This window comes from Amblyraja radiata, chromosome 2 (genome assembly GCF_010909765.2).
Source record: "Amblyraja radiata isolate CabotCenter1 chromosome 2, sAmbRad1.1.pri, whole genome shotgun sequence".
Lineage (NCBI taxonomy): Eukaryota > Metazoa > Chordata > Chondrichthyes > Rajiformes > Rajidae > Amblyraja > Amblyraja radiata.
The window spans coordinates 109,582,733-109,654,821 of NC_045957.1; the positions used below are offsets into that span (position 1 = coordinate 109,582,733).

The 72,089-nt window shown below is 45.9% G+C and overlaps 1 protein-coding gene and 1 pseudogene across 1 annotated transcript in view; both read left to right on the top strand.

Annotated features, from left to right (window-relative positions):
- The first annotated feature begins 22,212 nt into the window (after positions 1-22,212).
- Positions 22,213-22,393, top strand: LOC116970593 (annotated as a pseudogene).
- A 27,311-nt stretch (positions 22,394-49,704) lies between these two features.
- The window catches only part of LOC116966926 (alpha-2,8-sialyltransferase 8F-like), a 124,596-nt gene continuing 102,211 nt past the window's right edge, over positions 49,705-72,089 (top strand). Inside the window, exons 1-2 of the mRNA XM_033013309.1 lie at positions 49,705-49,965; positions 52,641-52,730. Of these exons, the coding sequence (XP_032869200.1) occupies positions 49,868-49,965; positions 52,641-52,730 (188 nt within the window). The 5' untranslated portion in view covers positions 49,705-49,867. The remainder of the gene's footprint in view (positions 49,966-52,640; positions 52,731-72,089) is intronic.

Genomic DNA, 72,089 nt, shown 5'->3' on the forward strand with positions numbered 1-72,089 from the left:
GCTTGTACTGGAGCCTAGCAGGGAGAAGGCAATTCTGGATTTAGTGTTGTGTAGTGAACCGGATTTGATCAGGGAACTCGAGGTAAAAGAACCATTAAGAGGTAGTGACCATAATATGATAAGTTTTAATTTACAATTTGAGAAGGAGAAGGGAAAATCGGATGTGTCAGTATTACAGTTGAGCAAAGGGGACAATGGAGCCATGAGGGAGGAACTGGCCAAAGTTGACTGGAGTGAGGCCCTAGCAGGGATGACAGTAGAACAACAAAGGCAGGTGTTTCTGGGAATAATACAGAAGGTGAAGGATCAGTTCATTCCAAAGAGGAAGAAAGATTCTAAGGGTAGTAAGAGGCGATCGTGGCTGTCAAGGGAAGTCAAGGACAGTATAAAAATAAAAGAGAAGAAGTATAACATAGCAAAGATGAGCGGGAAGCCAGAGGATTGGGAAACATTTAAAGAGCAACAGAGGATAACTAAAAAAGCAATACGGGGAGAAAAGTTGAGGTGCGAAGGTAAGCTAGACAAGAATATAAAGGAGGATAGTAAAAGCTTCTTTAGGTACATAAAGAGGAAAAAAATAGTAAAGACCAAAGTTGGACACTTGAAGACAGAAACAGGTGAATTTATTATGGGGAACAAGGAAATGGCAGATGAACAGGTGCTTTGGATCTGTCTTCACTAAGGAAGACACAAACAATCTCCCAGATGTACTAGTGGCCAGAGGACCTAGGGTGACGGAGGAACTGAAGGAAATTCACATTAGGAAGGAAATGGTGTTGGGTAAACAGATGGGACTGAAAGCTGATAAATCCCCAGGGTACTTAAGGAAGTGGCTCTAAAAATCGTGGACGCATTGGTGATCTTTTACCAATGTTCTATAGATTCAGGATCAGTTTCTGTGGATTGGAGGGTAGCTAATGTTATCCCACTTTTTAAGAAAGGAGGGAGAGAGAAAACAGGGAATTATAGACCAGTTAGCCTGACATTGGTGGTGGGGAAGCTGCTGGAGTCAATTATAAAAGATGAAATAGCAGCACATTTGGATAGCAGTAACAAGATCGGTTCGGGTCAGCATGGATTTACGAAGGGGAAATCATGCTTGACTAATCTTCTGAGGATGTAACTAGAAAATGGACAAGTGGATGTAGTGTACCTGGACTTTCACATAGGAGATTAGTGGTAAAATTAGAGCACATGGCCTTGGGGGTACGGTACTGACATGGATAGAAAATTGATTGGCAGACAGGAAACAAAGAGTAAGGATTAACGGGCCCTTTCCAGAATGGCAGGCAGTGACTAGTGGGGTACCGCAAGGTTCAGTGCTGGGGCCGCAGCTATTTACAATATAAATTAATGATTTAGATGAAGGGATTAAAAGTAACATTAGCAAATTTGCAGCTGACACAAAGCTGGGTGGCAGTGTGAACTGTGAGGAGAATGCTATGAGGATGCAGGGTGACTTGGACAGGTTGGGTGAATGGCAAATGCAGTTTAATGTGGATAAATGTCAGGTTATCCACTTTGGTGGCAAGAACAGGAAGGCAGATTATTATCTGAATGGTGTCAAGTTTGGAAAAGGGGAAGTACAACGAGATCTGGGTGTCCTTGTCCATCAGACACTGAAAGTAAGCATGCAGGTAAAGCAGGCAGTGAAAAAAGCTGATGGCATGTTGGCCTTCATAACAAGAGGAGTTGAGAATAGGAACAAAGATGTCCTTCTGCTGTTGTCCAGGACCCTAGTGAGCCCACACCTGGAGTATTGTGTGCAGTTTTGGTCTCCAAATTTGAGGAAGGACATTCTTGCTATTGAGGGAGTGCAGCAAAGGTTCACAAGGTTAATTCCCGGGATGGTGGGACTGTCATATGTGGATAGAATGGAGCGGCTGTGGCTTGTATACTCTAGAATTTAGAATGATGAGAGGATATCTTATTGAAACATATAAGATTATTAAAGGTTTGGACATGCTAGAGGCAGGAAACATGTTCCCGATGTTGTGGGAGTACAGAACCAGGGGCCACAGTTGAAGAATGCGGGGTAGGCCATTTAGAACAGAGATGAGGAAAAACATTTTCACCCAGAGAATTGTGAATCTGGGGAATTTGCTGCCTCAGAAGGCAGTGGAGACCAATTCTCTGGATGCTTTCAAGAGAGAGTTAGATAGAGCTCTTAAAGATTGTGGAGTCAGGGGATATGGGGAGAAGGCAGGAACGGGGTACTTAATGTCGATGATCAGCCATGATCAAAGTGAATGGCAGTGCTGGCTCGATGGGCCGAATGGCCTACTATTGTCTATTGGAGTATGGGAGGAACCTGGTCTCGGAGAAACCTACGTAGTTCAAAGGGGGGGGAACGTACATACTTTGTACAGACAAGCACACATAGACGCACATTGAACCCGGGTCTCTGGCGCTCTACCGCTACGCCACCGAGACCTGAGAAAGTTCTGAGAAAAAAAAACCCACCCAGAGCATGGTTAGAATCTGGATTGTGCAAGTTGAAATGGTGGTGGAGGCAAGAGATGTTCCAACATTTAAGAAGTATCTCAATGAGCAGTTAAATTGCAATGACATCGCAGACCTGGTGCTGGTAAATTGGATTCACATAGAAGGGTGCTTGATGGTCATGGTGGATATGGTGGGTCTGCTGTATCATTCTGTCACTATATCATCAACTCTTTCATTAAAGCAAATGGGGAAATGTAAACCATACATACAACCATGATCAATTGTCATCAAGGTGCAATTGATAGACAATGGAACTAGTTTATACTTTCAGGTTAGGGCAGTGTTCAGAGACAAAGTGGGGCAGCATGGTGTCACAGCGGTAGAGTTGCTTCCTTATAGCGCCAAGACCCGGTTTCAATCTTTACTACGGGTGCTTGTCTGTATGGAGTTTGCACGTTCTCCCCGTGACCTGCTTGGGTTTTCTCTGGGATCTCCGGTTTCCTCCCACACTCCAAAGACGTACAGGTTTGTAGGTTAATTGGCTTGGTATAATTGTAAATTGTCCCTGGTGTGTGTAGGATAATGTGTGGGGATCACTGGTCAACGCAGACTCGGTGGGCCAAAGGGCCTGTTTCCATCTCTAAACTAAACTTAATTGAACTAAAGTAGGAATGACCAGATAAGTTCACTGCCAATCAACCGTGTTGACTCCACTGAAATGGTTTCTGCACACAACTCTTTCCCAATGAATGTTTTTGGTGAAATTAACTTGCTTCTACTAGGATAAGTTGCAAGGATCATTGTCATCATTTACATTTCCTTCACTCTTTGAACAGACTCTGCTTTCTGACTTTCTTATTTGCAGTACAATTAACTGCTTGCTGTAGGTCGAGACATGCCCCTCCCTGTCTCCAACTATATGGCTGATAATTCTGTCAATACTCTTGTTTCTTTCAGCCACATGAACAAGTGGTACTATTCCACATCAGTAGGTGTCCTCCCCCAAGATCATAGAGCGGAGCTGAATTAACAAGCCTGAATTACTCATTCTCACATTGTATCATTTGTATCATTTGCCTTTGTACGCTTAAGCCAAACATAGAATTGGCAGTTTATTTTATGAATGTGTGACTCAATTGAATCAAGGCATATTACAATTAAACTGTTTCTGCTACATTGTGAGTGCAAGGTTCCTCATTTTACCAATGCACTCTGCTATCCAAATAATAATGCTGTCATGCAGAACTGCAGATGGCCGATTATATACTTCACGGTGTTGAGTTTAAATTTTAAAAGCTATTGCTCAAGGATATAGCAGACAATACATCTATTTTTTATCTGGGCTTGTATACATCTTATTGAAACATATAAAATTATTAAGGGATTAGACACGCTAGAGGCAGGAAACATGATCCTGATGTTGGGGGAGTCCAGAACCAGGGACCACAATTTAAGAATAAGGGATTAGAACGGAGATGAGGAAAAACTTTTTCACCCAGAGAGTTGTGAATCTGTGGAATTCTCTGCCTCAGAAGGCAGTGGAGGCCAATTCTCTGGATGCTTTCATGAGAGAGTTAGATAGAGGTCTTAAAGATACCGGAGTCAAGGGATATGGGGAGAAGGCAGGAACGGGGTACTGATTGTGGATGATCAGCCATGATCACAGTGAATGGCGATGCTGCCTCGAAGGGCCAAATGGTCTACTCCTGGACCTATTGTCTATCATCTGTTGTCTATTGGCTGAGCGGAGCCATTTGTGTGCTGTACAATAATATGATTCTAAAGTGCTAGTGTAATGTTGGAAATGTATGGCAGCACGTTTTGGTCAGTGAAGTAGATATCCATGTATGTTATAAACTATACCCACATGATGAAGAACTATTGACCAGCATTAGAAGATAATTAATTACGGATAGGTTATGTAAGAGCATCACGGGGCAGCATGGTGGCACGGAGGTAGAGTTGCTTCCTTACAGCGCTTTCAGCACCAGAGACCCGGGTACGATCCTGACTGCGGGGACTGTCCGTACGGAGATTTTACGTTCTCCCCATGACCGCGTGGGTTTACTCCACGACCTTCGGTTTCCACCCACACTCCAAAGACATACAGGTTTGTAGATTAATTGGCTTGGTATAAATGTAAATTGTCCGTAGTGTGTGTCAGATAATGTTAATGTGCAGGGATCGCTGGTCTGTGTGGACCCGGTGGGCCGAAGGGCCTGTTTCTCTAATCTAAACTAAACAGGAAAGTCATTCTAATGATAAGCAACCTCATGATTTGCAAAAACATAAGGTTTTGTTGACTATGGATAAATACTTGGACGATCAAACAGTATCTGCTGAGAGAAGAATTTAGTTGGCTATTTTGGGTTGATGACCTTGCTCCAGGAAGATGAAAGTGAAGGGCAACGTTAAAGCGCGTGCAGAGCCAGCAAATAGTTCCGGTAAAGAACAAAGCCTTTGTGGACTGGAATATCAAAACCTCTGGTCAGGCAAATCGACCTGATAATGAGGCATAAAGAAAAAGTAAATGGTTACAATCTGTTGTATCATTGCTAAGCTTGATGCTACGGTCAGAAGACAGTCACACTGTGAATAAAAAGATGAGTTTTATGCCTTTAAATTGAGTGTCCTGGAACCACAGATACTTGATACTTAGATTTTCTGTTCCACGACCACTGTCACCTCCATCCATGGACTCCCACATTGGTCTAATGAAGCACAATACAAGTGTGACAAAACACACTTATTTGAAATATTAAGTGTTTCACCCTCCACACATGCTGATGAGTCACTTTCATGGTCTGTTTTAGAATCTTGTTTGCATCAGGGTACCAAAGGAAGAGGTAAGGATATGTTTGACCTGATTGGTACTTGACAGAAAAAATGGTGATGAAAGATGCTGTAAAGCAACACCGTTAAGGGCCTGTCCCACTTTCACGACCTAATTCACGATCTTTTTTACTCATGGACATTTTTCATCAGGTTAGAAAAACGCCCGGACCTACTTGATGCCACGAGTACCTACGATTAGCATCACGACCTACCCACGACCTCATATGACCTTGTGACAACCATGCTGCGAGTATGAGTCAAGGGCAAACTTGGCAGAGGTCGTGAATTAGGTTGTGAAAGTGGGTCAGGCCCTTTAAAATTTTGGAAGTTCATGGTATAACTAAAATAGGAGAGAAAGTGGATACAGACGACTGTGAAGTTGGAAAGGGAAAGGGGTTGGGGAGGACAAGTGATAAAAGTATAATTTCAGTTGGCCTAAGAATAAATCTTTGGGAATATCAAAACCTTAGAAGTAAACCTTGTTTAATTTTTGCAGACTGAGGAAGGGTCACCCATTCCTTCTCTCTAGAGATGCTGCCTAGCCTATCTCACATTTTGTGTCTATCTCAGGTTTGTCGGTTAATTGGCTTGGTAAAATTATAAATTGTCCCTAGTGTGTAAGATAGTGCTGGTATGCAGGGATCGCTAGTCGGTGCGGGCTTGGTAGGCCTAAGGGCCTGTTTCCAGGCTGTATCTCTAAACTAAAACGAAACAAAACTAATTTGTTTTCATAAGCTACGGATATCTATGTGATGTCCTGAGGTGAATGTTCATATAGCATGCAAGTATTCTTTCCTTTGATTGGTAATGTTTCCAAATGTAACTTTAAAAATAACGCAGATGCTGGAAACACTCAGCAGGTCAAGCTGCATCTGTGGGAAGAGAAACAATTAATGTTTCAGATTAAAGTTCCTTCATCAGGGCAACTTAGTGTCACAGAGTCATACAGCATGGAAACAAGTCTTTCGGCCAAACCTGCCAATGTCAACTAAGATGCCCCATCTACTCTAGTCCAACCTGCATGCATTTAGCCCTCTAAACCTTTCCTATCCATGTACCTGTCCAAGTGTCTCACAATTGTGATCCTCTGGTAACTCTTTCCATGTCCTCTGTTTTTTTTTATTATTTTCTGTGGTTCTTGATTCTCCTACCCTTGGTAAATGACTCTGTGCATTCACCCCTATTTATTTCCCTCGTGATCTTATACACCTCTATAAGATCACCCCCACCATCCTTCTGCACCCCAAAGAATATAGTCATAGTCCTAGCTTGTCCAACCTCTTCCCATAGCTCAGCCCCTCCTGTTATTAACAAAATAATTTAAGTTGATAGGCAACAGTTAGTATCATTTGTTTGTAAAAATGTGGCAACTTTAATTTTCTGCTGTATTAATTCATTTCTGCTGAAGGGTCTTCAACCTGAAACACTAACTGTTTCTTTGCTACAAATGCTGCCGGACCTGCTGAGTGTTTCCAGCATTTTTTGTTTTAATTTCAGACACCAAATGTAAATAGATTCAAGTGAAAATGGATTGGAATTCCACTTTGAAGATTCATTTGCTTGAGAATCTTTAGTGCCCGGGCCAATGTATAGCGATGTTACAAAATTTTGAGATTTTAAAAATCAAGTCTGCAATTTATCCCATCAGATAAAGCATAAAAATAAGTTTAATTTGACACCTAATTCACTTTCATATCTCAAGTATTTAAAAAGTTATGGCCATTTTCATACTGGGAAATGAGCATCTTGTTCCCTATTGATTTTCTATGGACATAACAAAAAAGCTGTGATCGTGAACAGTCAAAAGCCCATACCTTTCTTAAAAATTAAGAGAACTAAATGAAATTTTCAGTTATCATAGATTGAAGCATTCTGAAACAAATATAAAATAATCTTACTTGGATGACCTGAAATTAAAGCATATAATTAGTTAGTTACCTAATTGTAGCTAATTTCAGACTTCAATTACTAGATCTAAACATCTATCCATTTCTTAATAAATGATTAACATTTTTAAATAGCCTAAATGTCCAAATAATATTCACAAATAATTCACAATAAAACATGATTTTTAAATCTCATTTACATTAATTTATAGACCAAATGGAAGGATTTTAGTGTTCAATTGCTGTAAATAAATGCCCATTTAAATCAGCTTTCCAGTGGGTTCCTGTGAACGCGTTGGTTTAGAACGTTCACATTGCAGTAGATTTGTACCCCCAAATGCCGAGAAAAATACTGCGGGATATAATGGGCCCAAAATGAGCTACTCGCAATATTAAACTTTGTATAAAGGGATCTTTAGAAGCCCTTTTTAATGTAAAAATATACAGCATACCTTCAGTTATTTGCTTTATGAGACCCTGCGGTTGCTGGTGGTCGCGGGTTTAGAGATTGATTTTTAAACTACTATAACTATTTTACGAGGCCTTTAAAACTAATAATAGCTTTTGCGACGGGGCCTTCCAGCGATTTTTCGTTAATAATTAACTAGGCTGAACATCTTCGATTTGAACAGCCTAGAGAAAATCGCGTTTTAAACCCGCCCCCTCTAAACGGCGCCAAAATCGCGCACACCCGCAGCGACAGATTTTCAGCGACGCTTCAGGTAGGCTTTGCAACATACCTACAATGTATAATGATCAACTTACCTACAGAGTGCAGACTCTGGGAATGGAACATCAATATGCATTAGCCCCTCACAATGCCATTTGGGGAAAATATCACAGTAATGTTGTGGGCCATAGGTGCCGTCCAGTGCTGCACTATTCCATGTTTGAAATGAAGTGCTGCCTTCTCAGATTTTACAAATGGAAACAGAATGAGGATCTAGTTCTTTTTGTTGATGTTACAAAACTCATTGGTTGTTGATGAATTAATGTTTATCAAAAGGTCTATGATCGCCAGAATATAGGGAGATATGGGCAAATTGGGCTGAAAGGGGTTTTTCCATGCTGTATGACTATATGACTCGCACCAGGTTAAGTCACCTTGCATAACGTTCTCAAGACAGCTCAATAAGGGGATTTAGATCTTCAGATTTGAGCAAGGTAAATATCCAAGTTACTATTGGGAATCTACACGATTAGATGATATGCGGTAAACTATCCTGAAGAGATTTAGTGTTTTTTCTTTCACGCTTTCCAGCTTCAGTATCCAATCTGAAAATGATTCTTCCATCTGAATAGGGAACTGAATAGATGCTGCCTCACCCGCTGAGTTTCTCCAGCATTTTTGTCTACCTTCGATTTTTCCAGCATCTGCAGCTCTTTCTTAAACATTTTGTCTACTCCACTGCAAAATCTCCTCAAGGTATGCCTACCTTGAAACATTTCTCCTCTCACACCCGAAACGTCACATATTCCTTCACTCCATAGATGCTGCCTCACCCGCTGAGTTTCTCCAGCATTTTTGTCTACCTATAACTCAAATGTGAGAGTGGCAAAGTTTAATGGAGATGTGCGGGCATGTGTTTTTACACAGGAAGGCGGGTGCCTGGAATGCCCTGTCAGGGATAGTGGTGGAGTCAGATATGGTAGTGTATGTGCAGCATATGTATGGTTCACATGCAGGCAGAGTAGATTAGTTTAAACTTGGCATCAAGTCAGCACTGACAGAGTGAGGCAAAGGTCCTGTTCCTGTGGTGTACTGTTCTACATTCTATGTTCCCATTATTTAAACTAAGAATTGTTAGAAGATTTGCAAGAAAAAAACCATATAAATAGATTACGCACACCGCCAATAAAGCTGACAGAGAAACTGAGTTTTATAGAGCATATGATCTACAAGATAAAAACTAGATGTATTGTCTGCTATATCCTTGAGCAATAGCTTTCAAGATTTAAGCTCAACAACCGTGGTAAATAACTGGCCATCTGCAGTTCTGCAAAACAGCATTATTATTGGTAGCAGAGTGCATTGGTAAAATGAGGAATCTTGCACTCACAATGTAGCAGAAATAGTTTAATTACAATTTGTCCTTATTCAATTGTCACACATTCATAAAATAAACTGCCAATTCATAATGTGTGACTTAATTCATAAGGCGGAGAGGAGAGCTCTTCAGCGCATCGTCCACAGAGCGCAGAAGATTATTGGGACACAGCTACCAGCCTTGGAGGGCATCTACTACACACGGTGCCTCAGGAAGGCCGTTAGCATCCACAAAGATTCCTCACACCCTTGTAATGGACTGGTCGAACTCCTACCTTCCGGCAAACGTTACAAGGCCTTCTACGCCCGCACCTCCAGACTCAGGAACAGCTTCATCCCCAGAGCTATAGTTGCTCTGAACCTGCCCTGCTGAGTGCCCCCCACCCCCATGAACTGTCTCCCTCGGATGGTCACGTAGCACATCGAACCAGCACAGACACTTTTGCACTGTAGACTGTTTTTACTGTTTTACTGTTCTTTTTATAAATCTTGTTTCTCGGGGTATCCAAATCTAAATTTTATTAGTTTAAGTTATGACATCGGATGGAAGCTGTATACCAAATCTCGTTGCACATATGTGCAATGACAATAAAATATATTATTATTATTATTATTATTATAAAATAATCTGCCAATTCTATCTGTTTGTCTTAAGCGTACAAAGGCAAATGACACAACGTGAGAATGAATAATTCAGGCTTGTTAATTCAGGTTTACCACAAGGACTGCATCTTGAGATTCGGCTAGATGCAGCAATATGATGGGAAGGTGCAGGTAGGACACCTACTGATGTGGAATAGTACTGCTTGTTCATGTGGCTGAAAGAAACAAGAGTATTGTCAGAATTATCATCCAATTAGTTGGAGGCCGGGAGGGGCACAAGTCCAGATTTACAACATGCAGTTAATTGCACTGCAAATAAGAAAGTCAGAAAGCAGAGTCTGTTCAAAGAGTGAGGGAAATGTAAATCATGACAATGATCCTTGCAACCACTCCCAGTAAAAACAAGTTAATTTCACCAGAAACATTCATTGTGAAAGGGTTGTGTGCAGAAAGCATCTCAGTGGTTTACAGCAATGCAGTCAACACGGTTGATTGGCAGTGAAATTATCCGGTCATTCCTACTTTAGTTCAGTTAAGTATAGTTTAGAGATGGAAACAGGCCCATCGAGTCTGCGTCGACCAGCGATCCCCACACACCAGGGACAATTTACAATTATACCAAGCCAATTATCCTACAAACCTGTACATTTTTAGAGTGTGGGAAGTAACTGGAGATCCCAGAGAAAACCCACGCAGGTCACGGGGAGAACATGCAAACTACGTATTGACAAGCACCCGTAGTAAAGATTGAACCTGGGTCTCTGGCGCTGTGAGGAAGCAACTCTACCGCTGTGCCACCATGCTGCCCCACGTCTGTGAACCTACTGCTCTAACCTGAAAGTATAACCTAGTTCCAAACAGACTAAGAATAGTCTTGGTCTCTAAAGTCTTTGTGCAGCGCATGTGGATCAAACTGCCACCTAACAAGAGAAAAAATAATCATTATCATATCACTGAATGGACAAAGTTAATCATGAATCCTTCAAGAAATATGCAGGTTTGCAAAGAATTGCAAAACACTGGCAGAGGGGTGGAATGTTTTTGCTTGAGTGCTGACCACTAAGAAGAATTTTCCGATTTGTCCAAGAACTCAACACATCCAGCACAACTGCAGAAATAATTTAATGTTACAATCGCAATTGTTTAAGTAAACTTGAAAGCTAATTTCATACAATGTCCATGGCTGTTCGAAGGGGAGGGGGTGCGTTGGGTGCGACTGCACCCCCCTTTTCCCCCCCAGAGTAAGAAAAATCCAGAGGGGAAAAAAAACGGAAAAAAAATTCGGAAAAGGAAAAAAAGAAATCGGAAAAAAAAATCGGGCCCGCAGGATAAGGGAGTGCCCATTTCTCGGGGCCCGGGGGGGGTTGGGGGGGGCGGTGTCTGCCCGCCCGGTCCAGCATCTCCATCCGCAGCATCGGAGCCTCACCAACAGGAGACCGTCCTCCCGTCGCCGGGTGGTTGAATCTGAACCCAACGGCTGTAATCCCAACACCAGACACCGCTGCGGCAGGGCCCCCTCCCCTCGCCTCCCCATGCTGCCGGGGCTCAAGCCATCTTCCCCCCACGCAACCCCCGCTGGGCCCATGCCACCCCCGCTGGGCCCATGCCACCTCCCCCTGGGCCCAAGCCACCCCCACTGGGCCCACACCACCCCCGCTGGGCCCACACCACCCCTGCTGGGCCCAAGCCATCCCCACTGGGCCCAAGCCACCCACAATGGGCCCAAGCCACCCCCGCTGGGCCCACACCACCCCCGCTGGGCCCACACCACCCCCGCTGGGCCCACCCCCCCCCCGCTGGGCCCCCGCCACCCCGCTGGGCCCACCCCCCCCCCCCTGGGCCCACGCCACCCCCGCTGACCCCTGCTGGACCCACGCCACCCCCACTGACCCCCACTGGGCCCAAGCCACCCCCGTTGGGCCCAAGCCACCCCCACTGGGCCCAAGCCACCCCCACTGGGCCCAAGCCACCCCCACTGGGCCCACACCACCCCCGCTGACCCCACTGGGCCCACGCCACCCCCACTAAACCCCACTGGGCCCACGCCTCCCCTGCTGGGCCCATGCCACCTTCATCTTCGTCCCCCCACCAGAAAGAGGGTGGGGGATGTGGGAGGGGGAGAGTGACAGGGGAAGGGAGGGGAGAGAGAGATGGGGGAGGGAAGAGGGAAAGGGGGATTATCTTAAGTGAGATTGCAAAATTAAGGTAGGTTTTAGAGCTATTATATTTTCTCCTCCATATGAATAAATGTAAACAATATCAAATAATATCAAACAATTGAAACTGCTTTCTTTTCCTTGATAATAATACTGAAAATATGAATTCCATAGTTTGTGACATAAATATACATTTTAATGGGATCATTATATACAGATGGAACATTTCCATTTCGAGATCGGGGGGGGAGCAAATATGCGTCAAGCCAATAGCCTAATCGTTAAAGAGTTAACAGATAGCCTAATCGATAAAGAGCTGAGAAGAGGAATCGGAGCTGCCAAGGAAAGGTACTCTGAGAAGTTGACGAGCAAGTTCTCAGCTAGTGACTATACTTCAGTTTGGAAGGGCATGCAAGAAATCACCAGCTATAAGAGGAAAGCCCCCCCCCGCTCTTTGGACAATCGTCAGCTGGCGAACTACCTGAATTAGTTTTACTGCAGGTTTGAAAATCAGAAACGTAGCCGTCCCCAACAAACACAGCCAGACCCCAGTCTGCAAAGAATGGACCCTGCACCCTCTCCTTCCCATTCACCACCTCACAACTACTTAAGGCAAGACTCAAGTAATGAAAAGAGTGGACCCTTTCCCATCCCCACCAACACTTCACACCCAATTACTCAGAGATGCATTGTCCCTGCCAGCTTCAAAGTCTCCACTATTGGCCCTGTACACAAAAATGTAAGGATTACTGGTCTTAATGACTACAGGCTTGTCACATGGACCTCTGTAGTCATGGAGACCGTTGAAAGGCTTGTGCTGGCCAAGCTGAAAAATATCACAATCCCTCTGCTGGACCCGCTGCATTTTTCATATTGGGCCAATAGATCTGTGGATGATGCAGTCAATCTGGGCCTACACTTCATCCTCCAGCACCTAGACCGCCAGGGGACCTATGCGAGGATTTTGTTTGTTGATTTTAGCTCTGCATTCAACACCATTGTGCCAGAGCTACTACGCTCCAAACCTTCTGAGTTGACTGTGCCTGAACCCCTCTGTCAGTGGATCACCAGCTTTCTGACTGACAGGAAGCAGCATGTGAGACGGGAAAGCATATTCCGGACCCGCAAACGCTCAGCTTAGGAGCACCGCAAGATGCGTACTCTCCCCTCTCCTCTACTCTCACCACACCAGTGACTGCACCTCCACTGACACCCCTGTCAAGCTTCTCAAGTTTGCGGATGACACAACCCTGATTGGACTGATCCAGGATGGGGATCTCTGTACTCTTTTCAATTTGACATCTTTCCTATAACATGGTGCCCAGAACTGAACACAATATTCTAAATGCGGTCTCACCAACGTCTTATACAACTGCAACATGACCTCACAACTTCTATACTCAATACTCTGACTGATGAAGGCCAAAGTGCCAAAATACATTTTGACCACCTGATATACCTGTGACAAGACCTTCAAGGAACCATGGAACCATCAACCATTCCTCTGCCCACCTGGCTAATTGATCCAGATCCTGCTGCAATCTTTCACAACCATCTTCACTATATACAAAACCACTCACATCTGTATCATCAGCAAACTTGCTAATCTTGCCCTGTTCTGTGGGTCAGGCTGAGTATAGAGGTTGGGAGGTCATGCTGCAGTTGCATAAGAAGGTGGTGAGGCCGCATTCAGAGTATTGTATTCAGTTCTGGGCACCATGTACTAGGAAAGATGTCATCAGATTGGAAAGGGTACAGTGAAGATTTACGAGGATGTTGCCAGCACTAGAGGGCCAGAGCTATAGGGAGAGGTTAAGTAGGCTGGGACTCTATTTCATGGAGCACAGGAGGATGAGGGATGATCTAATAGAGGTGTATAAAATCATGATTTGAATAATTATGGTTGAGTCTTTTGCCCAGAGTAGATGAATCAAGGAGCAGAGGACATAAGTCTAAGATGAACGGCAAAAGATTTAATAGGAATCTGAGGGGTATGTTTTTCACACAAAGGGTGATAGGTGTATGGAACAAGCTGCCAGAGGAGGTAATTGAGGCTGGGACTATCGCAACATTTAAGAAACAGTTAGACACAAGAACAGAACTCGCTATGAAAACATGGAGGGGACGGGGGACACAATTTCTTTGGCGGCCGCGTGCGCTTGTGCACACACACACACACACGCACAAGGCTTCAGAGGCTCAATCTCAACTCTGCCTGTCTCACCGGGACACCAGCGCTGCTTCTCCGCGCTGGCCATATTTCCCGCAAGTCCAGGGAGGTTAACCTGGCGGGACAGGCAGAGTCTGACTCCCGACCTCTCTGGCCACCCGTGGGGGGTGGGGGGGGAGCACTCGGGACAGCGCCGGAGACTCGGCCGGGATCGATCCTGCCTGCGGATGAGGCACAGGTCTGTGCCACGTCTCCCTCCTCCAATCACCGCACTCTATCCTCAGTCCCACCCCCCCCCTCCCCCCACTCCTCCCTCCTCCAATCATCAGTCCCACCCCCAGTGCCTCGCGGAAAGTGGAGATTTTAAAATCGGGATCACAAAAACTTGGGGGGGGATGTCCCCCACCTCTCAAAACATGGGGGGGGATGTGTCCCCTCTGCCCCCCCCCCCCCCCCCCCAGGGTTTTCCGCCCCTGGTTAGGCAGGTACATGGATAGGACAGGTTCGGAGGGATATGGATCAAACGTGGGCAGGTGGGACTAGTGCAGATGGGACATGCTGGGCCGAAGGGCCTGTTTCCACACTGTATCACTGTATGGCTCTATCTATCTTTCCCTCTCAAACACATTCTCCTGCCTCTCCCCATTATCTCTGACACCCGTATCAATCAAGAATCTATCAATCTCCTCCTGAAAAATGTCCATTGACTTGACCTCCACAGCTGTCTGTGGCAATGAATTCCACAGTTCACCACCCTCTGACTTAAGAATTTCCTGATCATCTCCTTCCTAAAGGAATGTATTTTAATTCCGAGGCTGTGGCCACTGGTCCTAGACTCTCCCACTAGTGGAAACATCCTATCCACATCCACTCCATCCAGGTTTTTACCAGGCTGGGACAGACTGCAACAGCTTCACCATGTCCCAAAGCTCGTGTCCTGTCTTATTTGGTTCCATCACCATGCAAGTCTGAAACTGTTAACAAAATACAGGAGAGATTTAGAACAATCCCACATCAATCTCCACTTCCACAGTATTTCTGAATTGAGGATAAATGTCTTCATTCAAAGCGTGGCTAATCTGAGGCATTCTCTCTCCCTGAGGGCTGAAGAGGTTCTGCCACTCTATTCATTCAAAGTAAATATCAACAGATTTATGGACATAAAAGTTCATGGGAATAGAGCTAGAACATGGTAATTGGGTAGAAGATCATGCGTGATCATAATGAGTGGATTTGAAAGGGTTGGATGGTCTACTTCTTACACCGATTTTTACATTTTTGTTGTTCATAACTACTCCTTCCCAAAAAGCCAGCATGAAGCCAATCCAATTCATGTTAGCTTGTGGATGTGCAGTAGCATGCACCAAAAATATTGTCAAATGCGAGAGCCAGGAATTTGCCCAGAATATGAAGTTGTGATGTGGAGATTGCATTAGTTTTCTTTGTTCTGAACTGTCAGACACAAAGTTGGACTCCTGCCATGCTCCTGGAGAGAACCCACCTAACATTTACCTGCTGATGACTGCAGCTTCTAAGGAAGATATTTCAACATATAATCACACTGCTCTGGAGTCGCACGGCGTCGGGCGGTGACGTGCACGGCGTCGGGCGGTGACGTCATCACGCAGTGCCACGCCGGGCGGTGATGTCATCATGCAACGCCACACGCTAGGCATACGCTGTCAAGACGCTGCGTACGCCGTTAAGACGCTGCGTACGACGTCAAGACGCTGCGTACGACCACAAAGCGCCTGCGTGCCGACAGGCTATTGGCGCTCGAAGATTTCGGCCACTGTAAGAATTTCGGAGCCCCGCGCGATGTCGGGACCAGCCCCGCAAAACTCCACGCTTCTAAGTGTGACCGGCCCCATGCGGCCATACGGTGCCCGTACGCCTCAAGTGACCACGAGGTCGCGTATGTGGGACAGGCCCTTAAAGTAGATCTTCAGCTTTCTACACAATTCCAATTAAGTCCAATGTTAGCTTGAGAAGAACCGAGCTTCTATCCACATTTCAAACCATGAGCTTGACTTCTTTTCTTGCACTTCAAGCGGCAAGTGAAGGTAAAGCTGAGAGTGGACAAGAACGGTGCAATCATCCACCCTCCCTCGGTTTTCGCTATTGGAGGGAACTGAGGATACATGAGCTTCGCAGGGCAACCCAGACTGTGCAGGAAATGCAACAAGGCTGAGCATGTGATGGCCCAATGCACTGCAGTTGTCTGCAAGAACTGCAAGCTAGTGGGCCATGAGACAAAGGACTGTCAAGTTAGCAAGAACTGCAACCTGTGCGGGGAGGCAAGCCACCTTTACAGGGCCTGCCCTAAAAGAGCCTGCACCTACGCACAGGCGACAAGAGGGGCTGTTGCCAGCACACCAAGGGTGGGCGAGAGCCCCCCCCCCACCACTACCAAGACCCCAGCAGAAAGGGGGAACAGGGATGAGGACAGCCCGATCACCTCGAGCCCCCAAGGGCCGGACGGAGACCCCCAGCGCCCTGTCCAGGAGGGAGAGTCGATGGAAGAGGGGAAACAGCAGGAGAAATGGGTGATGGTGACGAATAAGAAACACCAGAGGGTTCAGCCCAAAGAGCCGAGGCTGGAAAAGTCCAAAAAAAGACTTATTTCACTGACAGAGGGCAGCAACCTCTCCTCGTCGGAGGATGGCTACCTCGAAGACCCGACGACGGAGGCACAGGAGGTGCAGCAGCCAATGGGCCCCAGCTCCAGGAGACCGGGTGCAGTGCAGCGGCCAATTGTACCCCAGCTCCAGGAGACCGGGTGCAGTGCAGCGGCCGATTGTCCCCCAGCTACAGGAGACCGGGTGCAGTGCAGCGGCCAATGGGCCCCAGCTCCAGGACATCGGGGCAATGCAGCGGCCGATGGGCCCCAGCTCCAGGACATCGGGGCAATGCAGCAGCCAATGGGTCCCAGCTCCAGGACATCGGGGCAATGCAGCGGCCGATGGGCCCCAGCTCCAGGACATCGGGGCAATGCAGCGGCCAATGGGTCCCAGCTCCAGGAGACCAGAAGCAATGCAGCGGCCAATGGGCCCCAGCTACAGGAGACGGAGGGGGCGGTGCGCCCAGAAGTGGGTGGAACAAGTAGGTCTCCTCCCCCAACGACACCCCTGGTTACACCACAGGAAACCCACCTCCTTGAGGACGCCGGCACCCAGTACCTGAGCCCAGGAAGGGGGGGGCAATTCACCAAAGCGGTGAGCATGAGGGGACAAGAGAACGGTCAGTGACTCTACAGGACAATGGAGCTCAAACTGGCATCATTAAACGTGCGCAGTGTAAAGAGCACTGCGCGATGTGTGAACGCCTTGCAGTACCTGGCCAAGGTCAAGGCAGATGTGACTTTTCTCCAGGAGTGCGGGCTGCCACACCTCAGCTGCTATAAGAGGTGGTCGCGATGGTGGCCCCACGGAATGTCGGTGTGGTCGGGGGGCAACGATTGTCGTGCTTCCGGCCTGGGGACCTTGCTGCGGGGAGGGAACTTCACCATCACTGAGGTCAGGGAGGTGGTTTGGTGGCGTCTCCTCGTGGTGGATGTTATGTACCATGGCTCTCCGCTCCGGCTGTTTAATGTGTATGCCTCGCCCGTGCAGAGCGAGCGTCTGACCATTCTCCAGCAGCTCCCATCGCTGCTGGCCACGTCCCGGCAGCTCGTTCTGGCCGGTGACTTCAACTGCATCATAGATGCGGCTGGACGATCCGGCAGTGCCGACAACAGACTGGACAGCACCTCCAAGCTCCTGATGGTGACGGTAAAAGACGCAAAGCTGCACGACACCCTCAGCAACCCTGTAGGCTGGTCCCAGTCGCGGTTCTCCTGGTCGAGATCGGACGGTTCAGTCCGGTCCCGGATAGACTTCCTCTTCACGACGAAGGCCGTCACGGTCAGACACACCAACCTCATTCTTCTCTGACCACTGCCTCCTTCAGCCTTCCTGTCACCTACAGGAGGACCGGAAGGCTGGCAGAGGGAAGTGGAAGTTAAATGTGAAGCTGTTGACCCCAGAGAACGTTGAGGAGCTAAAGAGGGACTATGCACGTTGAAGAACGGTGAAGCCCCTCTTTGACTCCCCGACACTCTGGTGGGAAGCAACCAAGGAGAACATTTAGATGTTCTTCATATTTAAAGGGGTTCAGAGGGCAAGACAGAGTCAGAGGGAATTGTGCCAACTCCAGACAGATTTGCAGCAACTGCTCCTTCTGCAGTCGAGAGGGGTGGATGTGAGGGAGGAACTTAGAGAGGTGAAGGATCTGCAAGCTCAGCTCTTTACCTCTGAATCCTCCAAGATCATCTTCCAATCCAGGGTCCGCCACATGGAGCAGGATGAGACGTGCACACGATTCTTATTCCATAAGGTTCACAGGGGGAGCTCTGTGATGAACAGCCTTAGGGAGGAGGACAGCTCGGTAACATCCTTGCAGATGGACATGCTGAGGATCTGCAAATCTTTTCACACAGATTTGTATGACAAAAAAGCCACAGACAGCACCGCCTCCCAGAACTTCCTGTCCTCTATCACGGAGGTCTTGGAGGACAGCAAACGGGAGATTCTGGACCAACCACTGACCCTAGAGGAGCTGACTGGCACCATCCGTTCCTTTGACTCGAGTAAAACTCTCGGTAGTGATGGCTTCCCGGCCGAGTTGTATTCGGCTCTGTGGGATTGGGTGGGCCCGGACCTGCTGGAAGTGTACAACGACATGCTTCTAGCTGACAGCATGTCAGACTCCATGAGGAAGGGCAGCATCACCCTAATCTACAAGCAGAAGGGGGAGATAAAGGATATAAGGCATTGGAGACCTATCACATTGTTGAATGTAGATTACAAGATCCTGTCTAAGGCCATCGCCAACCGGGTCAAGTCTGCTCTGGGACAGGTGATCCAAACCTGTGCTGTACCTGGCAGGAAAATCTCAGACAGCCTGGCGCTGCTGAGAGATACCATCGCCTACGTGCAGGACAGATGGGTGGATGCCTGCCTAGTCAGCTTGGACCAGGAGAAGGCCTTCGACAGGATATTGCACACGTACATAGAAACATAGAAACATAGAAAATAGGTGCAGGAGTAGGCCATTCGTCTCTTCGAGCCTGCACCGCCATTCAATATAATCATGGCTGATCATCCAACTCAATATCCTGTACCTGCCTTCTCTCCATACCCCCTGATCCCTTTAGCCACAAGGGCCACATCTAACCCCTTCTTAAATATAGCCAATGAACTGGCCTCAACTACCTTCTGTGGCAGAGAGTTCCACAGATTCACCACTCTCTGTGTGTGAAAAATGTTTTTCTCATCTCGGTCCTAAAGGATTTCCATCTTTTTCCTTAAACTGTGACCCCTTGTCCTGGACTTCCCCAACATCAGGAACAATCTTCCTGCAACTAGCCTGTCCAACCCCTTAAGAATTTTGTAAATTTCTATAAGATCCCCCCTCAATCTTCTAAATTCTAGCGAGTACAAGCCGAGTCTATCCAGTCTTTCTTCATATGAAAGTCCTGACATCCCAGGAATCAGTCTGGTGAACCTTCTCTGTACTCCCTCTATGGCAAGAATGTCTTTACTCAGATTTGGAGACCAAAACTGTGCACAATACTCCAGGTGTGGTCTCACCAATACCCTGTACAACTGCAGTAGAACCTCCCTGCTCCTATACTCAAATCCTTTTGCTATGAATGCTAACATACCATTCGCTTTCTTCACTGCCTGCTGCACCTGCATGCCTACTTTCAATGACTAGTGTACCATGACACCCAGGTCTCGTTGCATCTCCCCTTTTCCTAATCGGCCACCATTCAGATAAAGTCTACTTTCCTGTTTTTGCCACCAAAGTGGATAACCTCACATTTATCCACGTTATACTGCATCTGCCATGCATTTGCCCACTCACCCAGCCTATCCAAGTCACCTTGCAGCCTCCTAGCATTCTCCTCACAGCTAACACTGCCCCCCAGCTTCTTGTCACCCGCAAACTTGGAGATGTTGCATTCAATTCCCTCGTCCAAATCATTAATATATATTGTAAATAGCTGGGGTCCCAGCACTGAGCCTTGCGGTACCCCACTAATCAATCACTTCCATTCTGAAAGGACCCGTTTACTCCTACTCTTTGCTTCCTGTTTGCTAGCCAGTTCTCTATCCACATTAATACTGAACCCCCAATACCGTGTGCTTTAAGTTTGTATACTAATCTCTTATGTGGGACCTTGTCGAAAGCATTCTGAAAGTCCAGATATAACACATCCACTGGTTCTCCCTTATCCACTCTACTAGTTACATCCCCATAAGGAACGTGCTCTCCAAAATGGGATTTGGGGAGGGAATCCAAAATTGGATCAAACTGCTCTATACCGATATCTGCAGTGCAGTCCAAATCAATGGGTGGGAATCAGACAGTTTCCCATTCAGGTCTGGAGTCAGGCAGGGTTACCCTCTCTCCCCTGTCTTTTTCATCTGCTGTATTGAGCCTTTTGCCGAGTCCATCAGGAAGGATGCGAGCATAAGAGGAGTGACATTGCCAGGCAGTGGGGGCACTCAAGTCAAAACCTCCCTGTACATGGACAATGTCGCCGACTTCTGCTCGGATCCAGGGACGGTCCGCAGACTGATTAGTATCTGTGACCAGTTTGAGTCGGCCATGGGAGCCAGGGTGAACCGCAGGAAGAGCAAGGCCACGCTCTTTGGCAACTGGCCCGACCAATCTTCCGTCCCCTTCACCATCAAGCCTGACTTCTTGAAGGTGCTGGGGATCTGGTTCAGGGGGGCTGAGGCGTGTGACAAGACTTGGCTGGAGCGGATAGCCAAGGTGGGGAAGAAACTGGAGCTGTGGAGGCAACGCTCCCTCTCCATAATGGGGGAAAATGTGGTCATCTGGTGTGAGGTGCTCTCGGGGCTGCTATACTTGGTGCAAGTGTGGCCTGTCCCTCCCTCCTACTCCACAGGGATCACCCGGGCCATCTTCCAGTTCATCTGGGGGTCAAGGATAGGCCGGGTGCGACGGGCCACAATGCATAAAGACAATGGGGGTAAAAGCGTGCCCAACGTCGCCCTCGTCCTGATGGCCACCTTTGTGTGTGACTGCATCACGTGGAGTATAGAGCCAAGGCACGTGGGCACCAAGTGTCACTACCTGATGAGCTTCTACATGTCCCCAGTGTTGCGAAGGATGGGCCTGGCGCAGATGCCACACAATGTGTCAGTCAGCTGGACATTGCCGCCCCATCTGTCGTTCGTGGAAGGGTTCTTCTGGACAAACACCTTTGGCCACATGTCCATCGGGCAGTGGTCAGCACGGAATGTCTTGCAGGCACTGCAGGGAAATGACTCGATGGATCCGGTGGCGTGGTTCCCAGAGCAGACTGCCCAGCTTGTCTGGCAAAATGCCTCAACGCCAGAACTCACCAACAAGCACCAAGAACTGGCTTGGCTGGCGGTGAGGGGAGCCCTCCCAGTCAGATCCTTTCTGCACTGTCGGAAACTCACTACCAGCGCACGCTGCCCTCGGGACGGCTGCTATGGAGAGGAGATGGTTGCCCACTTCTTTGCAGAGTGTGGATTCGCAAAGTGTGTCTGCAGAGGTCTGCAAGGGTCCCATTCACGGTTTATTCCGAACAGCTCCGTCACAGAGGACTCTGTGATTTACGGACTGTTCCCAGGGACACATTCAGAGATTGACATCGAATGCTGCTGGAGGGTCATCAACTCGGTGAAAGACGCTCTTTGGTCTGCCCGAGCGTTGTTCACCACCCAGCAGAGCGAGATGTCCGTCGGGGAATGTTACCGACTGGCCCGCTGCAGACCGCAGGAGTACGTGCTGAGGGACGCACTTAAGCTCGGTGCAGCCAACGCCAAGGCTCGGTGGGGGAGGACCACAGTCTAGGGTCCTTCTGCTGCTGGACATGGGGGCAGGATGTGGTGGAGACTCCCCTCAAGGGAAGGGATCCCACGTCAGTGGGCCATATTAGTGGCAAGGGTGGGCAAGGGTATAGCCTCCGAAAATGTTGGATGATTTTTTTGCACGCTTCATGTATTGTATATATTTATTACCTGAATAAAGTCTATTTTGAAATTTAAAAAAAAAATCTGTTCTTATCAGTTTAATATCTGATACGTCCCTTATCTAGGGACCATATATTAAATTGATTTTTGGAACAGGGAGATGGACTAGGGGCTTGCTCGGTCCACTCCATGCATCGACCCAGTATTGCAGTGTCTCTGGGAACGGTGCACTTCCCTTTTGGGAGATTTTCAAAGTTCAAAAGAAAACACAAAAATTCTTTCTTGCGTAGAGGCTGCGTGTCTGCCTGCTGCCCTCTATCACTCTGATTCTTGACGGGACCGCTCAAGTCAAATGCCTTCGTTTATTTAAAAGGAAAAGAGGAGGTGCTGCTCGCATTTCAATCCATATGCAACTGAAACTTCCAGGAAAGAGAAAAAAAATCTTCAGCAAATTGTTGAAGGCCCAGGGGCGGTTGGAGCGGGAGGAGCAGCATCCGGGCGGTGAGTTTAAAAATAGAGCGCGGGGCTTTGTTCCACAGAGGCCCAGGAGCGGTTGGAGCGGGAGGAGCAGCGTCTGAGCGGTGAGTTTAAAAATTGAGCGCGGGGCTGTAACGTTCCATCACACTTCAAAGGAAGTGGTCTGGAGGAAGCCGCTGATTGGTGGAAGCGGACTATTGGAAGCAGCTGATTGGGAGCAACCCCAGGTTTGTATTTCTGCTTTCTGGTTAAGGGTTCAGTGAGTTGAGGGTTCAGTGAGTTAAGGGTACAGTGCTTTTTAGTAAAGGTACAGTTTAAAGGATTAAGATTTTTATAGTGTGAGGGAGTTTATTTAATTTGGGGGTAAGCCATGTCAGTTGAGATCGGCCCCATGGTTTGCTCAGCCTGCAACATGTGGGAGATCAGGGATATGGTCGGTGACTACGTTTGCAGGAAGTGTGTCCAGCTGCAGCTCCTGGCAGACCATATTGAGCGATTGGAGCTGCGGTTGGATTCATACTGGAGTATCCACGATGCTGAGAAAGTTGTGGATAGCACGTACAGCGAGTTGGTCACACCGCAGGTAAAAGTTAAGAGGACAGAAAGGGAACGGGTGGCCAATAGCCAGCATGGCAGTAGGCAGGTAGTGCAGGAGTCCCCTGTGGTCATCTCCCTCCTAAACAGATATACCATTTTGGATACTGTTGGGGGAGATGGCTCATCAGGGGAAGGCAGCAGCAACCAAGTTCATGGCACCGTGGATGGCTCTGCATCACAGGAGGGGAGGAAAAAGAGTGGAAGGGCTATAGTAATAGGGGATTCAATTGTAAGGGGAATAGATAGGCGTTTCTGTGGCCGCAAACAAGACTCCAGGATGGTATGTTGCCTCCCTGGTGCAAGGGTCAGGGATGTCACTGAATGGCTGCAGAACATTCTGGAGGGGGAGGGTGAACAGCCAGTTGTCGTGGTGCACATTGGCACCAACGATATAGGTAAAAAATGGAATGAGGTCCAACAAGGTGAATTTATGGAGCTAGGAGATAAACTTTAAAGTAGGACCTCAAAGGTAATCATCTCTGGATTACTACCAGTGCCACGTGCTAGCCAGAGTAGAAATAGGAGGATATTGCAGATGAATACGTGGCTTGAAAAATGGTGCAAGGGGGAGGGGTTCAAATTTCTAGGGCATTGGAACCAGTTCTGGGGGAGGTGGGACCAGTACAAACAGGACGGTCTGCACCTGGGCTGGAATGGAACCAATGTCCTTGGGGGAGTGTTTGCTAGTACTGTCGGGGAGGATTTAAACTAATGTGGCAGGGGGATGGAAGCATGAGCAGAGAGACAGAGGGGTGTAAAATGAGGGTAGAAGCAATAGGTAGCAAGGTGAAAAGTAAAAATGGCAGGCAGACAAATCTAGGGCAAAAATAAAAAAGGGCCACTTTTCAACATAATTGTATAAGGGGTAAGAGTGTTGTAAAAACAAGCCTGAAGGCTTTGTGTCTCAATGCAAGGAGCATTCGTAATAAGGTGGATGAGTTGAATGTGCAGATAGTTATTGATGAATATGATATAGTTGGGATCACGGAGACATGGCTCCAGGGTGACCAAGGCTGGGAGCTGAACATCCAGGGATATTCAATATTCAGGAGGGATAGACAGAAAGGAAAAGGAGGTGGGGTAACGTTGTTGGTTAGAGAGGAGATTAGGGCAATAAAAAGGAAGGACATTAGCTTGGAGGATGTGGAACCGATATGGGTAGAGCTACGAAACACTAAGGGGCAGAAAACGCTAGTGAGAGTTGTGTACAGGCCACCTAACAGTGGTAGTGGAGTTGGGGATGGCATCAAACAGGAAATTAGAAATGCATGCAACAAAGGTAAAACAGTTATAATGGGTGACTTCAATCTACATATAGATTGGGTGAATCAAATTGGCAGGGGTGCTGAGGAAGAGGATTTCTTGGAATGTATGCGGGATCGTTTTCTAAACCAACATGTAGAGGAACCAACGAGAGAGCAGGCTATTCTAGACTGGGTATTGAGTAATGAGGAAGGGTTAGTTAGCAGTCTTGTTGTGCGTGGCCCCTTGGGCAAGAGTGAGCATAATATGGTTGAGTTCTTCATTAGGATGGAGAGTGACATTGTTAATTCAGAAACAAGGGTTCTGAACTTAAAGAAAGGTAACTTTGAGGATATGAGATGTGAATTGGCCAAGATAGACTGGCAATTGACTCTTAAAGGGTTGACGGTGGATATGCAATGGAAGGCATTTAAAGACTGCATGGATGAACTACAACAATTGTTCATCCCACTTTGGCAAAAGAATAAATAAGGGAAGTTAGTGCATCCATGGATAACAAGGGAATTCAGGGAAATTATCAAAACAAAAGATGAAGCATACAAATTAGCCAGAAAAAGCAGCCTACCAGAGGACTGGGAGAAATTCAGAGTCCAGCAAAGGAGGACAAAGGGCTTAATTAGGAAAGGGAAAATAGATTATGAAAGAAAACTGGCAGGGAACATAAAAACTGACTGCAAAAGCTTTTATAGATATGTGAAGAGAAAAAAATTAGTTAAAACAAATGTAGGTCCCTTGCAGTCAGAAACAGGTGAATTGATCATGGGGAACAAGGACATGGCAGACCAATTGAATAATTACTTTGGTTCTGTCTTCACTATGGAAGACATAAATAATCTGCCGGAAATAGCAGGGGACCGGGATTCAAATGAGATGGAGGAACTGAGTGAAATCCAGGTTAGCCGGGAAGTGGTGTTAGGTAAATTGAATGGATTAAAGGCCGATAAATCCCCAGGGCCAGATAGGCTGCATCCCAGAGTACTTAAGGAAGTAGCCCCAAAAATAGTGGATGCATTAGTGATAATTTTTCAAAACTCTTTAGATTCTGGAGTAGTTCCTGAGGATTGGAGGTTAGCTAATGTAACCCCACTTTTTAAAAAGTGAGGGAGAGGGAAAACGGGGAATTACAGACCAGTTAGTCTAACATCGGTAGTGGGGAAAATGCTAGAGTCAGTTATTAAAGATGGGATAGCAGCCTATTTGGAAAGTGGTGAAATCATTGGACAGTCAGCATGGATTTATGAAGGGTAAATCATGTCTGACAAATCTTATAGAATTTTTCGAGGGTGTAACTAGTAGAGTGGATAAGGGAGAACCAGTGGATGTGTTATATCTGGACTTTCAGAAGACTTTCGACAAGGTCCCACATAAGAGATTAGTATACAAACTTAAAGCACACGGTATTGAGGGTTCAGTATTTTGGACATCCGGTGGTGCTGGTGCTAGCTGCTTCCGCCTTCAGTCCGGTATCTTTTTGTTTTTTTGTTATGTTGAAGAGCGTTTTCTGTGTTTTTTTAATGTCTTTATGTGTGGGAAGAGGGTACGGTAAGGGGGATACCGTCCTTCAGTCGCTTCCTGGAGAGGATGCGACTATTATTTGAGTCATGTCCTCGCCCCCCCCCCCCGCGGCCTACCTACTGGATTGGCGCGGCCTTTCCTGCCAGGACCGACCAGAGCTCCAGCAGCAGCGGCGCAGTGTTGGATACATCGCGAGGTGGGCGATGCCTTATTGGGGATCGCCGTTTGGAGCCCCGGGTGCTGGGCCTGCTGCACCGACATCGTGGAGCTGTGGTTCGTGGAGCTCCCAACGCGGGCGGTGCTGACCAACATCGCAGAGTCCTGCGACTCGGCCTGTGGACTCGGGAGCCGCGGACTCCGGTGGGAGGTGGCTGATCTGGAGGTCCGGGCCGCTGAGGATGTTCTCCGTCGGGGTTCGGCGTCGGTGTTCCATCATACCGGCGTGAGGGCCTGAGCATTGGGCCGCCCGTGGCGGCGACTGCGGGTGCTCGGGAGGCCCCGACCACGGGTGAACATCTGAGAAGATCGGAGGGGAGGCTGGCTGGACTATGGTACCTTCCTTAACTTTGGTGCCACTGTGGGTTTATGTTGTGTCGTGGACTTCTGTGTTTGTGGTTTTTTTTAAATATGTTTTATTTATTTATTATTTATTTTTATGTTACTTGACTGTAAGGAAAATCCATTTTGTTGTATCTTATGAGATAATGACAATAAGTTGAATACAATAAGTTGAATACAAAGAAATATAAAAGTATTGATGTGGATAGAGAATGGCTGGCAGACAGGAAGCAAAGACTTGGAGTAAACGGATCCTTTTCAGAATGGCAGGCAGTGACTAGTGGGGTACCGCAAGGCTCAGTGCTGGGAACCCAGCTATTTACAATATATATTAATGATTTGGACAAGGGAATTGAGAGCAATATCTCCAGGTTTGCGGATGACACAAAGCTGGGGGGCAGTGTTAGCTGTGAGGAAGATGCTAGGAGGCTGCAAGGTGACTTGGATAGGTTGGGTGAGTGGGCAAATGCATGGCAGATGCAGTATAATGTGAATAAATGTGAGGTTATCCACTTTGGTGGCAAGAACAGGAAGGTAGACTATTATCTGAATGGTGGCCGATTAGGAAAAGGGGAAATGCAACGAGACCTGGGTGTCATGGTACACCAGTCATTGAAAGTAGGCATGCAGGTGCAGCAGGCAGTGGAGAAAGTGAATGGTATGTTAGCTTTCATAGCAAAAGGATTTGAGTATAGGAGCAGGGAGGTTCTACTGCAGTTGTACAGGGCCTTGGTGATACCACACCTGGAGTATTGTGTACAGTTTTGGTCTCCTAATCTGAGAAAAGACATTCTTGCCATAGAGGGAGTACAGAGAATGTTCACCAGACTGATTCCTGGGATGGCAGGACTTTCATATGAAGAAAGACTGGATAGACTCGGCTTGTACTCGATAGAATTTAGAAGATTGAGGGGGGATGTTATAGAAACTTACAAAATTCTTAAGGGGTTGGACAGGCTAGATGCAGGAAGATTGTCCCCGATGTTGGGGAAGTCCAGAACAAGGGGTCACAGTTTAAGGATAAGGGGGAAGTCTTTTAGGACCGAGATGAGAAAAACGAGTGGTGAATCTGTGGAATTCTCTGCCACAGATTCAATTTAAGAGGGAGTTAGATGTGGCCCTTGTGGCTAAAGGGACCAGGTGGCATGGAGAGAAGGCAGGTACAGGATACTGAGTTGGATGATCAGCCATGATCATATTGAATGGCGGTGCAGGCTCGAAGGGCCAAATGGCCTACTCCTGCACCTATTTTCTATATTTCTATATTTCTATGTTGCCTATTTCCCTGAGCTTGAAACTGCAATGGCAATGAATGTGAAGTGAAAATGCAATCAGCTCTTTGGCTTGGCCTGCCGTGTGCTAGAAACTGCAATGGCAATGGAAGTGAAATGAAAATGCAATCAGCTGTTCGACCTGCCCTGTGCTTGAAACGGCAACGGCAATGGAAGTAAAATGAAAATGCAATGAGCTGTTTGGCCTGCCCTGTGCTTGAAACTGCAATGGCAATGGAAGTGAAGTGAAAATGCAATCAGCTGTTTGTCTTAGCCTGCCCTGTGCTTGAAACTGCAATGGCAATGGAAGTTAAATGAAAATGCAATCAGCTGTTCGACCTGCCCTGTGCTTGAAACTGCAATGGCAATGGAAGTGAAATGAAAATGCAATCAGCTGTTCGACCTGCCCTGTGCTTGAAACGGCAACGGCAATGGAAGTAAAATGAAAATGCAATGAGCTGTTTGGCCTGCCCTGTGCTTGAAACTGCAATGGCAATGGAAATGAAATGAAAATGCAATAAGCTGTTTGGCCTGTCCTGTGCTTGAAATGAAATGGAAATGAAATGAGTTGATTGGCCTGCCTGAAGCAACTAATTTCTGCTCACAAGGCCACTATTAGTTGAGAAACCAATCTCTTTTGCCCGCAATGCCCGATTTAGCCCAGGAGGAGCATTTTGACCCAAAAGGCCCATGCTAGGCCAAGAAAAGTCCAGAAAAAGTGCGTTTCACTGAGATTTCACTCTTTTTTTTATATAAAAGAGCACATTCGGCCCATCAGGCTTGTACTAGCCCAGGAGGAGTCCCTTCGGCCCATCAGTAAGTATTCCACCCGCAAGTAGTAAACCTCACCCCAGTATTTTTCTCCCTCCCTTCATTGGCTCCCCGTGAGATCCAGGCCAGGATAGATTTTCCTCCTTCATTGCTGTGATCTGCAGAAAAAGATGAAAAATTTCTAAAATTGATTCTCCACCCTCTCCCCCTTCTCTCTCACAGAGTCTCTCACCTGTTTTGGACAGAATTTCCAGAAGCTGCCAGCCCAACAGGCTTGAGTGACTGAGCTGTCAGCCCACCAGGCCCGAGTGGCTGAACTGCCAGCCCACCAGGCCCGAGTGGCTGAACTGCCAGCCCACCAGGCCTGAGTGACTGAGCTGCCAGCCCACCAGACCTGAGTGATTGAGCTGCCAGCCCAAGAATCCGTTCGGCCCACAATGTCCATACTAGCCCTGCGGAAACCAGTCCCTTTGGCCCACAACACCCATACTAGCACTTCAGAAAGCACCCCCCCCCCTCCCACTGGCCACCAATATTGGAATATCAGCCCCGTGTGAACATGAGACCCAACGGATCACACTTAGTCTAGTATATTACTAAATCTGTCATCTTATTTTTTTGTTTCTAATTATTTGTTTCTATGCTGGTTTATACCTATATTTACACAAAAATGGTACACCATAGCGCTTCAATTTTTGGCCCATCTTACTCACCATTGTCCTGTGATGCCAATTAAACAAGTTTCGTTCAGATTGATGCCATATTTTACAACTTACTGACATTTTAAACTTTAGAAAAACAGCTTAAAAAATTTGCCCTGCCCAGTGGTCCACCTCACAATGACTTCACAATGGGATCCCAAAATGTAATTTACATAAAAAAAGTTTTTTTTAAAACACTGCCATTTGGGGGGGGGGGGGGGGGGGGGGGGCGGTAGGCGGGAGGTGAGGAGTGGGGGAGCAGGGGGGATAGAGGGAGAGGAGGGGGTAGGGAGGGAGAGGGAGGGGAAAGTGGGGGAGGTGAGGAGGGAGAGTGGGGGAGTGGAGGAGGAGTGAGGAAAGAAGAGGGAGGGTGAAGAGGAGGGGGAGCGAGTGCTGGGGATGAGGGGGAACGGAGGAGGGTGATAGAGGCATGGCGAGGCGCAGTTGTGGTGGGTTGCCATGACTCGTGTCACAACAGGGGCCTCTGGCATCACAAAGGAAACCTGTCAGCCGTGCCTATGCATTTGGGGGCTATGGGTGAGTGGTGGAATATTGCGTTGGGGGAAGGGGCCCAACGGGTCACACTTGGTCAAGTTTAATACTGAAACTGTTCCAGAACACACTCCTCTTACATTCATATCCAGATCTCATATGCTACGGGTGTTGTTGCGTTCTCCCAACCAACCTCATTGCAGCTCTTACACTTTTAAAATGTTATACTTTCTCCATGGCTGTAACACTATAATCTGTACTTTATTTGGCTTCTTCTTTTTACTACCTGTAGGAGCCATTCATGTTTAGGCTAGCTACTGTTAGCATATTATATTATTTTGTCTCGATATTTCTAGCAGTATTATTTTGCACACTTGGGGATGGGCTCTTTATGCATTGTAGCATGTTACATATAGCGTAGTCACGGGGAGTGACCAGATCAGACCAGGCTAGGGAGTGTTCTTACCAGGTGAGAGAATGGAAAGTTATCAGATGTGTGTGAAGGGAAAGTTACAGCTTGTATGAGAATAAGAAATACCTGGAATGAATCATTTCTTTGTTTGTACAACTACTTCAATAAAGAATCAATCAAACTGGAAATAACGACTGGAAGATCCGTTTTTTATCATCTGCGTAAGTTCACTCCTACCTGCCTGTGTAGTAATGACAACAGAAAGTTGGACATTGGAAAAGTTTGAAATTGCCATTACACTACCGATGCACTTATGAATGATTTGATTGTACTCATGTACAGTATGATTTGACTGGATAGCATGCTAAATAACGTTTTCCCTGTACATATGGCAATAATATTCCAATACTAAAAAGGAGATGGAGACACAAGGAACGGCAAATGCTGGAATCTCGTGCAGAACACAAAATTCTGGAATAACTCAACGGGTCAGAATGCATCTCTCATGATGAATCAGAGAAGAACATTGAGAGGTGACATTTCGGTTTGCGATATAGATAATGTTGGTGTCTGAAAAATGGACCTGAACCAAAAGGTCACCAATTCATGTCCTCCAAGAAATGCTGCTTTACCTGTGGAGTTACTTCAGCATTTTGCATTCTACCACTAAGGAGGATATGTACACTTTATTCAGCATTGGCCTGGCCACAGTTGAAGTATTCTGTGCGGTTCAGGTCACCACACTAAAGAAAACATGTGATTGCACTTGAGAGGATGCAAAGGAGATTGCTGGAATCATAAAGAATTGTAAAAACATGCAGCAAAACACAGTGCTGGCTGAGTTCAATGGGGGCAGGCAGCATCTGTACTCCCTGCCCAGTTGAATTCCTCCAGTATAGCTTAAATTGTTCTTAAATATCACCCGTGTGAAATGAATTGCCCAATTTCTTCTCCGAGTTTCAAACTCAGGGTCCTTTTCTTGCAATGGTTTCCCCTCGGGGTTATTGTTACTGATGTCTCAGATAGCCCTTCTTTTATACGATTATTCTTCCAATCTTCTCCAGAGTCTCTTTGCTCTTTACTCCAGCCCAAGACCCTCACAATGCTGCAGTCAATCGTTTCACGTTGCCATTCACTCAAGGACGGGTTGTCCAAACATGCTGTCTGACCCCCTGAGTTACTCCAGCACTTTGTGCCATTTCTGCAAAATGCCATTTGTCTATTAAACAAAACATACCAGTTTCTTCTCTGATATCATCTAATTGCTCAATCCCCCATACAATCCTAAAGGTTAATTAGTCATGTAGTCACACCTTTATCAATACAAGTACATGTTTCTTTTGACTACTTCAAATTCCTGCTGGCAGTATTCCACAATAATCGCAACTATTTGACCCCTTAATTATCAGAATGCTTATTTATGCTCTTGAAATTCTTCATACTATTTCCTTCACAAATTGTCAGTTTCCAAAACATTATTTACTTGTTCTGTGCCCAGTGTCAGCTTTATGTTAGCACAATTTTATTTCCCCATATTTAGTTTAGTTTAGTTTTGAGATACAGACGAGTACACCCAACCAGCGATCTCCGCACATTAACACTATCCTACACACTAGGGACAATTTTTACATTTATACCAAGTCAATTAACATACAAACCTGTACGTCTTTGGAGTGTGGAAGGAAACCGAACATCTCGGAGAAAACCCATGGGGAGAACGTATTAACTCTGTACAGACAGCATCTGTAGCCAGGATCGAACCCGGGTCTCTGGCGATGCAAGGCAGCAACTCTACCGCTGTGCCACTCTGCCGCCCTATTTACTAACCAGCCATTGACCGTGTATCTATCCTTTGCTTTGTGGGGCAGGGGCAAACACTGACTGGGGCAGATTCAGATTTGATTTGATTTGTATTCACTCCCTGCATTCAGTGACAAGTTCTGGTTTGACCATGAAATTACATTAAGAAAAAAAAAGTGAATTTGCAAACAACATGCAACTAATCACCGGATCTTTTTGACTGGTTTCAAATACACATAGGTATGGAGAAGTGGGATTCCTATGTATTTTTCATGTTATTTTGCCTGTCCCACATGATATACAATACTGAATAACTGTAGAAAATGTCTAATCTTGCTTCTGCTGTCATGGTTGCTGTGTTGGTCAAATTATTACAACTTCACCAGCGAGCAGGGGTGCAGAATGCTGACATCACACAACGCCAGGTTCAGAAACAATTACTTTCTGACACCCATCAGGTTCTTACACAACCTGCACAACCCTAATCTTACCTTGGCAGCAGGACACTATGGACCACTTCTTGCATTATAATGGACACGCTTTCTGATGGTATTTTGCACCCTGCCGCCACTTGTGGCAGCAAGCCTGGTTCGCTGCTGTGAGAAGATAAGACTGTACCAAGAACTGGAAACGTTGGCGGCATCAGAAACATGGTGACTGTTTGTATATTGCCTAGGTGAAGTCTGCTGTATGATTGTATGCAAAAACAAAGAATTTCACTGAAGCTCGGTACATGTGACAATAAATTATCGTTGAGTTGAGTGTTCTTTGTTCTGTAGTTTCCAGCATCTCTTTCTCGTCAGGGAGTCCCCCTAAATCCTGATGGGATACTTGACAGAGACACAAGAGAGTAAAGGTTCTGCCATCTTGAGTTAAAAAAAAAATCTGCTGGAGGAACTCAGGGTGCAAGGCAGCAGCTTGAGATTGAGTTTCATTTATTGTCACGTGTACCAGTGTATAGTGAAAAGCTTTTGTTGCGTGCTAACCGGTTAGCGGAAAGAATTGGGGCCACCGATTCTTTTACCGCTGATCTGTACTTTCACTCGAGCCCCCCATAGGCCTCCACCAGCGACCACTCCACCACCCAGCAGCGGGCCAGAGCCGTCGCTTTACCTGAGTCCCAGGCTCAGCACCGGGCCCACAACCTACACGCAGCAGACCCCCACACCACGGGATTTGACTTTCCTAGGTCCCACTGCTCTCCCCCTCCTAAAGGAAACCTCAGTAATGATTCAACTGATTCTTCCCCCTCCCCCTCTATTAACCAGGTTACCCCAACTATTCCTCATTCATACACTAATCCTCGCGCCCCCTCCTCTCTGAACCCCCACCATCCCCCCCCCCACCAGACCTCGAGTCAACCTCCGTCCACTCCACTGCCCCCCTCTGACCCCAACCCCCACCCTTGTCGTGTCTTCACTATCCCCGGGGACTCAAGTTCAAGTTCAAGTGAGTTTATTGTCATATGTCCCTGTATCGGACAATGAAATTCTTGCTTTGCTTCAGCACACAGAATATAGTAGGCATTTACTACAAAACAGATAAGTGTGTCCATATACCATAATATAACAACATGAATAAATAAACCGGTAAAGTGCAAATAAGTTTTGTCCGAGCCAGGTTTAGTAGCCTGATGGCTGTGGGGAAGTAGCTATTCCTGAACCTGGTTGTTGCAGTCTTCAGGCTCCTGTACCTTCTACCTGAAGGTAGCAGGGAGATGAGTGTGTGGCCAGGATGGTGTGGGTCTTTGATGATACTGCCAGCCTTTTTGAGGCAGCGACTGCGATAAATCCCCTCGATGGAAGGAAGGTCAGAGCCGAAGATGGACTGGGCAGTGTTTACTACTTTTTGTAGTCTCTTTCTCTCCAGGACGCTCAAATTGCCGAACCAAGCCAATCTGATATGAAATGGGCTGTCCTCAACAGCGCCTCACCTTTTTCCCTGGTCCGCCACAATGTAGAGCTTTTCTTCCATCGCCTTTTTCTATGGGAAACAGCCCTCACCACCCAGTGATGACCCTTTCTTCCATCTCCACCAGTCCCCCACCTCTTGGACACCCACGGATGGACTTCTACCTTCTTTAGACCATCTATACATAACTAAAACTCTGATCTTGTTATCTTCCGGTTTGGCGGTCATTCTATTTGTGCAAAAAAGGTTTGCGATAGCGCTACAATTTTTCGCCAGTTCACTCACAGTTTTCTTCTGCTGCGAGTCCACCAAGTTTCATTCCGATCAGTTGAATGTCGTCAAAGTTAGCGAGGTTTAAAATCCTTAAAAACCACGCGTACACAGATCGATTTCTTCTTCTGCCTTCCAGCGCCGCGTGGATTAGTCTCTTCCCCTGTCACTCCCCAGGACGGTCCGCCCCTTCCTGCGCCATCGCGTATTTACTGGAGCTGAGGAAAGCCGAGGGACCCGAAGAGTGGAGGGATCTGAAGCAGCCCAAGCAGCAGCGCAGCAATTTAGCCAAACGGAAAGCTGAGAGTCAGATCCCGACGGAGGAGAGCATTCAGCGCCCGCTGTGAGTCCCAAACGCACTGCCATCGGCAGCTCCACCCCTTGGCCCTCTGGTCCCCCTCGCAGGCTCCTGCCCCCTCCCCCGTGATACCCCCCTCTCCCCCATGGCTCTTCCCCCATCTTTTCTCCGAGCTCTCCCCCCCCCCCCCCCCCCCCCCCCCCACGGCCGTAACTGCCGGTGCTTCCGGGCTGAACCAAGGCCTGGTTCTGAGGCCGCCAACGGCTGATGCTCCTACAGAGCACACAAGAAGGGAGAGGAACAACAATCTCGAGAGTCTGGGGAGGGAGAGTGGGGGAGGCGAGGGGGTAAAGGGAGAGGAGGGGAATCGGGAGGGGAGAGGAGTTGTGGAGGGAGGGAGGGAGGGAGTGATGACTGAGGGAGAATGGGGTAGGATGGGGAATAGAGAGAGAGGAGCGGGGAATGTGGGGGAGGCAGGGAGTGGGGAATAGAGGGAGAGGAGGCAGTGGGGGAGTTGAGGAGGGATAGTGGGGGGGTTAGGTGGTGAGGAGTTGGGGAGATGGGGATAGGAGGGGGTAGGGAGGGGAGAGGAGTTATGGAGGGAAGGAGGGAGTGACTGACAGTAGGGGAAAGGAGAGGAAGAGAGAGGTAAGGGAGGGATTGGGGGAGGGGAGGAGGAGAGGGGAAAGAAAAGATAGGGTGGAGGAGGGGGAGAGAGTGCTAGGGATGATGGGAAATGAGCTGCACCTATGCAGTTGGAGGCTATGGGTGAGTGGTGGAACATTGCGTTGGGGGATCAAGCCTCCTGTGTGACAGGGACCTAACGGGTCCCACATAGTTTAGTTTTATTTCTAAGTGCCAGTGTGATATCAACCATCTCATCATTTCAACTCCCCTTGCATACTCTAACCTCACCCCTCTGAACCTACGGCCCTCAGCTCACTCTGCAGCAACCCCGACATTATCATCAAACCCGCTGACAAGGGAGGTTCTGTGGTGTCTGGCGAGCTGTCCTCTCCTGCGCTGAGGCCAGGTGACAACTCTCAGACACCTCCTCCTACTTATTCTTGGACGATGACCCCCACAGATGAGCACCAGGACTTAATCTCACAGACCATTTCTGATTTGATCACTTCTGGCTGTTTGCCTTCCACAGCCTCCAACCTTATCGTTTCCCAGCCCCGCACGGCCCGGTTTTACCTTCTCCCCAAAGTTCCCAACAGCCCTGGCAGACCCATTGTTTCTGCCTGTTTCTGTCCCACTGAATTCATTTCCATCCTATCCCCTCCGGACCAATCCCTCCCAACCTATGTCCAAGACACCTCACACGCCCTTTGTCTCTTCAATTACTTCAGTTTTCCAGGCCCCCACCCTTTCATCTTTACTATGGATGTTTAGTGACTCTACACCTCCATTCTCCACCAAGAAGGCCTGACAGCCCTCAGTTTCTTCCTCGACTGCAGAACCAGCTCATTTCCCTCTACCAACAATCTCCTCCACCTAGCGAAGCTGGTCCTTCCTCTTAACAACTTCTCCTTTGTCTCCTCCCACTTCCTCCAAATCCAATGTGTAGCCATGGGCATTCATTCATATGGGCCCCAGCTATGCCTGCCTCTTTGTGGGGTATGAAAACAATCCCAGTTTCAGGCATACCTGTCGGGGCTACCTCCTGCACCCATGCAGAACTCATGACTTCCATTAACTTCATTACTAATTTCCATACTGCACTCAAACTTACTTGGACCACCTCTGTATCCATCACAGAAGAGGAGGAGGAGGAGGAGGAGGAGGAGGAGGAGCTGCGTTGTAATGCAACGCAAAGGGATATAGGGGTATTAGTACATGAATCACTAAAAGTTAGTATGCAGGTGCAGCAAGCAATCAGGAAGGCCAATGGAGTTTTGGCCTTTATTGCTAGGGGGATTGAGTATAAAAACACGGAGGTCTTGCTGCAGCTGTACACAGTATTAGTGAGACCACATTTGGAATACTGTGTACAGTTCTGGGGTCCATACTTAAGAAAGGATGTACTAGCCCTGGAGGCAGTGCAGCGAAGGTTTACAAGATTAATTCCTGCAATGAGGGGATTGACATATGAGGAAAGGTTAAGTAGGCTGGAACTCTACTCTTTGGAGTTTAGAAGAATGAGAGGCGATCTCATTGAAACATATAAGATCGTGAGGGGCCTTGATCGGGTGGATGCATCGAGGATGTTCCCAATGATCGGGGAAACTAGAACTAGGGGACATAGTTGCAGAATAAGGGGGGGCTCTTTTAAAACTGAGATGAGGAAGAACTTCTTCACCCAGAGGGTGGTTAATTTATGGAATTCACTGCCCCAGGGAGCAGTGGAAGCAGAAACGTTAAATATATTTAAGACTAAAATAGATGGTTTTTTAGCTGCCAAGGGGATAAGGGGCTACGGGGAGAGGGCAGGGATATGGACCTAGGTATGGTTAGTATAGTAAGACCTGAGCGATCTCCTGGACAAGTGTCGATCGCCTGGATTGGGGTCGGAGAGGAATTTCCCGGATTTTTTTCCCGAATTGGACCTGGGTTTTTATCCGGTTTTTTGCCTCCCCCAGGAGATCACGAGGTTCTTGGGGTGGAGAGGGGTGATAGCGGTATAAAGGGGAGGGTAGTGTCTTGTGTTCTGTGTCTTGTGTCTACTGTTTGTGGGTAAGTGTGTCTGTTTAGTGTTCAGCCATGAGCGAATGGCGGTGCGGGCTCGACGGACCTGGTGGTCTACTCTCGCACCTACTTTCTATGTTATGTTTCTATGTTTAAGATAGACTATCAACTGACATCTATCTGTATATCTAAAAGTCTCATCTTGACCCTGTCTGCGCTGTATATTGATTTTAGAAAAAAACGCTACCATATATTGCTATGATTTTTGGCCATCTTACTCACAGTCGTCCTCTGCCGAGGCAGCCCTGAGGATTTTTCCGATCGATAAAAAAGAAAAAAGTTATGAATGTTTACAAAATCTTGAGATCAGCTGATTGGTCCTCTCGCCTGTCAATCACCATGATGAATCACCTTCCGGGGGGCCAGTAGTATAAACCCAAATTATATTAAATTGCGTTTGAATTTGGTGGCCTGCACTGTGCTTGAAATGGCATGAAATTGAATTTGAATTTGGCCTTCACTCTGCTTGAAATGGCATGAAATTGCATTTGAATTTGGTGGCCTGCACTCTGCTTGAAATTGTATGAAATTGCATTTGAATTTGGTGGCCTGCACTCTGAATGAAATGGTATGAAATTGCATTTGAATTTGGTGGCCTGCACTCTGCTTGAAATGGTATGAAATTGCATTTGAATTTGGTGGCCTGCATTCTGCTTGAAATGGTATGAAATAGCATTTGAATTTGGTGGCCTGCACTCTGTTTGAAATGGTATTTCAAGGAATAGACGTAAGTGAACTGCCAGCTCACCAGCCGTGAGTGAATGAACTGCCAGCCCACCAGTCGTGGGTGAGTGAACTGCCAGCCCACCTTTGGCCTACTTGAAACCACTCAATTCGGCCCAAAAGGATCCTATTAGCCCAGGAGGAGCATTTTGGCCCAAAAGGCCCATGCCAGGCCAGGAAAATTCCACAGAAAGTGCCTTTCACTGAGATTTCACTCAGATCTTTTTTTTTAAAGTTCCTTTGGCCTATCAGGCATGTACTAGCCCAGGAGGAGTCCCTTCAGCCCATCAGTAAGTATTCCCCCTATAAGTATCAAACCTCACCCCAGTATTTTTCTCCCTCCCTTCATTGGCTCCATGTGAGATCCAGGCCAGGATAGACTTTCCTCCTTCATTGCTGTGATCTGTAGAAAAATATGTAAAATGTGTAAAATTGATTCTCCACCCTCTCCCCCTTCACTTACAGAGTCTCTCACCTGTTTTGGGCAGAATTTCTGGTAGTTTCTGAGCTGCCAGCCCACCAGACCTGAGTGACTGAGCTGCCAGCCCACCAGCCCTGAGTGACTGAGCTGCCAGTCCACCAGGCCTGAGTGACTGAGCTGCCAGCCCACCAGGCCTGAGTGACTGAGCTGCCAGCCCACCAGGCCTGAGTGACTGAGCTGCCAGCCCACCAGGCCTGAGTGACTGAGCTGCCAGCCCAAGAATCCATTCGTCCCACAATGTCCATACTAGCCCTCTGGAAACCAGTCCCTTCGGCCCACAACACCCATATTAGCGCTCCAGAAAGCCCCCCCCCCCTCCCCTCACTGACCACCAATATTGGCATTGGTGGAGAGGTGGAATATTGCGTTGGGGGACCAGCCCTCCCGTGTGAACATGGGCGACCCAATGGGTCCCACTTAGTCTAATATATTATAAACCTACTAACTCCCACAGCTATTTACACTACACTTCTTCCCACCCTGCCTCCAGCAAAGTCTCTATACCCTACTCACAATTCCTCCATCTACGCTGCATCTGCGCCAAAGATGAGGTGTTCCATACCAGGGCAATTGAGATGTCCTCATCCTTTAGGGAATGGGTGTTCTCCTCTTCCATCATTGATGAGGCCCTCACATGGATCTTCTCCATCCCCCTCCCCCAAGTCGCAACAGGGACAGAGTCCCCCTAGTCCTTCCCTTTCATCTCATCAGCCATCGCATACAGCACATAATCCTCCAACATTTTCGGCACCTCCAAAGGGATCCCACCACGAGCCACAACTTCCAACCCTTTTCGCTTTCCGCAGAGACTGTTCCCTCCACAACTTCCTGGTTAATTCATCACTTCCCACCCAGACCTCCCCCTCCCCAGTTACTTGTTCACTTGCACCTCCTCCAACCTCATCTATTGTATCTGCTATTCGAGGTGTGGATTCCTAAATGTTGGCGAGGCCAAGCGCAGGCTGGGCAATCGTTTCGCTGAACACCTCTGCTCAGTCCTTCTACGCCTACGTGATCTCCCAGTTGCTAAACACTTTAACTCCCCCTCCCATTCCCACACTGACCTTTCATGTCCTGGGCCTCCACTACAGTCAGAGTGAGGCCCAATGCAAATTGGAGGAACAACACCTCATATTTCGCTTGGGCAGCTTACATCCCAGCTATCTGATTATTGACTTTTCTAACTTCAAATCACTCTTGCTTTCCCTCTCTCTCCATCCCTCCTCCATCCTAGTTCTCCAACTAGTTTCACTGTCCTCCTGATTAAATTTTACCAATTGTATGCCTCGCTGGCACTTTCCCCTCAGCTAACAATGATCCATCCTCCATTTTCTTTGAACTTCGGCCGCTTTGATTTCTTACTTTCACATTTTACCCTTCCATATCTCTGTCTCCCTCTCTCCTGACTCTCAATTTGAAGGAGAGTTTCTACCCGAAACGTCGCTCATTCCTTCTCTCCATAGATGATGCCTGTCCCACTGGTTTCCCAGTATTTTCCATCAATCTTCAGCAGAAAGACAATACAAGATTACAATCAAGCCATCCATAGTGTACAGATACATGATAAAGGTAATAACGTGAATAACATTTAGTACAAGATAGAGCCAGTAAAGTCCAATCAAAAATAGTTGGAGGGTCTCCAATAAGATAGATAGTAGTTCAGGACTGCTCTCTAGTTGTTGGTGGGATGGTTTAGTTTAGTTTAGAGATACAGTGTGGAAACAGGCCCATCAGCCCACCGAGTCCATGCCAACCAACAATCCCTGCACATTAACACTATTCTACACACTAGGGGCAATTTACAATTTGTTTTTACAAAGCCAATTAACCTACAAACCTGTACATCTTTGGAGTGCGGGATGAAACTGTAGCACTCAGGGAAAGCCCACGCAGGTCATGGGGAGAACGGACAAACTCCGTACAAATAACACCTGTAGTCAGGATCGAACCCAGGTCTCTGGCGCTGTAAGACAACAACTCTACCGCTGCGCCACCATGCCACCGTAACCTGCCTCCTCAGTTTCAGTTGCCTGATAACAGCAGGATATCTGCGGAGCATCTGTGGAGGGAAATAGGCAGTTATGGTGTTCTGCAGTGGGACCCTTTTTCAGGCTAATGCTTGACATCTTGTTTCCAGCCATAGTCTTTCTTCCAAAAGCTGCTGCTGTGTTTGTATTGAAGATATAATTTGTGAGAATTTCAGAATATTGACTGTGCTGAGGAAGGAATTATAATCTATGCTCAAGTCATAAAGGTGAGTGTCCTGCAGAGGAAATTCGAGGAGAGGGGTTGTGCCTGCATTATTTCCATGTACCCATATCATGTTTTTTCTAGGTGGTAAAGCTTGGTGGTGCCGGGAGAAAATATCTTGGTGTTGTTGCAATCAATCCTGGTGCACTGGTGTATTCATCAGAATCAGAATCAGAATCACACATTATTCGCCAAGTATATTTTGCAACATACGAGGAATTTCATTGGCCAGGTCAGTCATACAATTAAAAGCAACAGATCACTCAAAAACACATGTTAACATGAACATCCAATTCCTCACTGTGATGGAAGGCGAAATAAAGTTCAAGCCCTTCCCTTAGTTCTTCCTTGGTCGTGGGCCTCGAGCCCCCGTTGACGGGACGATCTTAGCTCCCGTAGCCGGCGGCGTTTGGGCCCTCTGCGTCGAGGCGATCAGCTCCCGCATCGGGGGGGAGGGATGACAGCTCCCCCGGGCGATCGAACCTCGCGTCGGGGCTGGTTGAACCTTCCGCGACATTGGAGCTTCCCGACTCGGCCTCTCCCGAGACTGCGAGATCCTAAAGTCCGTGGTGGCCGCGGTGGGAGCAATCCCAGGCAAGGGATGTTTAGTCCGCACCCCGCGATAGGGCTCAGTCAGTCCAAGGAGGCTTCCAGCTCCATCGATGGAAGGCCACAGAGGGCCCGGAGAATGTGATCCGAAAATTAATCACATCTCTGGCAAGGTAAGAACTTCAAAAAAAGTTTCCCCTGATCCCCTCCTCCCACATAAAACAAACCGAAGAACATTAAAACAAACTTTTAACACACTAAAAAATAACAAAAAGAATGAAAAAACGAACAGACTGCCGTCAGGGCAGCCATCGCCCTGGCGCCCCTGATGGTAGAGGCAGTGAATCTATAACTTAATGTCTATTTGATGTGGGTACATCAAATAGACTATTTTGAAAATGTTTCCCAGAGCCAGCAGGGGGCAACAGCGTATCTTTCTTCATCTACATTATGTTTTGTTGCTGAGCCACCAATATCCACAGTGGAAGCGTTAGACATTTATACCTACGGTGTTGGATGACTGTGAGAACAAGGAGCTATAAGGGGAATATGATTGTCCCTTCTGTAAATTGTAAATCTGAAGAAACAAATAGATGGAGAGAGAGAGAATTGGATAAGAATACACAAACCATCATCTTTAAAGATCAGTGTCATTTCTAGCCATGGCTCAGTGGCAAAACCACCAATGAGAATGTAAGCTTGTCCCACATTGGTTTTCTGCAGCTGATATGGATTATACATCTTCTCCTGGAAGAGATAGATGAATGTTTAGTTTAAAGATGCAGCGCAGAAACAGGCCCCTTGGCCCACCGAGTCCACACCGACCAGCGATCCCCACACATCAACGGCATCCCACAAACACTAGGGACAATTTAGGTTTACACAAAGCCAATCAACCTACAAACCTGTAGTGGGCCGGAAACAAATAATGACAAGACGGAGTACTGGAAGGAGATTGAGAACCTTTTGAACTGGTGTCAAGATAACAACCTTTCTCTCAATGTCAACAAGAAAAAGGAGATAGCGATTGACTTCAGGAAGTGAAGCGGTAAACATACCTGGTATACATTGATGGCGCCGAAGTAGAGATGGTTGAAAGCTTCGTTCCTAGGAGTCAATATCCTGCAGTTCTTTGTTTCTACTTCCCTTGGTATCTTGTTCCATATACCCACCACTCTGTCAGTGAAAACGGAGCCCCTCTGGATCTTAATAAATCTTTTCCCTTCACCTTAAACCTGTGCCTTCAATGTGGCTAGTCCAGGAGCACCGCGGCCACTGCCACTGTCTGCCTTCACCACCTCCCGAGGCCATTCACAGGCAGGGCCTGCTGACTCCAACCTTCACCGCCTCCCCAGCCGCTCCTAGGCCGGGGCCTTTGATGCTGTCACTGCTTGCATGCTATGAGGATGCAGAGTGACTTGGACAGGTTGGGTGAGTGGGCAGATGCATGGCAGATGCAGTTTAATGTGGATAAATGTGAGATAAATGTGGTTAATGCGGATAAATGTGAGGTTATCTACTTTGGTGGCAAAAGCAGGAAGGCAAATTATTATCTGAATGGTGTCAAGTTGGGAAAAGGGGAATTACAACGAGATCTTGGGTTCGTGCTCATCAGTCACTGAAAGTAAGCATGCAGGTACAGCAGGCAGTGAAGAAAGCAAATGGCATGTTGGCCTTCATAACAAGAGGAGTTGAGTATAGGAGCAAAGAGGTCCTTCTGCAGTTGTACAGGGCCCTAGTGAGACCTCACCTGGAGTATTGTGTGCAGTTTTGGTCTCCAAATTTGAAGAAGGACATTCTTGCTATTGAGGGAGTGCAGCATAGGTTCACAAGATTAATTCCCGGGATGGTGGGACTGTCATTTGTTGATAGAATGGAGCAGTTAGGCTTGTATACTCTGGAGGGGCGGGGAGGCTTTCTGGAGCGCTAGTATGGGTGTTGTGGGCTGAAGGGACTGGTTTCCAGAAGGCTAGTACGGACATTATGGGCCGTATGGATTCTGGGGCTAGAGGCTGTCACTCACTCAAACCTGGTGTGCTGGCAGCTCACTCACTCACGGCTGGTGGGCTGGCAGTTGACTCACGGCTATTCCTTGAAATTCCATTTCAAGCAGGGTGCAAGGCCATCAAATTCAAGTGCAGTTTCATACCATTTCAAGCAGGGTGCAAGGCCACCAAATTCGTGCAGTTTCCTACCACTTCAAGCAGGGTGCAAGGCCACCAAATTCAAGTGCAGTTTCATGCCACTTCAAGCAGGGTGCAAGACCACCAAATACAAGTGCAGTTTCAGACCACTTCAAGCAGGTTGCAAGGCCACCAAATTCGTGCAGTTTCCTACCATTTCAAGCAGGGTGCAAGGCCACCAAATTCAAGTGTAGTTTCATACCATTTCAAGCAGGGTGCAAGGCCACCAAATTCAAGTGCAGCTTCATACCATTTCAAGCAGGGTGCAAGGCCACCAAATTCAATTGCAGTTTCATACCATTTCAAGCAGGGTGCAAGGCCACCAAAGACAGAGAGTCGTGACCTCTCCCTCCCCCACCTTGCAGAGACTGAGCCACGCCAACACTTCCGGGTTTTATAGTCCCTCCCCCCCCCCCCTCCATGAGGCAACAACCGCTTTTTCATTTTCCATGAGGCAACAACTGCTTTTCCATGAGGCAACAACCATTTTTCCATTTTCCATGAGGAAACAACGGCTTTTCCATTTTCCATGAGGCAACAACGGCTTTTCCATTTTCCATGAGGCAACAACCGCTTTGGCATTTTCAAACAAGCAACACTTTGGCATTTTCAAAGCAACCAACACTTTGGCATTTTCAAACTACATTTTCAAACCACATTAAGGGCACTCACAGTTTAGTAAACATATGTTCAGTGTTATTCACAGCTCAGACTGAGAGACGTGACCCTCTCGCTCCCCCCATCTTGCAGAGACTGACTGAGGCACTCAACACTTCCGGGTTTTATAGTCCGTCCCCCCTCCCACCGGAAGGCATGGCCTTCATGCCGTGATTGACAGGAGAGAGAATCTCAACATTTAAAAAACATTAATAAGTCTTTTATTTTTAATCGATGGGAAAAATCCTCTTGTCCTGACCAGCGGAGGGGGACTCTGAGCATGATGGCCAGAAATCACAGCCATAAGTGGTAGCTTTTTTTCTAAAATCAATATGCAGTGCAAACAGGAAGTGGTCAAGATGACACTTTTAGTAATATAGATTAAGAAATAAAGCAACATATATATTTTTCCCTCCTTCCCCAATGTCTGATAAAGAACCTTGTTATCCAGCTGATGGCGAGCTTGCATATGTTGCTTGTGCTGAATGTGAAAGCAGAAACCCCAGTGCAAATGCTCTGGAAAAGCTGCAAAAGCTGAACCCAGGACTGAGCTTCGTAGGATGAATGGTGGTGGAGGACATTTGGAGTATTGGAGCAGTTCTGGTCATCGTATTATAGGATAGAAGCGGAAGCTTTGGAGAGGTTGCAGAAGACAATTATCAGGATGATGCATGGATTAGTGGCTGTTAGCTATAAAGAGAGAGGTTGGATAAACATGAGCTGTTTTCTCTGGAGCATCAGAGGCTGAGGGGGCAACCTGGAAAAATATAACATTATAAAGGCATAAATAGTCAGATAGTCATTAGTCTTTTCCCCAGGGTGGAAATGTCAATTACTCAAGGGCATCTATTTAAAGTGAGTGGGGGAATGTTTAAAGGAAATGTTTGAGTTAATTTTTTTACCTGGAGAGTGGTGGGTGCCTGGAACACGCTGCCAGTGTTGGAAGTAGATACACAACAACATTTATGGGGCATGCAAACAGGCAGGGAATGGAGGAATATAGATATTGGGCAAGCAAATGAGATTAAGTTAAATTGTCATCTGGTCAGCACAGGTTTTGTGGGCTGAAGGCCTATTCCTGTATTGTACCGGTCTATGTTGTTGTTGACATGGGCAACAGCCAGCAGAACCAGAAAGACAGGATCAATGAGATGGATCCATCTGCCGAAGTAAAAGGGATTAATTGGTAAAGCCTGAATGTTTGTGCTCAGATTTCAGGGGAATTTCGTAAACCTGCAATATTTTGACCAAGATTTAAGAGGGCAACTAACAAGCCAAACCTGCTGAACGAGGGGCAGACAAGGTGATAACAAAAGTGAGTCAAGAGGTGTTTCAGGCAAAATAAGGTTTTTGAGAAGGTAAAAGAAGTGGAACTAGAAGGGGTGGGCTTATTATGCATGCAGAGAATGTTGTTCATGTGAATGCTGACAGAGTATTACAGCGTTAGTTACATAGTTGAGAATAAATAGTGGTGAATAAAGTGCGTAGGCAATAATGTGAAGAAATTCATTGGTGTGTTTAGTGTATGGTTCCTCTCAGCCATATAACCATATAACCATATAACAATTACAGCACGGAAACAGGCCATCTCGGCCCTACAAGTCCGCGCCGAACAATTTTTTTCCCTTAGTCCCACCTGCCTGCACTCATACCATAACCCTCCATTCCCTTCTCATCCATATGCCTATCCAATTTATTCTTAAATGATACCAACGAACCTGCTGCCACCACTTCCACTGGAAGCTCATTCCACACCGCTACCACTCTCTGAGTAAAGAAGTTCCCCCTCATGTTACCCCTAAACTTCTGTCCCTTAATTCTGAAGTCATGTCCTCTTGTTTGAATCTTCCCTATTCTCAAAGGGAAAAGCTTGATCACATCAACTCTGTCTATCCCTCTCATCATTTTAAAGACCTCTATCAAGTCCCCCCTTAACCTTCTGCGCTCCAGAGAATAAAGACCTAACTTATTCAACCTATCTCTGTAACTTAGTTGTTGAAACCCAGGCAACATTCTAGTAAATCTTACGGTGGAGATAGGTACAACAGGAGGCTGAAAGGCTGAAATGCAAAATGAAGAAATACAAAATTACAGATGCTGATTTATATAAAAGGACACATAGTTTGAAGAAGGGTCCCTTCCCAAAACATCACCTGTCCGCGTTCTCCAGAGATGCTGCCTGACGCACTGAGTTACTCCAGCACATTGTGTCCTTTTAAGCTGAAATCCAGATGCTCATTAAGATTTGCGTTTGGTCGTGTTATTCCTTCAATTTATAACTACCTTTTCCCCCCTCTTTCTGAATTCCAATTAAGCATCTATGACCTGAGAAGTCAATTCTGTTTCTCTCTCCAAAGACGCTGCTTGATCTGCTGAGCGTTTTCAGTGTTTTTATTTTAGATTTCCAGCATCTTGATTTGCATTTTGATTTTCATTTCATGGCTAGAGTTTTGAGGAGCCACTCATATCAGGTTTTTATAGGTGCAGAATTAGTGGCAGGGTTTATTGTGATCTCTTGGGTACAAATGATTAAATGGAGCAAAAAGAAGTCTAAGGTACTCGACTCAAACAGTCCAAATCTGCTTGAAGGACAGCTTCCAATGCAGAAGAGCACATCTTACTGATAAAATTAGGAGTCATGGAGTCATAGATTTAACAGACCCCAATCAGTGAGGATAGGGGACAAATCATCCTCTACGATAATCCTCAACACTGGTGCTCGACAAGGATGTGTTCTCAGCCCCCTTCTTTACTCTAATTCAATTTTCAAATTTGCAGATGATACTACCATTGTGGGCAGGACATCAAATAATGATGAGACAGAGTACAGGAAGGAGATTGAGAACCTCGTGTCCTGGTGTCGAGACAATATCCTTTCTCTGAATGTCAGCAAGACAAAGGAGATAGTGATCGACTTCTGGAAATGCAGTGGTACACATTCCCCAGTTTGTAGTGATGATGCAACTTCAAATTCCTAGGAGTAAATATCACCAAGAACTTCTCCTGGACCACCCATGTTGAAGCAATGACCAAGAAAGCACACCAACGCCTCCACTTCCTTAGAAGGCGTAGGAGGTTCAGCATATCCCCTACAACTCTCACTAACCTCTACAGATGCACCAGAGAAAACATTTTATCATTACAGCTTGGTTTAGGAACAGCTCCATCCAAGACTGCAATAAATTGCAGACAATGGTGGACGCAGCCCAGACCATCACACAAATCAACCTCCTTTGTATTGACTCCATTTATACATTATGTTGCCTCGGCAAGGCCAGCAGCATAATCAAGGGCGAGTGCACCCTGGCCACTCTCCCCTCTCCCATCAGGCAAAAGGTATAGAAGTGTGAAAATGCACACCTCCAGATTCAAGGACAGTTTCTTCCCAGTTGTTATCAGGCAACTGAATCATCCTACCACAACCAGAGAGCAGTGCTGAACTACTATCTACCTCTTTGGTGACCCTCGGACTGCTCTCCTCAAAGTCCTCAACGACCTCCTCACCTCTGCTGACACTGGTTCCCTCAACATCCTCATCCTCCTCGACCTGAGTGCAGCCTTCGATACAGTGAACCATAACATCCTGCTTACCAGACTTGGGGACCTTGGCATTGAAGGTTCTGCACTCAGCTGGCTCTGTTCCTACCTTTCCAACAGATCCCACTTCATCTCTCTCCATAACCACACCTCTGCTACAGCCACAGTCACTCAAGGCGTTCCTCAAGGCTCCGTACTCGGCCCCCTCCTCTTCATCATCTACATCCTCCCCCTTGGTCAGATACTCCGCCACTTCAACCTGGACTTCCACTGTTACGCCGATGACACCCAGATCTACCTCGGCACCAAATCCCCCCCCCCCCCCCCCCCCCCCCCCCCCCCCCTCTCCCATATCAACTCCTGTTTGTCAGCTATAAAAACCTGGATGCAACACAACTTCCTCAAACTCAACAGCGATAAAACAGAATTCCTCCTCATAGGCTCCAAATCCACACTCAGCAAAATCAATAACCCCACTCTCACCATCGACGGCACCACTGTCTCCCCATCTCCCCAGGCCCGCAACCTTGGCGTGATCTTTGATTCCACCCTCTCCCTTGAGCCTCACATCCGCCATGTCATTAAAACCTCCCTCTTTCACCTCCGCGACATCGCCAAAATCAGACCCTCTCTCACACCTCCCGCTGCTGAAAGACTCATCCATGCCTTCATCTCCTCCCGACTGGACTACTGCAACTCACTTCTCCTTGGCATCAGCTCCACCTACATCAATCGACTCCAACTGGTCCAGAACGCAGCCGCCCGACTCATCACCCACACCAAATCCTGGCATCACATCACTCAAGTCCTCAAACAACTTCACTGGCTTCCCATCTCCCACCGGATCACCTACAAAATCCTGGTCCTCACCTACAAAGCCCTCCACCATCTGGCCCCCCCCATATCTCACTGACCTCCTCTCCCCCTACCAACCCTCACGGTCCCTCAGATCCACATCTGCCGGTCTCCTCTCCATCCACAAATCCAACCTCCGCAGTTTTGGGGACAGAGCCTTCTCCAGGGCAGCTCCCAGGCTCTGGAACTCCCTCCCCCAATGATCCGCAATTCCGTGTCCCTCACCATCTTCCAGTCCCGCCTCAAGACCCATCTCTTCACCTCTGCCTATCCTTAGCCCCACGTCCCCCTCCCTTTTCATCTGTGCTTGAATTGCCTCATATTGTGTTTTGAATTGAATTCTGTCTTTAATTTGTGTACTAGTCATGTCTCTACTATTTATTTCATTCCGCTTACATGTTTTTCCTCTACTTGCTAAATTTTTGTAAGGTGTCCTTGAGACTCTTGAAAGGCGTCCATAAATAAAATGTATTATTATTATCCTTGATTGGATTTTGCTGGCTTTACCTTGCACTAAATGTCATTCCCTTATCATGTATCTATTCACTGTAAATGGCTGGATTGTAATCACGTATTGTCCTTCTGTTGCGCAATGAAAGCTTATCACGGTACCTTGGTACAATAACTAAATTAAACTAAATACAATGTGGATTTCACTATTTACGAAACTAAATACAGTGCGGACTTCAGCCCAACTTGCCCACCGCCCAACATGCCCCATCTACACTAGTCCCACCTACTAAATATCCCTCCAAACCTATCCTATCCATGTACCTGTCCAAAAAATGTTTAAACGTTGTGGTAATACCTTTGTGTAAAAAATTGCCCCTCGCGCACCTATTATGATGAATGAGGACATAGAGGAGCTCATGAATTTGTTGTAAAAAAAAATCATAATTGAAAACAAAAAATAACCTTAAACAAAACCTGAGAATACAGAATCAAAAGGCATGTCCGTGCACACGCCTTGTACAATTAGCCAAAACAACGTGGCAGAATGAACATTCGTTCCGCTGCAGTCCAAGAGTGGTCGATCTGGTCGGACAACTTGAGAAGGTGTGTGTGGTCTCCCCCCTCTGACCATCCGGGGAGTGTTGGGGCTCTGAACAATGCAATGGCAAAAAGCAATTTGAAAGTAGACTGGCGATTTATACCGGCGCGCAGGGCATTGCTTGCACTTGATTTTAATATCATTTAGTAACTTTTATCCTACCACCTGCAAAAATAATATGCCGCTGTGAATCGAGAAGGAAGAGCACATCCAGAATACGAACGCATCGATGATATGAAACTAACAGGATGCGTGACATGTGTGATAGAGGGTGGAGCTCGCGGGCGGGATCACTTGAGGATTTCGACTTTAAAGCTACACCTATGTCTCAGTCAAGTCCTGAAAACTACAAGCGTTGAGTTACCAGTTCCTTTATCTGTTCTTTGAAGGACCAGACATGAAGCCTAAGATGTTATATGCCTTTATTGTGCTAATGTCTATATTTTGTTTCGGATACGTCTCCTGGATTGGAAAAGGGAAGACAAATTATCACAGGTTTGGATTATATTCTTTGCAAAAAAAAAATCCTGCACGCGTGAGGGTGATTTGATACGAAAACCAATGTACTCACCATTATATTGATTTGGTTCTTGGTTTCCTGGTCCTCCAGAAATATTCCAAATGGAATTTAAACTGGAGGTGGGTGAAAGAAAAATGTTAACTCACCTGAAAAGTAATTTGGCGTGACCGCGTTGCGTCAGCGTTTAATTACCTGGTGAACGTTGTTTGAATGAGCCTTATTCAATTTGGTTTAGTTTTCCTTCTTTTTACGCACTTTTTTTCAAAGCAGGATGGGACTCTTTCCCCTGGAGCACAGGGGGAATGAGGGGCGATCTTATGTAGGATGTATACAATCATGAGAGGAATAGAGTCTCTTGCTCAGAGTAGGGGAATAGAGAATCAGAGGTGAAGGTGAAGAGGGAATGATTTCATAGGAATCTGAAGGGTAACCTTTTCCACACCAAGTGGGGTGGGTGTCTGGAACAGGTTGCCGGAGGAGGTCATTGGGGTAGGGCTAATGGCAGGGATAAAGAAGTGATTGGACAGGTGCATGGAAGTTTGGACGGATACGGACCAAGTGCAGGCAGGTGGGACTAGTGTAGATGGGCCTGTTTCCACAATGTATTACTGTATGACTTCAGGTGTTGTTTAAGAAGAAGCTAATGTAGCTCTACAAGGGGTGATTGGTAAATTATCTGAATGGTGGCCGATTAGGAAAAGGGGAGATGCAAAGAGACCTGGGTGTCATGGTACACCAGCTTAAGAAGATGGGGGTGGATTCCACATTTATCTCCTGGATATACGACTACCTGACGGGTCGACCACAGTTTGTCAAGCTGGGGGACAGTGTCTCTGGCACAGTAGTGTGCAATGTTGGAGCCCCACAGGGAACGGTTCTGGCCCCGTTCCTCTTCACCCTGTATACAGCAGACTTTAACTATAAGTCTGACACATGCCACGTACAGAAATATTCAGATGATACAGCGATTGTGGCATGTGTAAGGAACGGGCAGGAGGAGGAATACAGGAACTTGACCAGTTCCTTTTGTGCCTGGAGTGAAGAGAACTGTCTCATCCTGAACACAACTAAGACTAAAGAGACGGTGGTTAACTTTGGCAGGTCCAAGCTCCCCCTTCAGCCGGTCAATGCTGCAGGGGCTGACATTGAGGTGGTGCAGACATATAAATACCTTGGAGTGCACCTTGATAACAAACTGGACTGGTCTGTCAACTCTGACTCCCTCTACAAAAAAGGCCAGAGCAGACTCTTTTTCCTCAGAAGGCTCAAATCCTTCACTGTGTGTAATGATATGCTGCACATGTTTTACAACACTGTGGTTGCAAGTGTTATTTTCTAGCTGTTGTCTGTTGGGGCAACAGCATTAGTGCAAAAAACAACAAGAAGCTGGTCAAACTGGTTAAACGAGCTAGCTCAGTGCTGGAGGGGAGAGTAGACTCTGGGATGGATGTGCTTGAGAGGCGTATGAGGCACAAGGTGCAGGCCATCCTGAAAAACCCCGGGCATCCCCTCCATGTAATTCTGGAGAGTCAAAAGAGCACTCGGAACAACAACCGGCTCCTCTCCCTGCCCTGTAGAACGGAGCGGTTCAGGAGATCCTTCACCCCTGCAGCCATTAGATTTTATAATTTGGACCGCTAGGCTGTAGGGGGATTCATTTTGCAATTTTTAATTTTTAATTATTAATTATTGGTCTTTTTAAGTATTTATTGCTCTCAGGTAGTGTCCACATTGTATTCTATGTATTTTCTGTCTGCGTTTGTTTTGAATCAGTGGGTTTGTTGGTTGGGGGCTTCTGGACATCTGAATTTCCCTGAGGGGATCAATAAAGTATTTATTATTATTGAAAGTAGTCATGCAGGTGCAGCATGCAGTGAAGAAAGCGAATGGTTTGTTAGCATTCATAGCAAAAGGATTTGAGTATAGGAGCAGGGAGGTTCTACTGCAGTTGTACAGGGTCTTGTTGAGACCACACCTGGAGTATTGCGTACAGTTTTGGTCTCCTAATCTGAGGAAATACATTCTTGCCATAGAGGGAGTACAGAGAAGGTTCACCAGACTGATTCCTAGGATGTCAGGACTTTCATATGAAGAAAGACTGGATAGACTCGGCTTGTACTCGCTAGAATTTAGAAGATTGAGGAGGGATCTTATAGAAACTTACAAAATTCTTAAGGGGTTGGACAGGCTAGATGCAGGAAGATTGTTCCCGATGTTGGGGAAGTCCAGAGCAAGGGGTCACAGTTTAAGGATAAGGGGGAAATCTTTTAGGACCGAGATGAGGAAAACATTTTTCACACAGAGTGGTGAATCTCTGGAATTCTCTGCCACAGAAGGTAGTTGAGGCCAGTTCATTGGCTATATTTAAGAGGGAGTTAGATGTGGCCCTTGTGGCTAAAGGGATCAGGGGTTATGGAGAGAAGGCAGGTACAGGATACTGAGTTGGATGATCAACCATGATCATATCGAATGGCGGTGCAGGCTCGAAGGGCCGAATGGCCTACTCCTGCACCTATTTTCTATGTTCCTATGAAAAGCAAAATTGTTAAAGTTTTGAGTGATTAGCAATATCACTACACAAAATAGTGGTTTTATTGCTCAACTTTTCTCGTACATTTTCACGAAGACAGATTTTAACTTTTTATTTTAGAATAAAAAAACAGAACTTGACCAATCTGAAGGAACCAAATTCAACAGAATGTCAGCAGGTGGCCAAAACTCTTGTTGCTAAACCCAAAAGGTAACAAAACTTTCCTTTCTCACGTCCAGTATCATTACTGTTTATATAAAATAAACTGTTCCACTGCAATAAGGTGGAATCAAGCTTTCATTTATAGTTGGTGTTCCCATCTTTAGGTGCGTTCCACATACAGAGACGTTCTGCTTTCCAATTCTGGTTTACTGTCCAAAGGGAAACTTGTATTAGTGAATGTGGATTTCTTCTCCCTCTTCCCAGCAATGTGTCTAGGATCCCTAAACCTCCTGCTTTCATATGAGACTAATCATCTAATTGGTGACCGATCTGGTTAAGGGAATTATCAGACTCCAAGCTCACAGAAGCAATGAAATGGCTCATAGAATTGATTAAAAAAACAAAGGATGGGCACAAAACCAAATTTTGGATGTTTGCAAAGGTTCTTATCCCCTTTACAATGCACTGTGTTTTTTTAAATGGTTTCTGGGGCAAACTAACGCGGGGAGTGAAAGCATTAGATGAAGCAAATGCAGATGCTGATTTATACCAAAGATAGACACAAAATTCTGGAGTAACTCAGTGGGTCAAGCAGCATTTCTAGAGAAAAGGAATAGGTGACATTTCAGGTCTGAGCCTTTGTCACCTACTTCTTTTCTCTAGAAATGCTGCCCGATCAGGTTCAGGAATAGCTACTTCCCCACAGCCATCGGGCTATTAAACTTGGCTCGGACAAAACTCTGAACATTAATAGCCCATTATCTGTGATTTGCACTTCATCAGTTTATTTATTCATGTGTGCATATATTTATATAATGGTATATGGACACACTGATCTGTTTTGTAGTCAATGCCTAATATGTTCTGTTGTGCTGAAGCAAAGCAAGAATTTCATTGTCCTATCAGGGGCACATGACAATAAACTCTCTTGAATCTTGATCTTGAATCTTGATCATATTTTGTGTCAAGCTTTAGAATGAGTGGAAATGAGGAACTGTAGATGTTTTACCAAAAAATGCTGGACTAACATTTTGGGTTGGGGTCTTTCTCCAGTTTGAAGAAGGGTCCTGACCCAAAACGTCACCTATCCATGTTCTCCAGAGATGCTATCTGACCGTACCTGACATACACAGTAATTGGCAGGGCTCTGGTTAGTGTGGTAGAGCAGAGGGATCCATGAATGCACATCATTCCTTAAATTGAGTCTTTGTAACATGATCTCCCTGTTAGAGGTTGGGCAGTCATAGAAACATAGAAACATAGAAAATAGGTGCAGGAGTAGGCCATTCAGCCCTTCGAGCCTGCACTGCCATTCAATATGATCATGGCTGATCATCCAACTCAGTATCCTGTACCTGCCTTCTCTCCATACCCCCTGATCCCTTTAGCCACAAGGGCCACATCTAACTCCCTCTTAAATATAGCTAATGAACTGGCCTCCACTACCTTCTGTGGCAGAGAATTCCAGAGATTCACTCTCTGTGTGAAAAATGTTTTCCTCATCTCGGTCCTAAAAGATTTCCCCCTTATCCTTAAACTGTGACCCCTTGTTCTGGACTTCCCCAACATCGGGAACAATCTTCCTGCATCTAGCCTGTCCAACCCCTTAAGAATTTTGTAAGTTAAGTCATGGTACAGTTCCGCAAGTCATGGTACAGTTGCGCAAGACATTGGAATATTCTGTTCAGTTTTTGTCATCTGTTATAGGAAATATGTTGTTAAGTTGCAAAGGGTGCAGAGAAGATTTACGAGGATGTTGCCAGGTCACTATGGCTTGAGCTATAGGGAGAGGTCAAGCAGACAAAGAAGTGTTTTCTTTAGAATGAGTTAACTTTCATAATTATAAAGATATAAACAAGCAGATACATGTTGGAAGAAAGTATACTTAAAACTATGTGGATGGTGACCTTGCATCCTCCATTTTATGTGGCTGCATCTTCTGACCTCCTTGGTTCTTTGATTTTTTGAAGTCATTCTCCATTGTAGAGTATATTGCTAATTCTTCCATGGTGTTTAATGATAATTGTTAAAAGGTATTCTTTACTCGTGGGTTTTTCTATCCCATGGCATTCACCTATCCTATCCATATTCCTATAATCTCAGAATTTAAATGAATGTTACATAAGTAAGCCGTTCTTTGTTCATGTACAAGATGGAGCAGTTAACGGAAGTATCTTGAGGGCAGTCAGTATTACTATCGAGGAATGCTGAAGGCATATACAGGCCTGAAAAACTGGCCACTTGCGTGGAACACGCACACGCGCACACACATCGCTTCCTTCACCAGTCAGTTATGCAGGCGGGTGGCAGGGTAATCGGGGGGAGTGCTGTCTGAGTGAAATTCACACAGTGCAAAGCCAATGTGATACAGACACAAACCGCGATGAACAGGATAGTTGGCGCTGTAAAAAGACGGTGAAAGCACAGTGTACAGAAAGGGTCACGCAAGTCCTTTAAAAGGGGGGAGGGGGAGAAGGGGTGAGAAGGAATGGAGACAACTGGTTCTGTAAATTACTGCTTATGTTTTTTTCCCCAATGAGCCAATGAAATGCACCGGCCACAAGCTACGAGAACCTACAACAACCTTCGACCTCCTGGCAGCCCAATACCACTTGACCTACAGCACGCGAATTCTCGCTACTCTCCATGGCGGCTTCATTCTGGTCGCCGCTAATTTTTCAACATGTTGAAAAATTAGCGGCGACAATAATGAGGCCGCGACTAGTTCTCAGAATGCGGGAACTCCTCACGACCATGAAGGCGACTACTCGGCAGCCACCGGCGAACATGTGGTGACCATGTTTTTCCTCATCTTCGTTTGAAATGGCCTACCCCTTATTCTTAAACTGTGGCCCCTGGTTCTGGACTCCCCTAACATTGGGAACATGTTTCCTGCCTCCAGCATGTCCAATCCCTTAATAATCTTATGTTTCAATAAGATAGCCTCTCATCCTTCTAAATTCCAGAGTATACAACCTCAGCCGCTCCATTCTATCAACATATGACAGTCCCACCATACCAGGAATTAACCTTATTGAACTCCCTCAATAGCAAGAATGTCCTTCCTCAAATTTGATGACGAAAACTGCACACAATACTCCAGGTGTGGTCTCACTAGGGCCCTGAGCAACTGCAGAAGGACCTCTTTGCTCCTATACTCCTCGTCTTATGAAGGCCAACATGCCATTAGCTTTCTTCACTGCCTGCTGTATCTGCATCTTACTTTCTGTGAGTGATGAACAAGAACCCTCCAGATCGCTTTGTACTTCCCCTTTTCCCAATGACACAATTCAGATAATAATCTGCGTTTTTGCTTTTGCCACCAAAGTGGATAACATCACATTTATCCACATTAAACTGCATCTGCCATGCATCTGCCCACTCACCCAACCTGTCCATGTCAGCCTGCATCCTCATAGCACCCTCCTCACAGTTCGCACTGCCACCCAGCTTTGTGTCATATGCAAATTTGCTGATGTTATTTTGAATCCTTTCATCTAAATCATTGATGTATATTGTAAATACCCATGGTCCCAGCACTGAGCCTTGCGGTACCCCACTAGTCACTGTCTGCCATTCTGAAAGGGACCCGTTAATTCGGTCTCTTTGTTTCTTGTCTGCAATTTTCTACCCATGGCAGTACCTGAGGAACCTGATAGTCAACATTTTTACACCAAGGGTGGCAGGGGTATGGAATGAGCTGCTGGAGAAGGTAGTTGAAGCAGGTACCATCACAACATTTTAAAGACATTTGGACAGGTACATGGATAGGATAGGTTTAGAATGATATGGGCCAAATGTAGGCAGGTGGCACTGGTATAGATGGGATATATTGGTCCACGTGGGCAAATTAGGCCATAGGACCTGTCTCCATGCTGTATGACTAAACAAATGATTTTAAGTTTGTTTCATTGGCATTGTTACTGGTTAATGACTGTGACTTACACCAATATATATTTAAAAAAAAGTTTTGCATGCTACGCAGACATATCGTACCATAAATGAGTACAACTGGAAATGTAAAAGAGGAAGGAAACGTAGTGCAGAATATAGCATTACAACCGCAGAGAAAGTACAGAGAAAGTATATTTAAATAATTGCCTGTAAAAAAAAAAGCTGCAGCAAGTAAGATCTTCATTGCAGGCGCAAGGAACAGCAGTTGCCGGTTTACAAAAAAAAAAAAACATACGAAATGCTGTAGCAGCTTGGGTAGCTTTCAGGCAGCATCTCTGGAAGATATGGATAGGTGAAGTTTCATGTTGGGACCCTTTTTCCGATTGATGCTGGTGAGGTGGGGTAGGCAGATGGAAGAGAGGAGGGACAGGTCAAAGCCTGGTAAGCAATGCGTGGATGCGTCGGGCGGGGGGTGGGAGGGAAGCTTGATAGGTAGATGGTTGGACAAAGGGCAGAGAAGAAAAGACTGGTGTGTGACAAAAGGATTGAAGAGGGTGGAATGCAGGTGGAATTGAGAGGGGTTTCAGTCTTGACACCATATAATTAAGCTCTCTTCTTTTACTCTGTCTCATCAGTGTTTGCGAAGCAGCCCAACACAATGATATCAACCACAAACTTTTAAATTCTTATTGCCACACCCAATGTAAAAATCAATAAAACCCTCTTGCAAACAAAATATCTTCATAATTTTCAATGAAACCCTTCTTATCTCCCATACGTCAAGAATGTTTTATTGTCATACGTTTCAGAGCACTAAAAATTAACTTCCTGATTAGGTATATCTGAGTACACTGGTAATCTAGAAATGAAATAGCAGATGTACTGGCTGAGATTTATGATTCATCACTAAATAAGGGTGAGGTGCCATAAGACTGGAGGGTGGCAAATGTTGTGCCTGTAAATCATATCCCTCAGAATACTCTCCAGTAACTTGCCAACTACAGATGTTGAGCTCACCAGCCTATAGTTCCCAGCATTTTCCCTGCTGCCCTTCTTGGAAAGAGGTAGAACATTTGCCACCCTCCAAACCTCTGGCATCTCTCCTGTATTTAAGAACAACTCATAAATTTCAACCAGGGTTCCCGCAATTTCCTCTCTAGTTTCCCGCAATGTCCTCGGATATATCTGATCAGGCCCCGGAGATTTGTCTACCTTCAAACACGACAGTACCTTCCTCGACGGTAACCCTGACTGCTCTCAAGACACTTCCAGTGATTGCTCCAATTTCCTCTGTCCTGCTGTCTTTCTCCTCGGTAAATACAGAGGAGAAATACTCATTGAGGACCTTGCCCATCTCCTGTAGCTCCACACAGAAGTGACCACTTGTATTCCTGAGTGGCCCCACTCTCTCCCAAGTTACCCATTTTCCCCTAATGTATTTATAAAATCTTTTGGAATTGTCTTTTATGCTACCCGCCAGAACTATCTATTGGCCCCTTTTTGCCTTTCTGATCTTTTTTAGTTTGCTCCTCAGTTCTTGAAACTCCTTCAGGGATGCACTTGATCCCAGCTGTCTATATCGGTCCCATGTGCCCATTTTATTCTTAACCAATGCTTCTATATCCCTCGAAAAACCAAACTTCTTTACGTTTGCCTGCTTCACCTTTAATCCTAACGGGGATGTACACATCCTGAGCTCTCTTCAGAACACTTTTAAAAACATCCCACTTGACCGATGTTCCTTTCCCCTCAAATAACCTGCTCCAAACAACTTGAGCGAGACCTTCTCTCATACCCTCAAAGTTGGCCTTACCCCAGTTGAGCATTTTAACACATGGACCCTCTCTGTCCCGATCCATAAATATCTTAAACCTAATCGAACTGAGGTCACTTGTCCTAAAGGGCTCCTCCACACGCACTTCATTAACTTGTCATTCCCAATTTCCCAATACTCATGTGTGGGGGCCTCCACGTACTGCTTAAGAAAACTCTCCTGAACACTTTAGAGGAATTACACCCCATCACGCTATTTTCCCAGTCTATATAGTTCGTAGTTCATAGTTTGAATGGATGACACTTTATTGCCACATGTATCTAGCTTACCTGAGCTACCTCGGTACAGTGAAAAGCTTTGTTTTCCATACAACCTAGGCAGTACACAAGTGTTGCCACGTGCTGGCACCGACAAAGTTACAAAAGTACTGAACAGTTGTTGCTGCACATCCACCTCACTCTCGATCCCTCCTCACTCTTGGTGGCACAGCATCCATCCACGGTGGTGGCGTGGGGCCAATTCGGAGACCGAGGTGGGCAAGCCGGGCTGACGGGGCGGGTCCTCCGTCATCAGTCCACGGTGGGCGAGTCCTCCTCTGATGTCAGTCTGCAGTTTAGTTTTAGTTCGTAGTGTTCAATAGCCACATTGAACCATTAACTTTATATTCAAGTAGCATGTGTTCAATTCTTAACATTACACTAATTGTAAAAAGTAAATAAAAGCATCCTCTTTAAAAGATTAGAAGTGAACCATGCGGCTTATGCAGATCAATGCAATTCAACTGGATATTGGTGTAAGCTTACAAGTGAGCAAAGATTAATTGCAAACTTACACATTTTAAAAATATGAATTTCCCTTGTTCAAGGGTTCCCAACCTGGGATAAATTGGGGGGTAAATTTTGCCTACCCAGGGGGTACATTTGTTGATTCTGGATTTGTACATTTTTTTCTCATTGACTGACTGTTTGGAACTGCTATCTGTTCATCATTAGTTGTTCATAAATAAGTGAAATAATATTGTTATGTGCTATTAAAGTTGCCAGGGGTAAACGGGACGAAAAAGGTTGGAACCCTTGCCCTAGATTGAGACCTGTTTAGTCATCCATCAAGATCATGATTAATCTGTTATCTTCACCCAAAGTTGAACTCTTTGGAGTGTTGTAAATTGCGTACACACCCATCGAACTCTGATCGAGTCGCCCTATCCTTGGAAACTGATTTTCACATCTAAACTGTCAGGAAAAAACATCTTAATGGATCTACCTTCTCAAATCTCTTTAAAAATGTTTTATGTTTCAATTAAGTCTTTTTTAGATTCTACTAAACGCTGAAGAATAACCACACCCTCCGCTTTCAAAACTGCTGCTGTTACACCAATCTTAAAGAAACCTGGTCTTGATCCCTCCTCTCTCATTAACTACCGCCCAATCTCAAACCTCCCCTTTCTTTCAAAAACCCTGGAGCGTATCGTTGCGTCGCAACTTCATTCCCACCTCCTTGCGTATAACCTACTTGAACCCCTGCAATCTGGCTTTCGCCCCCTCCATAGCACAGAAACTGCTCTCCTCAAAGTCCTCAACGACCTCCTCACCTCTGCTGACACTGGTTCCCTCAACATCCTCATCGACCTGAACGCAGCTTTCGATACAGTGAACCATAACATCCTGCTCACCAGACTCAAAGACATCGGCATTGAAGGCTCTGCACTCAGCTGGCTCCGTTCCTCCCTTTCCAACAGATCCCACTTCATCTCTCTCCACAACCACACCTCTGCTACAGCCACAGTCACTCAAGGCGTTCCCCAAGGCTCCGTACTCGGCCCCCTCCTCTTCATCATCTACATCCTCCCCCTTGGTCAGATACTCCGCCACTTCAATCTGGACTTCCACTGTTAAGCTGATGACACCCAGATCTACCTCGGCACCAAATCTCCCCACAACCCCCCCCCCCCCCCCCCCCCCCTCCCATATCAACTCCTGTTTGTCAGCTATAAAAACCTGGATGCAACATAATTTCCTCAAACTCAACAGCGATAAGACAGAATTCCACCTCATAGGCTCCAAAGCCACACTCAGCAAAATCAATAACCCCACTCTCACCATCGACGGCACCACTGTCTCCCCATCTCCCCAGGCCCGCAATCTTGGCGTGATCTTTGATTCCACCCTCTCCCTTGAGCCTCACATCCGCCGTGCCATTAAAACCTCCTTCTTTCATCTCCGCAACATCGCCAAACTCAGACCCTCTCTCACACCTCCCGCTGCTGAAAGACTCATCCATGCCTTCATCTCCTCCCGACTGGACTACTGCAACTCACTTCTCCTTGGCATCAGCTCCACCTACATCAACCGACTCCAACTGGTCCAGAACGCAGCCGCCCGACTCATCACCCACACCAAATCCTGGCATCACATCACTCCAGTCCTCAAACAACTTCACTGGCTTCCCATCTCCCACCGGATCAACTACAAAATCCTGATCCTCACCTACAAAGCCCTCCACCATCTGGCCCCCCCATATCTCACTGACCTCCTCTCCCCCTACCAACCCTCACGGTCCCTCAGATCCACATCTGCCGGTCTCCTCTCCATCCACAAGTCCAACCTCCACAGTTTTGGGGACAGAGCCTTCTCCAGGGCAGCTCCCAGGCGCTGGAACTCCCTCCCCCAACTGATCCGCAATTCCGTGTCCCTCACCATCTTCCAGTCCCGCCTCAAGACCCATCGCTTCACCTCGGCCTATTCTTAGCCCCACGTCCCCCTCCCTTTTCATCTGTGCATTAATTGCCTCATATTGTGTTTTGTATTGAATTCTGTCTTTATTTTGTGTACTAGTCATGTCTCTACTATTTATTTCATTCCCCTTACATGTTTTTCCTCTACCTGCTAAATTTTTGTAAGGTGTCCTTGAGACTCTTGAAAGGCGCCCATAAATAAAATTTATTATTATTGTTATATAATGGGATGACAGTGGAACAACAATGGTAGGTATTTCTGAGAATCTGGATGTAGTAGTCTGAAAAGCTCTAGGTAGAGCATCACGCAGCATTAATAATACAGAAGGTACAGGATCAGTTTATTCCAAAGAGGAGGAAGAGGCAACCCGTGGCTGATAAGGGATGTCAGGGACAGTATAAAAATAAAAGAGAAGTACAACGTAGCAAAGATGAGCGGGAAGCCAGAGGATTGGGCAACGTTTAAAGAGCAACAGAAGATAACTAAAAAGGCAATACGGGGAGAAAAGATGAGGTACGAAGATAAGCTAGCCAAGAATATAAAGGAGGATAGTAAAAGCTTCTTTCGGTATGTGAAGAGGAAAAAAATTGTTAAGACCAACGTTGGACCTGTGAAGACTGAAAAAGGTGAATTTATTATGGGGAACAAGGAAATGGCAGATGAGTTGAACAGGTACTTTGGATCTGTCTTCACTAAGGAGGACACAAAACAATCTTCCTGATGTACCAGTGGCTAGAGGATCTGGGGTGAAAGGAACTGAAGGAAATCCACGTTAGGCAGGGAATGGTGTTGGGTAGACTGATGGGACTGAAGGCTAATAAATCCCCAGGGCCTGATGGTCTGCATCCCAGGTTTGGTGATAATTTTCCAATGTTCTATAGATTCAGGATCAGTTTCTGTGGATTGGAGGGTAGCTAATGTTATCCCACTTTTTAAGAAACGTGGGAGTAAATGAAAGTAAGCATGCAGATACAGCAGGCAGTTAAGAAAGCGGCCTTCATAACAAGAGGAGTTGAGTATAGGAGCAAAGAGGTCGTTCTGCAGTTGTACAGGACTCTAGTGAGACCACACCTGGAGTATTGTGTGCAGTTTTGGTCTCCAAATTTGAGGAAGGACATTCTTGCTGTTGAGGGAGTGCAGCAAGGTTAATTCCCGGGGTGGCGGGACTGTCATATACTGAGAGAATGGTGCGGCTGGGCTTGTATACTCTGGAATTTAGAAGGATGAGAGGATACTTATTGAAACATATAAGATTATTAAGGGTTTGGACAAGCTAGTGGCAGGAAACGTGTTCCCGATGTTGGGGGAATCCAGAACCAGGAGCCCCAGTTTCAGAATAAGGAGTAAGCCATTTAGAACGATGAGGAAACACTTTTTCACACAGAGTTGTGAGTCTGGGGAATTCTCTGCCGTAGGTGGAGGCCGGTTCTCTGGATACTTTCAAGAGAGAGCTAGATAGGGGTCTTAAAGATACCGCAGGGGATATGGGGAGAAGGCAGGAACGGGGTACAGATTGGGGATGATCAGCCATGATTACATTGAATGGTGGTGCTCGTTCGAAGGGCCGAATGGCCTACTCCTGCACCTATTGTCTATTGTCCATTCCAACCCACATTCCTCTGGCTTGTGAATCGTCTCAGCACTCCATCATACACATCAATTACATAATACCAGATTCAAGTTCAAGTTCAAGTGAGTTTATTGTCATGTGTCCCTGTATAGGACAATGAAATTCTTGCTTTGCTTCAGCACACAGAACATAGTAGGCATTTACTACAAAACAGATAAGTGTGTCCATATACCATAATATAAATATATACACACATGAATAAATAAACTGATAAAGTGCAAATAACAGATAATGGGTTATTAATAATCAGAGTTTTGTCCGAGCCAGGTTTAATAGCCTGATGGCTGTGGGGAAGTAGCTATTCATGAAACTGGTTGTTGCAGTCTTCAGGCTCCTGTACCTTCTACCTGAAGGTAGCAGGGAGATGAGTGTGTGGCCAGGATGGTGTGGGTCTTTGATGATACTGCCAGCCTTTTTGAGGCAGCGACTGCGATAAATCCTCTCGATGGAAGGAAGGTCAGAGCCGATGATGGACTGGGCAGTGTTTACTACTTTTTGTAGTCTTTTCCTCTCCAGGGCGCTCAAATTGCCGAACCAAGCCATGATGCAACCGGTCAGCATGCTCTCTACTGTGCACCTGTAGAAGTTAGAGAGAGTCCTCCTTGACAAACCGACTCTCCTTAATCTTCTCAGGAAGTAGAGGCACTGATGAGCTTTCTTGATAATTGCATTAGTGTTCTCGGATCAGGAAAGATCTTCAGAGATGTGCACGCCCAGGAATTTGAAGCTCTCGACCCTTTCAACCATCGACCTGTTGATGTAAATGGGGCTGTGGGCCCCCCTCCTACCCCTTCAGAAGTCCACAATTAGTTCCTTGGTTTTGCTGGTGTTGAGGGCCAGGTTATTGCGCTGGCACCATATGGACAGTTGCTCGATCTCTCTTCTATACCCTGACTCATCCCCATCAGTGATACGTCCCACAACAGTGGTGTCGTCAGCGAACTTGATGATGGAGTTCGCACTGTGACTGGCTATGCAGTCATGAGTATAGAGTAAGTACAGCAGGGGGCTGAGCACGCAGCTTTGAGGTGCTCCCGTGCTGATTGTTATCGAGTCTGACACATTTCCACCAATACGAACAGGCTGTGGTCTGTGAATGAGGATGTCGAGGATCCAATTGCAGCAATACAACAACAGTAAGGCATCTTTAATCGTATTAAATCTTTCACAAATAAAAGGTAACCTACTATTTGTTTTCCTAACTCTCTGGAGCAACTGCATTTACTAGAAACATGGATCACATAGCTTCATAATATCTCATCATTTCTGATTGTTCTCCCCACATTGTATTCCATTTGCCATGTTGTTGTGCACTTACTCATTTTGTCATTATTCTCTTCATGCCTCTCCTTTACTCTCCATACCCTTCCCCTATGGACTACGCTCTATACCAGGGGTTCCCAACCTTTTTTGTTCCGTCATAGCAAAAGGATTTGAGTATAGGAGCAGGGAGGTTCTACTGCAGTTGTACAGGGTCTTGGTGAGACCACACCTGGAGTATTGCGTACAGTTTTCTGCTCCTAATCTGAGGAAAGACATTCTTGCCATAGAGGGAGTACAGAGAAGGTTCACCAGGCTAATTCCTGGGATGTCAGGACTTTCATATGAAGAAAGACTGGATAGACTCGGCTTGTACTCGCTAAAATTTAGAGGAATGAGGGGGGATCTTATAGAAACTTACAAAATTCTTAAGGGGTTGGACAGGCTAGATGCAGGAAGATTGTTCCTGATGTTGGGGAAGTCCAGGACAAGGGGTCACAGTTTAAGGATAAGGGGGAGGTCTTTTAGGACCGAGATGAGAATTTTTTTTCTTCACGCAGAGTGGTGAATCTGTGGAATTCTCTGCCACAGAAAGTAGTTGAGGCCAGTTCATTGGCTATATTTAAGAGGGAGTTGGATGTGGCCCTTGTTGCTAAAGGGATCAGGGGATATGGAAATAAGGCAGGTACAGGATACTGAGTTGGATGATCAGCCATGATCATATTGAATGGCGGTGCAGGCTTGAAGGGCCGAATGGCCTACTCCTGCACCTATTTTCTATGTTTTTATATTTACCCCTGGCAACTCTAATAGCACATAACAATGTTATTTCACTTATTCATGAACAACTAATGATGAACAGAATCAGTCAGTCGATGAGAAAAAATATGTACAAATCCAGAATCCACAAATTTGCCACCTGGGGATAAATTTACCCCAGGTTGGGAACCCTTGCTCGATACCTTCTATCCCAAATATGTCATGATTGCCCTGCCCTGCCCAGCCTGCAGGTGGTGGCGTTCTCATGCACCTGCGTTGCCTCCATTGTCCTTCTTGGTGTTCAAGGACAGGAATGGTAGGGGTAGGCTGGGCGACCAATTGCAGTGCATTATGTAGGTGATACATGCTTTGGCCACAATGTGCCATGAGAGAGTGTCGGTAGGAACTGCAGATGCTGGTTTACACCGAAGACAAACACAAACCGGTCAAGCAGCATCTCTGTAGAAAAGGAATAGGTGACTTTTTGGGTCAAGGTGACGTTTTGGGTCAAGACACTTCTTCTCGACCCGAAACGTTACCTCTTCCTTTTCTCCAGAGATGCTGCCTGACCTGTTGAGTTACTCCAGCATTTTGTGTTTATATACTGTTAAAACATGGAGTGAATGTTTAGGTGGTTGATGGCATGCCTGTCAAAAGACCAGAAAAGTAATCTACCCATGTTCTCCGGAGATGCTCTCTGAATCGTTGAGTTGCTCCAGCACTGTCTGTTTTTCAACAACCGGGACCATCCATTGCCATGGATGGTTTTGAGCTTCATGAGAGTTGTTGAAGCTGCAACACTGAGGGGATTCAAGAGAGTTCTGTCATTCGGCCTTGGAGCTGTTGGAAAGGCTTTGGGCTGAAGAGGTGAGCACCTTTGAGCTTTCCTGTCCAATCTGGTTCTGATTTTGGGGATGGTAACCAGAGCAGAAACTGGCACTGGTATATGCAGCAATATTTTGGAATAACCATTATGTACTGGCAGAACCAGGGCAAAAGAACAACCCCCACCCCAACCCTCTTACACCCAAACCAATCCTCCTCACATTCCCCCTCTTTGATGGGTCTATATTGTAGTCACCTAAATAGTACAAAAGATGCCCCAATTGATACTTCAGTTATTATGATTGCTCAGCCCAAGATACCTCTACTGTTGTCCTTTGCCACTTTTGACAATTTCTTGTTTGAAATTTTAACATAGACATGACTTTTGTTTCCTTCCAGTTTAACAGAACTGTATGCACTTTTCTTTATATAAAAAAAAAAAAAATTCAGCGTATTTTCCTCAGATATCTAATTCTGAGCACCTCATTCAGATTTGCGGATCTCACTGGGAACCTATGTCTTGATCCTTCTCAGCAAGGCTTTGCACCAATTGGTTTGGCCATCAATATAGTCATATTCCTAACAAACCGATGATGTTGCCCCTATTGGTAAGGGTCTATGACTCTATATCTACAGCCACCACATTTCTCTGGGGGGCACATTCTTCTGATACCAGTGCATTGTCAACTGCTCCACATGCACCTAATTTTCCTATGATTTCCCCAATCTTCCCAAAGGTGCATTCCAAAAACACCCATGTTTTTATGAAATGCAGTTGTCGCTGGCAGTGATTGACTCCCAACTGAGGGGACAGATACGAGCAATCCAGAGTGTGGGTCCAGAGGTACATAATGGCCAGACCAGGTCAGGTCAGAATGAGAGATTTTCTTCCTGAAGGGACAGTCGTGAACCAGATGACTTTTAACAACAATCCAACAGTTCCATAATCGTCCTGACAACGATTAGCATTAACTCCAAGATGTATTGAATGTCTTGAATCTGAATTCCCCAACTGCCAGATGCTTCTGGATTAATGCTTCAGAACTCTTGATGCCAGTCAGAAAAACTTGCATCGGAAGGTACCATATCCCATACCACTCTACTTCCTATTATATTCACTCTTCTCAGCTTCTCCATGCCCCCCTCTTTGTAGGGAGGTGACATTCACCTCCATTCTGACACTACAGTACCTGAATTTGACCTGAATCCTTATGATTGGGGTAAAACATGTCAAATCTTCAACGCAGAGCACCTCACCATTCTTACAACCATTTATTGCACTCTCAAACACCGTACTACTGCTGATCTGGCCTTCTGTTTAACACACATTAACCAAGCATCACTCAAATGCAGATTCTTCTTTAAGTCTACTTGATTTTTTAAAAATCATTTTTCAGGAACTGATTATTGTGAGCAAGGGCAGAGTTTATTTCTCATTAGTACCCAAGGCACTTTATTTGTCACATGTACTGAAGTACAGTGAAATTCATCTTTGAATACAGTTCAGTACGTATTATGTGTAATAAAGAACTGCAGATGCTTTTAAAATCAAAGGTAGACTCAAAATACTGGAGTAACTCAACGGGTGAGGCAGCATTTATGGAGAGAAGGAATGGGCGAAGTTTTGGGTCGAGACACTTCTTCCTTAATTATATCACTGGGTGGTGAGGACTCCTTCCTATAGAAAAAGGCCCGGAGGTGGAGGCAACGGAAAAAGAGCTCAACATCGTGGTGGACACGGAACTCATTGATGTAGGGGCGGAGGGGAACAAAGGCGAGGCCTCTGCTGAGGACAGACCATTCCGAATCAGAAAGGGGGAGGTCAGGGGGGGGGATGGTGAACACACGGCAAGGGTGGTGGTCAGAGGAAGGCAGGTGAGTAGATGGAGGCCGAGGCGATGTCTGGTGGGGGGGGATGGTGAGTGTTCAGAGAGGAGGGGGACATGAGGGGAGATCTGGCGTGGGATAAAGTGCAGTTGGGGTCCATTGCAGGTGTGGGTGAGAGAGGCCCGGAGCAGCGGGAGAGTCAGAGCAAGGGCCTGCTGGTGCCGGCACATCGCAACCGGTGTAGAATGCAGGGCACAGAAGGTGAACTGTTGTGGGAAAATGGCAGATTGACTGTCGGAAACCTATAGTCCGGGTTGGGTCCGAACTGGGAGGTCTGGAACTGGAGCTGGAATCCACCAGGTAAAAGATGGAGGCACGGGCAAGTCCCGAGAAAACAAACGTGGCTGTTTGGTAACGGGTCTGGGTTAAGATGTGGTCGTTGAGTCGGAGGGAAGGAGGAATCGCAGAGGGGGAATGGTGAGAGAGGATGTTGCTGAACTCTCGTCAGAGAGAGGAGGAGAACTTCTGCAAAGTAGACATACCTTGAGGAGATTTCGCAGTGGATTGGACAAAATGTGTAAGAAAGAACTAGAGATGCTGGTAAAACGAAGGTAGACACAAAATGCTGGAGTAACTCAGCGAATGAGGCAACATCTATGGAGAGAAGGATGGGCAACGTTTCGGGTCGAGACCCTTCGTCAGACTGATGTCAGGGGAGGGGCGGGACAAAGATAGAATGTAGGCCGAGACAGTAAGACTAGCAGGAGAGCCGGGAAGTGGAAGGAGAGAGAAAGCAAGGGCTATCTGAAGTTAGAGAAGTCGATGTTCATATTGCTGGGGTATAAACTACCCAAGCAAAATATGAGGTGCTGTTCCACCAATTTGCACTGGGACTCACTCTGACAATGGAGGAGGCCCAGGACAGAAAGATCAGATTGGGAATGGGACGGGCAGTTGAAGTGCTGGGCCACCGGGAGATCAGCTTGGTTAAGACGGACCTTTGCAGTTTTGTATCGGCTAACATAGACACATTCCTCGAGATGAATAAAACTGAGTCCGTATCCTGCTCTTTAATTTGGGAAACTTTAAAAGCCTACTTAAGAGGTCAAATCATATCTTATACTTTATACGCCAATGAAGAACGCAAAAAGGAAATGCAAACCCTGTTACAATCCATCTTGGCTCTGGATAGGCAATATTCTGAAGCACCCACCACCCAATTATATAAAAGCCGTGCTGATTTACAAACAAAATTCAATCTTCTATCTACTAGTCAAACAGAACAACTAATTCTCAGGACACGTGATCTTTATTATGAATACGGTGATAAGGCGAGCCGGCTTGTGGCTCACCAACTGAAGCGTCAATCCGCGTCACGTCTTATTCCTCAGATAAGAGACATACACCAAGACATAACAAGCAATCCAAAAGAAATAAACAATACTTTCACAGCCTTTTATTCTTCTCTTTACACCTCAGAATTCCCCTTGGATACAATGAATATGGAAAATTTCTCAGACGATTTGGAAATACCCACTCTGGAATTAGAAGAGGCAGAAGATCTAGACCAAGCCCTTGGGCAGGAAGAGATTAATAATGCCATTATGGCGATGCAGAGTGGTAAAATCCCGGGCCCTGATGGCTACCCATTAGAATTTTATAAGAAACTAGACTAAGTGGGACACGTTGGGTCCCAGCATCACACGGGAGGGCTGGTCCCCAATGCAATATTCCACCTCTCCACCAATTCCAATATTGCTGGCCAGTGGGGGGGTTTCTGGAGCGCTAGTATGTGTGTTGTGGGTCAAAGGGACTGACTTCCAGAGGGCTAGTATGGACATTGTGGGCTGAATGGATTCTTGGGCTGGCAGCTCAGTCACTCTGGCCGGGCAGCTCAGTCACTCAGGCTGTTGTGCACTGAAGGAACTGGTTTCCAGAGGGCTAGTATGGACATTGTTGACTGAATGAATTTTTGGACTTGCAGTTCACTAAGTCATGGGTGGTGGGCTGGCACTTCAGTCACTTACAGCTGGTGGGCTGGCATTTCACTTACTCATGGCTGGTGGGCTGGCAGCCCAGTCACTCACAGCTGTGGGTGGCAGTTCACTCAGTCACCCCTCTTCCCTTCTCCCCCCCCACTCTGCTCCATGCCATTCCCCTCCCCCACACGCATTCAGTCCATCTCCCCTCAATCTCCCCCCATGCACTCTTAGTGGCTCTCCACACACACGCAGACACGCATACACAGAGACACAGAGAAACACACATACACAGACACTCACACATACACACTCATACACAGACACTCACACACTCGTCCACAGACACAGCAACTCATACATATGCACACACACTTTAGAAGTAATAGAGATACTATCTGCAAGAATTTTAGAAGCAATAGACATTTTTTTGCAAGCTTTAGAACCAATAGACATTTTTATGCAAGCTTTAGAACCAATAGTCATTTTTTTTTGCAAGCTTCAGAACCAATAGTCTTTTTTTTTGTTGCTAGCTTTAGAACCAATAGTCATTTTTTTGCAAGCTTTAGAACCAATAGACATTTTTTTGCAAGCATTTTAGAACCAATAGACATTTTTTTGCAAGCATTTTAGAACCAATAGACATTTTTTTGCAAGCATTTTAGAACCAAAAAAGACACATTCTGCAAGCATTGTAGAACCAAAAGAGACACTTTTTGCAAACATTTTAGAACCAATAGACACTTTTTGCAAACATTTTAGAACCAATAGACACTTTTTGCAATCATTTTAGAACCAATAGACACTTTTTGCAAGCATTTTAGAACCACTAAGGGCACTCACATTTCTGTAGACATGTGTTATTCACAGCTCAGAGAAACGTGACCCTCAGCCTTCCTCCATCTTGAAGAGACTGAGGCACACCACTTCCGGGTTTTATAGTCCCTCCCCCTCCCACATTTGCAAGCATTTTAGAACCAATAGAGACACTTTTTACAAGCATTTTAGAACCAATAGACTTTTTTTGCAAGCATTTTAGAACCAATAGTCATTTTTTTTGCAAGCTTTAGAACCAATAGACATTTTTTTGAAAGCATTTTAGAACTAAAAAAGACACATTCTGCAAGCATTGTAGAACCAAGAGACTTTTTGCAAACATTTTAGAACTAATAGACACTTTTTGCAAACATTTTAGAACCAAGACACTTTTTGCAAGCATTTAGAACCAATAGACATTTTTTGCAAGCTTTAGAACCAACAGACATTTTTTGCAAGCATTTTAGAACCAACAGACATTTTTTGCAAGCATTTTAGAACCAAAAAAGACACATTCTGCAAGCATTATAGAATGAAAAGAGACACTTTTTGCAAACATTTTAGAATCGATACACTTTTTGCAAACATTTTAGAACCAATAGACATTTTTTTGCAAGCTTTAGAACCAATAGACATTTTTTGCATTTTAGAACCAATAGTCATTTTTTTTGCAAGCTTTAGAACCAATAGACATTTTTTTGCAAGCTTTAGAACCAATAGACATTTTTTTGCTAGCATTTTAGAACCAATAGACATGTTTTGCAAGCTTAAGAACCAGTAGACATTTTTTGCAAGCTTAAGAACCAGTAGACATTTTTTACAAGCTTTAGAACCAATGGACATTTTTTGCAAGCATTAGATCTGCCTTCCTCCATCTTGAAGAGACTGAGGCACACCACTTCCGAGTTTTATAGTCCCTCCCCCTCCCACCTTTGCAAGCATTTTAGAACCAATAGAGACACTTTTTACAAGAATTTTAGAACCAATAGACTTTTTTGCAAGCATTTTAGTACCAATAGTCATTTTTTTTTGCAAGCTTTAGAACCAATAGACATTTTTTTGCAAGCTTTAGATCCAATAGACATTTTTATGCAAGCTTTAGAACCAATAGAAATTTTTATGCAAGCTTTAGAACCAATAGACATTTTTATGCAAGCTTTAGAACCAATAGACATTTTTATGCAAGCTTTAGAACCAATAGACATTTTTATGCAAGCTTTAGAAGCAATAGTCATTTTTTTTGCAAGCTTTAGAACCAATAGACATTTTTTTGCAAGCTTTAGAACCAATAGACATTTTTTTGCAAGCATTGTAGAACTAAAAAAGACACATTCTGCAAGCATTGTAGAACCAAAAGAGACTTTTTGCAAACATTTTAGAACCAATAGACACTTTTTGCAAACATTTTAGAACCAATATACACTTTTTGCAAACATTTTAGAACCAAAACACTTTTTGCAAGCATTTAGAAGAAATAGACACTTTTTGCAAGCATTTAGAACCAATAGACATTTTTTGGAAGCTTTAGAACCAACAGACATTTTTTGCAAGCATTTTAGAACCAATAGACATTTTTTTGCAAGCATTTTAGAACCAAAAAAGACACATTCTGCAAGCATTATAGAACGAAAAGAGACACTTTTTGCAAACATTTTAGGATCGATACACTTTTTGCAAACATTTTAGAACCAATAGACATTTTTTGCAAGCTTTAGAACCAATAGACATTTTTTGCAAGCTTTAGAACCAATAGACATTTTTTTGCAAGCATTTTAGAACCACTAAGGGCACTCACATTTGAGTAGACATGTGTTATTCACAGCTCAGAGAAACGTGACCCTCTGCCTTCCTCCATCTTGAAGAGACTGAGGCACACCACTTCCGAGTTTTATAGTCCCTCCCCCTCCC